The sequence below is a fragment of the Bos javanicus genome, chromosome 5 (assembly GCF_032452875.1).
Source record: "Bos javanicus breed banteng chromosome 5, ARS-OSU_banteng_1.0, whole genome shotgun sequence".
Classification (NCBI taxonomy): Eukaryota; Metazoa; Chordata; class Mammalia; order Artiodactyla; family Bovidae; genus Bos; species Bos javanicus.
The window spans coordinates 56980824-57052356 of NC_083872.1; the positions used below are offsets into that span (position 1 = coordinate 56980824).

The 71533-nt window shown below is 45.2% G+C and overlaps 2 protein-coding genes across 13 annotated transcripts; both read left to right on the forward strand.

Annotated features, from left to right (window-relative positions):
- Positions 1-29645: 29645 nt before the first annotated feature.
- On the forward strand, positions 29646-37724 carry LOC133247679 (retinol dehydrogenase 16-like). Of its 12 annotated transcripts, none has more exons than XM_061416774.1 (7): positions 29646-29740; positions 30963-31015; positions 31761-31967; positions 32197-32262; positions 33989-34247; positions 35115-35278; positions 35846-37724. In XM_061416774.1, the coding sequence occupies exons 1-7, from the start codon at positions 29673-29675 to the stop codon at positions 36061-36063; spliced, it is 1035 nt and encodes a 344-aa protein (XP_061272758.1). In that variant the 5' UTR covers positions 29646-29672; the 3' UTR covers positions 36064-37724. The 12 variants fall into 12 exon arrangements, with proteins under 12 accessions (XP_061272758.1, XP_061272768.1, XP_061272764.1 ...); XM_061416780.1 differs by having other exon boundaries at positions 29724-29740; positions 31627-31967; XM_061416773.1 differs by lacking the exon at positions 29646-29740 and adding an exon at positions 30603-30817.
- A 6383-nt stretch (positions 37725-44107) lies between these two features.
- SDR9C7 (short chain dehydrogenase/reductase family 9C member 7) lies at positions 44108-54177 on the forward strand. The gene is made up of 4 exons (XM_061416786.1): positions 44108-45044; positions 48713-48971; positions 49593-49756; positions 53002-54177. The coding sequence occupies exons 1-4, from the start codon at positions 44744-44746 to the stop codon at positions 53217-53219; spliced, it is 942 nt and encodes a 313-aa protein (XP_061272770.1). The 5' UTR covers positions 44108-44743; the 3' UTR covers positions 53220-54177.
- Positions 54178-71533: the final 17356 nt, after the last annotated feature.

Consider the following 71533-nt stretch of genomic DNA (forward strand, 5'->3'; position numbering starts at 1 on the left):
AGTGGGAACACTTGTCTTGTTCCTGATCTTAGAGGGAATGCTTTTAGTTTTTCACCATTGAGAATAATGTTTGCTGTAGGCTTATCATATGTTGCCTTTACTATGTTGAGGTAGGTTCCTTCAATGCGCATTTCTTGAAGAACTTTAACCACAATGGGTGCTGTATTTTGTCAAAGGCTTTTCTGCATCTATTGAGATTATCATATGGTTATTATTGAAGGAGGAAACAGAACAGGTTCCATCTTGAAAGCAGGACTTCATCTTGGCCCTGACTGTAGACTTTGAGCTATATGCCCAGTATCTATGGAAACGACATACCAGCTGGAAAACCAGAACCCCACCCCCACCTCCCCCCACCCCCCCCATCCTCGGATGGAAGAGTCCCAGGGCTCTTACCTAGACTCTCCGTGGCCTAAAAGAATACCCTAATTATCTGTGTAACCGAATAGAATCATAAATTCTATTATGCTTATTGGAGTATGACCCACAGGCCTATTGATAATTGTCCACTGTTAACTACCTAGGCTTAAGGCATACGAATCACAGGTTAACTTTGATTGTATCTTCCTTTTCCTTTGTTCAGACTAGTTTCAGAGAATTTGGGGAGGTGGGTTTGAGCACGTACCCTTGGGGTATATAAGGTTTTCACAAAAACTGGTCAGAGTCCTTGGCTAAGAGGAGACTCTGCCTTGGGCCCACCGGTGTAATAAACTGCACTCCACTATCTGCATTGTCCTTCTGAGTGAGTTTGTTTCCAGGAATGCGTGGCTACAACATTTGATGCATTGGCTGGGAAACTTCTCACTTTGAAGAGACAAGTCCCATTTGGGACTACTCCGAGGCCTTGTGGCTTGAATCTTCTAGAGGAGGGAAGGTGCCTCGCCCTTCTGGAAGGATTCTGTTTCTCAACACCCAGACCTTTCAAGTTAGCAGGTAGTGGGGCAGGTAGCAGGTAGTGAGGAACTGAGCACCCAGGTGAGGAGGAACCCACCCGGCAGGGTGGAAGAGGGGGCCTGATCACCGCCCTGGGAGGGACTAGAAGGGGCACGGACCCACAGGAGCCTGAAATAGGCAGTGGCAGTGATTGCTTGGTACACAGGTTGACAAGTGTGTTAGGGCTTAGGAAGGAAATTTGTGAAGGTCATTTAGGAGGTGGTGTCCAGGCCATCTTGGGGAAAATTATTACCAAGCAATTGCCAGGGGATTTTTAGAAAAAGAAACTTGGTCTTTTTGTGCTCGTATTCTGCCCTCCCCAAGGAGATGTCCCATCTGCTGTGAAATTCTTGGTGCCCTTGGAATCATCAGGCTAGAAGAAGGGGGATACATAAGTGAGTATGAATTGGCTTTTCCAGAGATGGCCTGGACGTGGGATATTTAACCCATATGTGTCTTCATCCACACCTGATCCAGCCCTCCAAGGCAGAACGGACTTTCGAAGTTACGGGAGAAACAGTCTTGGACCACGTGGTGTTCTGGTTTGGCAGTGCTGACTGGCAGGTGAAGACATGCCAATCCCCCTTCTCCCACTGGGATCTGGCAGGTAAGGCTCTTCTCACCCCAATTAGGAAGGAGGAGAAATGGCAATTTAAGTGTTTCATTGAGTGGAAATATCAGAAATACATAGGGTACTGAGAACTTCATAGACAGAACGAAAAGGAAAAGTAGAAGAAGGTCCGAGAAGGTAAGCAAGATGGGGGAAGTGAATCTAAGGCAACTGTATTGGAGTGCGTGATTAAAAATTTAAAGACGGGATTTGGAGGAGACTATGGGGTGAAGATGATGCCTAACTGCCTCCACATACTCTGTGAGGTTGAATGGCCCCCTGTGGGAGTAGGATGGCCACCAGAGAACACCACGAACTTAAAAATAGTGGAAGCAGCCTATGCAGTAGTCACAGGAGAGCCAGGACACCTGGATCAATATCCATATATTGACTCATGGCTAGGGTTAGCTCAAGACCCTCCTACTTGGACAAGGTTCTGTATCCAGAAGGGAAAGGGAAAAATATTAATGGCACAAAAATTGGCTGATGATAAAAAAGGAAATTCTACAGGATTTGGACGGGGATGACCTGACCCCTCCCCCATACTGGATAATGATGCGCCTGCCTCCCAGTACCACACCAGGACCAGAGGCCACCTTAATGCCTGATCCAGGGCCAGGTGAAGTTCCTGCAGCAGCTGCTGTTCTTCTGCCAGCTCTCCCAGAGATCATAGAGCTGCCGTTCCGGCAGGCTCCGATCCCAGCAATGGAGACCTCTGGTCAATGCCCCCAGAATTCCACCTCAGCCAGATCTCCTAGATTGTATCCTCCTCTCCCGGTGAGTACTGTTGGGAAGGGGGAAGAAAACACAGGAATTAGACAGAGGCTGTGCTCTGCCAAGGAAGAGGGGGAAAGAACCCCACTACATATGTCCCTCAGAGAGCTACAACAGCCTCCAATTCAGGACGCATGTAGGCACTACCGTCAGCCCCTTGTAGCCTATTATTACCAGCCATTTTCCTCTACGGATATATTAAACTGGCAGAGACACACTCCACCATACTCGGGGGAGCCACAAGCCATGATTAGGCTAATGGAGACTATTTTTCAAACCCACTGCCCTAAATGGGATGACATAATCCAACTACTAGTCTCCCTTTTCAGCACTGATGAAAGACACAGGATCCTAACTGAGGCCAGAAAAATGGTTAAGATAAATGACACCTGAGGGTATTGCAAACCTGCAGTGGTGGGCAGAACTAGCCACCACCGATGAGAGCCCCAATTGGGACTGTAACACAGAGGAAGGGAGGGGCCACCTGGAGAGATATCAGGCAGCTATTTTACAAGGTCTCAAGAGGTGGGGGACCCCCAAAACCTATGAGTATGGCAAAACCCTCCGAAATGATTCAAAGGGAAAGCAAATCACCCTTTGAGTTCTACAAAAGACTGTGCAAGGCCTGTAGACTTTGTACACCAATAGATCCAGAGCCTACTGGGTCTCACATGGTGATAAATGCAGCTTTTGTGTCTCAAGCCTACCCTGAAAATGTCAGATGGGGGGGCACCAAGTGACTCATGAACTTTTTTTTTTTTTGACTCATGAACTTTTATACATCCCTGAATGCCTAGTACCTTTGTTGGGAAGAGACTTACTGCCTAAATTGGGGGCACAAGTGACCTTTCCCCCCAATGAAAGACCCACTCTTCAAGTGGGCTCAACCACCTATTTACTCTTCCTCTTGGTAATCCCTCAAGATGAATGGAGGTTACATGATTTCCTGGAAGGGAAACTGGATGGGCTAAACAGTCAAAAGAGAGAGTTAACTCAACAATTCCCGGAGGTCTGGGCAGAAGACAACCTCTTTCCAGGCTTGCAAAACAAGTCCCATTGGTAATAGAACTCAAACCCAGTACCATTACATCAGCACCCGCCTTAGGCCTGCCAGACCTTGCTAAGCTGTTTACTCTTTACGTGACTGAAAAGGACAAAGTGGTTATGGGAGTGTTGTCCCAGACTATGGGGACATGGGACAGACTCGTGGCTTATCTCCCGAAACAGCTGAATAACGTTGCCACTGGGTGGATGTAGGGCAGTTGCTGCAGTTGCCTTACTGGTCTGGGAGGCAATCAAGCTGACTTTGGGCCAAGATTTGATCATAAAAGTCCCACATGAGGTTAACACTCTCCTGTGAGGGGACCCCCATAAATCGCTGTCAGCATCCCGGATTACTCAATACCAAGGACTGTTATGTGAGAACCCCCATGTTACTACTAAGCCTTGTCAGGCCCTGAATCCAGCCGCTCTTCTTCCTGTGGGATAAGGTGGGCCCTCATATTATTGCAAGGAAATATGCCAGCAGACCTGACTTGAGAGACCAGCCAATCCCAGACTCAGATTTGATCCTGTACACCAATGGCACCAGCCTGGTGAAACGAGGGCAACAACTGTTGGGATATACAGTAGTCATGAAAGAAACCATCATTGAGGCTAGCTCTCTGACATCACAGTGGTCTACTTGATGGGCTGAACTATATGCTCTAATCCGGGCCCTCCAGCTGTCAAAGGTCAGATGACAAACATTTACACAGACTCCAGGTATGCTTTTGCCACACTACATGTACACTGGGCTCTGTATAAGGAGAGAGGCCTTTTGACAGCTAGTGAAAAAGATATTAAAAATAAGGAAGAAATTAAGACCCTATTAGATGCTGCCTAAGGAGAAAGCAATGGCAACCCACTCCAGTACTATTGCCTGGAAAATCCCATGGACAGAGGAGCCTGGTAGGCTGCAGTCCATGGGGTCGTGAAGAGTCAGACACGACTGAGCAACTGAACTGAACTGAACTGAACTGAACTGATACCATACCATACCATTGAAACACAGACCTTGTCCACCTAGCATGTAAATAAGGTAGATTTACCAGGGCTTGTTGTAGGGTAGGCTTTATGCTGCCATGGGCAGAAGTGAATCCCAATGTGCAGCGGCCTACCCAGCTGATTGGTAACCAAGGCCACTTCACTGAAATGAAGTCCACTCACCGACACTACCATTACCTGCTGGTCATGGTATGTACATTCTCAGGATGGGTAAAAGCTTTCCTACCCGGACTGAAAGAGCATCAGAGTAGCCCAGTGCCTGCTTAGGGAGATAGTTCCCAGATTTGGATTTCCCACCAGCATCGGATCGGACAATGGCCCAGCTTTTGTAGCTGATTTAGTATAACAAGTAAGCAAAACTTTAAACCTTAAGTGGAAATTACATACAGGATATAGGTCCCAGAGTTCTGGGATGGTGGAAGGAACCAACTGGACACTTAAAAGAGACACTCTCCAAGTGGATCATAGAGACTGACTGCTCCTGGGTGGACTTGTTTCTGATGGCTCTGCTCAGACTCAGGATAACCCCACGGTCCCATGGCTATTCTCTGTATGAAATTGTATGTGGGAGGCCCCCTTCCATAATACAATAGGTGTCAACAAATTTGCCTCAGGTAAGGGGAGATGAGATTTCACAGCAGATGGAACAACTGGGTAAGGTAATAAATCAGGTAACTAAGTTTGTATAAGAAAGGGTGCCATTCCCCCTTGGGGAACAGATTCACCAATTTGTGCCTGGGGATCAGGTGTGGGTCAAGGACTGGAAACATGACTCCTTGGCCCCACATTGGAAGGGCACATATACTGTTGTTCTAACCACCCTTACTGCAGTTAAAGTTGCAGGTGTCTCTCCCTGGATCCACCACATGAGGATGAAGAGAACATATCATGCAGACCCAGAAAACACTGAGTGGAGTGTGCAGAGGGACCCCACTGACCCCCAAGAGACTAAGATCATCCTTAAAAAGAAGGAAAAGAAGACCCCAGATGAGCTCCTTCAGGATGAAGCCGCATAATCAACTCCTGCTGCTTGGCTTCATCAACGTGATTTTGAATTTAACTTCTGTTTCAGCTCAGGACAATGTTTTCATCTCATGGGCACATTCCTACACGGACTTCCACAACACCTCCAACTGCTGGGTATGTGGGGCTATGCCTCTGTCTGTGATGGATGGACTTCCTTGGTGGGTGTCCCTGCTCTGTCAAGGAGATTTTAAACCACTCTGCTCTTTTCTGGGATGATAAAAACAGACTTTCCTTTCTCTTGTCAATCATAATCTCTCCCTGCTCTCTTGGTGTAAGCCATACCTACAGTCAATAGACTCCTGTCATGGGGTTACATTTGATGTAAACACCAGTTTCATAGGAGTAACAAAAGCCTATACCTCATATTTAAAGAACAAAAGGAAAAAAGCTCCCTGACCAGCAAAGGAGGACAGGTCTGTAGTTTGTTGAACAATTCTACCAAGTCTGGGATGAATATTTCTGGATGACTCCAGAAAAGGGTCAATTAATTACTCCCACTGCTATATGCTGGGAACAAAAAGAACAAAAGGTAGGGTTTGGTGACATTCATTAGACCCAAAAGAACTAAAATATATGGGGTACCTATCCCCTGAAAAATGTAAATGAACATTTGAGGTCACATACTACCCCAATCAGTCCATCCATTGGCCAGGCTCTGATTGGAAATATGACCCTGGAATCCACTGGATGGCATCCTGCTGTTGCTGCTGCTTCTGCATCGCTTCAGTCGTGTCCGACTCTGTGCGACCCCATAGACGGCAGCCCACCAGGCTCCCCCATCCCTGGGATTCTCCAGGCAAGAATCCTGGAGTGGGTTGCCATTTCCTTCTTCAATGCATGAAAGTGAAAAGTGAAAGTGAAGACACTCAGTCGTGTCTGACTCTCAAGTGACCCCATGGACTGCAGGCTCCTCTGTCCATGGACTCTCCAGGCAAGAATACTGGATGGGGTGCCATTGCCTTCTCAGGATGGCATTCAAGGGAACCCAATGGCTTTGTGGGCCTAACCTTTGGCCTTGGTTACCAATCGGCTGGGTAGGCCGCTGCACACTGGGATTCACTTCTGCCCATGGCAGAATAAAGCCTAAGCTACAACAATTCAGTTCAGTTCGGTCGCTCAGTTGTGTCTGACTCTTTGCGACCCCATGAATCACAGCACGCCAGGCCTCCCTGTCCATCACCAACTCCCAGAGTTCACTCAAACTCATGTTTGACATCATCATCATCATGAAACATCATGAAACATCATCATCAAGTCGGTGATGCCATCCAGCCATCTCATTCTCTGTCGTCCCCTACTCCTTCTGCCCCCAATCCCTCCAAGCATCAGAGTCTTTTCCAATGAGTCAACTCTTTGCGTGAGGTGGCCAAAGTACTGGAGTTTCAGCTTTAGCATCATTCCTTCCAAAGAAATCCCAGGGCTGATCTCCTTCAGAATGGACTGGTTGGATCTCCTTGCAGTCCAAGGGACTCTCAAGAGTCTTCTCCAACACCACAGTTCAAAAGCATCAATTCTTCGGCACTCAGCCTTCTTCACAGTCCAACTCTCACATCCATACATGACCACTAGAAAAACCATAGCCTTGACTAGACGGACCTTTGTTGGCAAAGTAATGTCTCTGCTTTTGAATATGCTATCTAGGTTGGTCATAACTTTCCTTCCAAGGAGTAAGCGTCTTTTAATTTCATGGCTGCAGTCACCATCTGCAGTGATTTTGGAGCCCAGAAAAATAAAGTCTGACACTGTTTCCACTGTTTCCCCATCTATTTCCCACGAAGTGATGGGACCAGATGCCATGATCTTTGTTTTCTGAATGTTGAGTTTTAAGCCAACTTTTTCACTCTCCTCTTTCACCTTCATCATGAGGCTTTTTAGTTCCTCTTCACTTTCTGCCATAAGGGTGGTGTCATCTGAGGTTATTGATATTTCTCCCAGCAATCTTGATTCTAGCTTGTGCTTCTTCCAGTCTAACGTTTCTCATGATGTACTCTGCATATAAGTTAAATAAGCAGGGTGACAATATACAGCCTTGACGTACTCCTTTTCCTATTTGGAACCAGTCTGTTGTTCCATGTCCAGTTCTAACTGTTGCTTCCTGACCTGCATACAGGTTTCTCAAGAGGCAGGTCAGGTGGTCTGGTATTCCCATCTCTTGAAGAATTTTCCACAGTTTATTGTGATCCACACAGTCAAAGGCTTTGGCATAGTCAATAAAGCAGAAATAGATGTTTTTCTGGAACTCTCTTGCTTTTTTGATGATCCAGCGGATGTTGGCAATTTGATCTCTGGTTCCTCTGCCTTTTCTAAAACCAGCTTGAACATCTGGAAGTTCACAGTTCATGTATTGCTGAAGCCCGGCTTGGAGAATTTTGAGCATTACTTTACTAGCGTGTGAGATGAGTGCAATTGTGCGGTAGTTTGAGCATTCTTTGGCATTGCCTTTCTTTAGGATTGGAATGAAAACTGACCTTTTCAGTCCTGTGGCCACTGCTGAGTTTTCCAAATTTGCTGGCATATTGAGTGCAGCACTTTCACAGCATCATCTTTCAGGATTGAAATAGCTCAACTGGAATTCCATCACCTCCACTAGCTTTGTCTGTAGTGATGCTTTCTAAGGCCCACTTGACTTCACATTCCAGGATGTCTGGCTCTAGGTCAGTGATCACACCATCGTGATTATCTTGGTCCTGAAGATCTTTTTTTGTACAGTTCTTCTGTGTATTCTTGCCATCTCTTCGTAATATCTTCTGCTTCTGTTAGGTCCATACCATTTCTGTCCTTTATCGAGCCCATCTTTGCATGAAATGTTCCCTTGGTATCTCTAATTTTCTTGAAGAGATCTCTAGTCTTTCCCATTCTGTTGTTCAGTGACAAGAAAATGCACTGGTCATAGCAAACACCCTCTTCCAACAACGCAAGAGAAGACTCTACACATGGACATCACCAGATGGTCAACACCGAAATCAGATTGATTATATTCTTTGCAGCCAAAGATGGAGAAGTTCTACACAGTCAACAAAAACAAGACCAGGAGCTGACTGTGGCTCACATCATGAACTCCTTACTGCCAAATTCATACTGAAATTGAAGAAAGTAGGGAAAACCACTAGACCGTTCAGGTATGACCTAAATCAAATCCCTTATGATTATACAGTGGAAGTGAGAAATAGATTTAAGGGCCTAGATCTGATAGATAGAGTGCCTGATGAACTATGGACGGAGGCTCGTGACATTGTACAGTAGACAGGGATCAAGACCATCCCATGGAAAAGAAATGCAAAAAAGCAAAATGGCTGTCTGGGGAGGCCTTACAAATAGCTGTGAAAAGAAGTGAAGTGAAAAGCAAGGGAGAAGAGGAAAGATATAAGCATCTGAATGCAGAGTTCCAAAGAATAGCAAGAAGAGATAAGAAAGCCTTCCTCAGCGATCAATGCAAAGAAATAGAGGAAAACAAAAGAATGGGAAAGACTAGAGATCTCTTCAAGAAAATTAGAGATACCAAGGGAACCTACAACAAGCCCTGGTAAATCTACCTTATTTACATGCTAGGTGGACAAGTCTGTGTTTCAATAGTATGGTATGGTATCACTTCAGGTCAGTTCAGTTCAGTTGCTCAGTCGTGTCTGACTCTTTGCAACCCCATGAATTGCAGCACGCCAGGCCTCCCTGTCCATCACCAACTCCTGGAGTTCACTCAAACTCATGTCCGTCAAGTCGGTGAGGCCATCCAGCATCTCATCCTCTGTCGTCCCCTTCTCCTCCAGCCCCCAATCCCTCCCAGCATAAGAGTGTTTTCCAATGAGTCAACTCTTGTATGGTTGGTATATTACTGCCTTATTCGTACCTTCTATAAGGACAACAGATATAATGATTAAAGTAGAGGCCTTGAGAGATGGCCCTAAGATGGCGGAGAAATAGGACGGGGAGACCACTTTCTCCCCAACAAATTCATCAAAAGATCATTTGAACGCTGAGCAAATACCACAAAACAATTTCTGAATGCTGGCGGAGGACACCAGGCACCCAGAAAGGCATCCCATTGTCTTTGAAAGGAAGTAAGACAAAAGATAAAAGATAAAAAGAGAGACAAAAGAGTTAGGGATGGAGAACCATCCCGGGGAGGGAATCTTAAAAGAAAAGTTTCCAAACACCAGGAGACCGTCTCATCAGCGGGTCTCTGGGGAGTTTTGGAATCTCCAAAGGGCAACATAACCGGGAGGAAAAAATAAATAAATAAAACCCACAGATTATGGGTCCAACTACAGTCCTAGTGGAGAAGTAGCCCAGACGCTCGCCTCTGCCACCAGCAAGCGGGGGCTGAACAGTCAGGTGTGGGCTGCACTGCTTAGGGTAAGGATGGGGCCTGAATGCCCTGAGGGCAATCTGAGGGAGCTAACATGAGACAGCAACCCAAACTGTGGGATAGCCAGAGGGGCGGGGAGAGGAAAGAGATAGAGAACTTTCCTGCGAAAAGCTCTAACCTAAGGCACTGCCAGCCCAACCACAGAACAAAGGACTGAGCTAATGCCAAAGGAGAGGTAGCTGGCTGCAGACCAGCCCATCCCCCACCAGAGGCAGGGAGGCAGGCAGGCGCCATCCAGAGCAGGAAGGAAAGGGGGCAAACTCGGCCCCAGAGATGGCATCCCTACCAAACTTCCAGCAGGCTCTCAGTCGCTAACCAAGTTTTCCTGGGATCCTGGATGGTTAACATCCATCAGGAGGGTCGCAGCCAGAGATCAGCTCCCTAAAAGAGACACAAGGCACACCTGAGATGCAGCTGCACACCCAGGAAACCGAGCGGCTGGGATGGGGAGCACCACACCTGGGGAGTGTGGGCTCGCCAAACACCTGGTCACCTGAGCTGCTCGGACCTCGGAAGGGCACAAAACGTGGGCCCAACTGAGTCTGTGCCTTTGTGGAGTGCCTGAGAACCAGAACCTGAGCAGCGTAGATCTGGGAAATGCCCACAACCCAGGGCCTGCCTCAGACAGTTCCCGGCAGAACAACCCAAAGCCTAAGCAGTGTAGAACGGGAAAGCACACACACCGTGAGTGGGGGCAAGCCCAGTGTGACCCAGACACTGCAAGCACTCCCCACACATGCCAGTGATATTTCTATGCAGTGTTCCTCCCTCCCCGCAGCAAAATTGAACAAGTGAGCCTAAATAAATGACCATCTTCGCCCCCTTGTGTCAGGGTGGAAGTTAGATACTAAAGACTTGCAAACAGAGGACGCCAAAATAAACAAAGAAGAGGGAACGGCTCGGGAAGTGACAGGTGCAACAGATTCAGTTCAGTTCGGTTCAGTCGCTCAGTCGTGTCCGACTCTTTGCGACCCCAGGAATCGCAGCACGCCAGGCCGCCCTGTCCATCACCAACTCCCGGAGTTTACTCAGACTCACGCCCATCAAGTCGGTGATGCCATCCAGCCATCTCATTCTCTGTCGTCCCCTACTCCTTCTGCCCCCAATCCCTCCCAGCATCAGAGTCTTTTCCAATGAGTCAACTCTTTGCGTGAGGTGGCCAAAGTACTGGAGTTTCAGCTTTAGCATCATTCCTTCCAAAGAAATCCCAGGGCTGATCTCCTTCAGAATGGACTGGTTGGATCTCCTTGCAGTCCAAGGGACTCTCAAGAGTCTTCTCCAACACCACAGTTCAAAAGCATCAATTCTTCGGCACTCAGCCTTCTTCACAGTCCAACTCTCACATCCATACATGACCACTAGAAAAACCATAGCCTTGACTAGACGGACCTTTGTTGGCAAAGTAATGTCTCTGCTTTTGAATATGCTATCTAGGTTGGTCATAACTTTCCTTCCAAGGAGTAAGCGTCTTTTAATTTCATGGCTGCAGTCACCATCTGCAGTGATTTTGGAGCCCAGAAAAATAAAGTCTGACACTGTTTTCACTGTTTCCCCATCTATTTCCCACGAAGTGATGGGACCAGATGCCATGATCTTTGTTTTCTGAATGTTGAGTTTTAAGTCAACTTTTTCACTCTCCACTTTCACCTTCATCATGAGGCTTTTTAGTTCCTCTTCACTTTCTGCCATAAGGGTGGTGTCATCTGCATATCTGAGGTTATTGATATTTCTCCCAGCAATCTTGATTCTAGCTTGTGCTTCTTCCAGCCCAACGTTTCTCATGATGTACTCTGCATATAAGTTAAATAAGCAGGGTGACAATATACAGCCTTGACGTACTCCTTTTCCTATTTGGAACCAGTCTGTTGTTCCATGTCCAGTTCTAACTGTTGCTTCCTGACCTGCATATAGGTTTCTCAAGAGGCAGGTCAGGTGGTCTGGTATTCCATTCTCTTGAAGAATTTTTCACAGTTTATTGTGATCCACACAGTCAAAGGCTTTGGCATAGTCAATAAAGCAGAAATAGATGTTTTTCTGGAACTCTCTTGTTTTTCCTGTGATCCAACGGATGTTGGCAATTTGATCTCTGGTTCCTCTGCCTTTTCTAAAACCAGCTTGAACATCTGGAAGTTCACGGTTCATGTATTGCTGAAGCCCGGCTTGGAGAATTTTGAGCATTACTTTACTAGCGTGTGAGATGAGTGCAATTGTGCGGTAGTTTGAGCATTCTTTGGCATTGCCTTTCTTTAGGATTGGAATGAAAACTGACCTGTTCCAGTCCTGTGGCCACTGCTGAGTTTTCCAAATTTGCTGGCATAGTGAGTGCAGCACTTTCACAGCATCATCTTTCAGGATTTGAAATAGCTCAACTGGAATTCCATCACCTCCACTAGCTTTGTCCGTAGTGATGCTTTCTAAGGCCCACTTGACTTCACATTCCAGGATGTCTGGCTCTAGGTCAGTGATCACACCATCGTGATTATCTTGGTCCTGAAGATCTTTTTGTACAGTTCTTCTGTGTATTCTTGCCATCTCTTCGTAATATCTTCTGCTTCTGTTAGGTCCATACCATTTCTGTCCTTTATCGAGCCCATCTTTGCATGAAATGTTCCCTTGGTATCTCTAATTTTCTTGAAGAGATCTCTAGTCTTTCCCATTCTGTTGTTCAGTGACAAGAAAATGCACTGGTCATAGCAAACACCCTCTTCCAACAACGCAAGAGAAGACTCTACACATGGACATCACCAGATGGTCAACACCGAAATCAGATTGATTATATTCTTTGCAGCCAAAGATGGAGAAGTTCTACACAGTCAACAAAAACAAGACCAGGAGCTGACTGTGGCTCACATCATGAACTCCTTACTGCCAAATTCATACTGAAATTGAAGAAAGTAGGGAAAACCACTAGACCGTTCAGGTATGACCTAAATCAAATCCCTTATGATTATACAGTGGAAGTGAGAAATAGATTTAAGGGCCTAGATCTGATAGATAGAGTGCCTGATGAACTATGGACGGAGGCTCGTGACATTGTACAGTAGACAGGGATCAAGACCATCCCATGGAAAAGAAATGCAAAAAAGCAAAATGGCTGTCTGGGGAGGCCTTACAAATAGCTGTGAAAAGAAGTGAAGTGAAAAGCAAGGGAGAAGAGGAAAGATATAAGCATCTGAATGCAGAGTTCCAAAGAATAGCAAGAAGAGATAAGAAAGCCTTCCTCAGCGATCAATGCAAAGAAATAGAGGAAAACAAAAGAATGGGAAAGACTAGAGATCTCTTCAAGAAAATTAGAGATACCAAGGGAACCTACAACAAGCCCTGGTAAATCTACCTTATTTACATGCTAGGTGGACAAGTCTGTGTTTCAATAGTATGGTATGGTATCACTTCAGGTCAGTTCAGTTCAGTTGCTCAGTCGTGTCTGACTCTTTGCAACCCCATGAATTGCAGCACGCCAGGCCTCCCTGTCCATCACCAACTCCTGGAGTTCACTCAAACTCATGTCCGTCAAGTCGGTGAGGCCATCCAGCATCTCATCCTCTGTCGTCCCCTTCTCCTCCAGCCCCCAATCCCTCCCAGCATAAGAGTGTTTTCCAATGAGTCAACTCTTGTATGGTTGGTATATTACTGCCTTATTCGTACCTTCTATAAGGACAACAGATATAATGATTAAAGTAGAGGCCTTGAGAGATGGCCCTAAGATGGCGGAGAAATAGGACGGGGAGACCACTTTCTCCCCAACAAATTCATCAAAAGATCATTTGAACGCTGAGCAAATACCACAAAACAATTTCTGAATGCTGGCGGAGGACACCAGGCACCCAGAAAGGCATCCCATTGTCTTTGAAAGGAAGTAAGACAAAAGATAAAAGATAAAAAGAGAGACAAAAGAGTTAGGGATGGAGAACCATCCCGGGGAGGGAATCTTAAAAGAAAAGTTTCCAAACACCAGGAGACCGTCTCATCAGCGGGTCTCTGGGGAGTTTTGGAATCTCCAAAGGGCAACATAACCGGGAGGAAAAAATAAATAAACTAAAACCCACAGATTATGGGTCCAACTACAGTCCTAGTGGAGAAGTAGCCCAGACGCTCGCCTCTGCCACCAGCAAGCGGGGGCTGAACAGTCAGGTGTGGGCTGCACTGCTTAGGGTAAGGATGGGGCCTGAATGCCCTGAGGGCAATCTGAGGGAGCTAACATGAGACAGCAACCCAAACTGTGGGATAGCCAGAGGGGCGGGGAGAGGAAAGAGATAGAGAACTTTCCTGCGAAAAGCTCTAACCTAAGGCACTGCCAGCCCAACCACAGAACAAAGGACTGAGCTAATGCCAAAGGAGAGGTAGCTGGCTGCAGCCACAGAGATGGCATCCCTACCAAACTTCCAGCAGGCTCTCAGTCGCTAACCAAGTTTTCCTGGGATCCTGGATGGTTAACATCCATCAGGAGGGTCGCAGCCAGAGATCAGCTCCCTAAAAGAGACACAAGGCACACCTGAGATGCAGCTGCACACCCAGGAAACCGAGCGGCTGGGATGGGGAGCACCACACCTGGGGAGTGTGGGCTCGCCAAACACCTGGTCACCTGAGCTGCTCGGACCTCGGAAGGGCACAAAACGTGGGCCCAACTGAGTCTGTGCCTTTGTGGAGTGCCTGAGAACCAGAACCTGAGCAGCGTAGATCTGGGAAATGCCCACAACCCAGGGCCTGCCTCAGACAGTTCCCGGCAGAACAACCCAAAGCCTAAGCAGTGTAGAACGGGAAAGCACACACACCGTGAGTGGGGGCAAGCCCAGTGTGACCCAGACACTGCAAGCACTCCCCACACATGCCAGTGATATTTCTATGCAGTGTTCCTCCCTCCCCGCAGCAAAATTGAACAAGTGAGCCTAAATAAATGACCATCTTCGCCCCCTTGTGTCAGGGTGGAAGTTAGATACTAAAGACTTGCAAACAGAGGACGCCAAAATAAACAAAGAAGAGGGAACGGCTCGGGAAGTGACAGGTGCAACAGATTCAGTTCAGTTCGGTTCAGTCGCTCAGTCGTGACCGACTCTTTCTGTCCATCACCAACTCCCGGAGTTTACTCAGACTCACGCCCATCGAGTCAGTGATGCCATCCAGCCATCTCATCCTCTGTCGTCCCCTTCTCCTCCTGCCCCCAATCCCTCCCAGCATCAGAGTCTTTTCCAATGAGTCAACTCTTTGCATGAGGTGGCCAAAGTACTGGAGTTTCAGCTTTAGCATCATTCCTTCCAAAGAAATCCCAGGGCTGATCTCCTTCAGAATGGACTGGCTGGATCTCCTTGCAGTCCAAGGGACTCTCAAGAGTCTTCTCCAACACCACAGTTCAAAAGCATCAATTCTTCGGCACTCAGCCTTCTTCACAGTCCAACTCTCACATCCATACATGACCACTAGAAAAACCATAGCCTTGACTAGACGGACCTTTGTTGGCAAAGTAATGTCTCTGCTTTTGAATATGCTATCTAGGTTGGTCATAACTTTCCTTCCAAGGAGTAAGCGTCTTTTAATTTCATGGCTGCAGTCACCATCTGCAGTGATTTTGGAGCCCAGAAAAATAAAGTCTGACACTGTATTCACTGTTTCCCCATCTATTTTCCATGAAGTGATGGGACCGGATGCCATGATCTTTGTTTTCTGAACGTTGAGCTTTAAGTCAACTGTTTCACTCTCCACTTTCACTTTCATCAAGAGGCTTTTTAGTTCCTCTTCACTTTCTGCCATAAGGGTGGTGTCATCTGCATATCTGAGGTTATTGATATTTCTCCCAGCAATCTTGATTCCAGCTTGTGCTTCTTCCAGCCCAGCGTTTCTCATGATGTACTCTGCATATAAGTTAAATAAGCAGGGTGACAATATACAGCCTTGACGTACTCCTTTTCCTATTTGGAACCAGTCTGTTGTTCCATGTCCAGTTCTAACTGTTGCTTCCTGACCTTCATATAGGTTTCTCAAGTGGCAAGTCAGGTGGTCTAATATTCTATTCTCTTTCAGAATTTTTCACAGTTTATTGTGATCCACACAGTCAAAGGCTTTGGCATAGTCAATAAAGCAGAAATAGATGTTTTTCTGGAACTCTCTTGTTTTTCCTGTGATCCAACAGATGTTGGCAATTTGATCTCTGGTTCCTCTGCCTTTTCTAAAACCAGCTTGAACATCAGGAAGTTCACGGTTCACGTATTGCTGAAGCCTGGCTTGGAGAATTTTGAGCATTATTTTACTAGCGTGTGAGATGAGTGCAATTGTGCGGTAGTTGGAGCATTCTTTGGCATTGCCTTTCTTTAGGATTGGAATGAAAACTGACCTGTTCCAGTCCTGTGGCCACTGCTGAGTTTTCCAAATTTGCTGGCATAGTGAGTGCAGCACTTTCACAGCATCATCTTTCAGGATTTGAAATAGCTCAACTGGAATTCCATCATCTCCACTAGCTTTGTTCGTAGTGATGCTTTCTAAGGCCCACTTGACTTCACATTCCAGGATGTCTGGCTCTAGATGAGTGATCACACCATCGTGATTATCTTGGTCATGAAGATCTTTTTGTACAGTTCTTCTGTGTATTCTTGCCACCTCTTCTTAATATCTTCTGCTTCTGTTAGGTCCATACCATTTCTGTCCTTTATCAAGCCCATCTTTGCATGAAATGTTCCCTTGGTATCTCTAATTTTCTTGAAGAGATCTCTAGTCTTTCCCATTCTGTTGTTTTCCTCTATTTCTTTGCATTGATCGCTGATGAAGGCTTTCTTATTTCTTCTTGCTATTCTTTGGAACTCTGCATTCAGATGTTTATATCTTTCCTTTTCTCCTTTGCTTTTAGCTTCACTTCTTTTCACAGCTATTTGTAAGGCCTCCCCAGACAGCCATTTTGCTTTTTTGCATTTCTTTTCCATGGGATGGTCTTGATCCCTGTCTACTGTACAATGTCACGAACCTCTGTCCATAGTTCATCAGGCACTCTATCTATCAGATCTAGGCCCTTAAATCTATTTCTCACTTCCAGTGTATAATCATAAGGGATTTGATTTAGGTCATACCTGAACGGTCTAGTGGTTTTCCCTACTTTCTTCAATTTAAGTCTGAATTTGGCAATAAGGAGTTCATGATGTGAGCCACAGTCAGCTCCTGGTCTCGTTTTTGTTGACTGTGTAGAACTTCTCCATCTTTGGCTGCAAAGAATATAATCAATCTGATTTCGGTGTTGACCATCTGGTGATGTCGATGTGTAGTCATCTCTTGTGTTGTTGGAAGAGGGTGTTTGCTATGACCAGTGCATTTTCTTGGCAAAACTCTATTAGTCTTTGCCTTCCTTCATTCCATATTCCAAGGCCAAATTTGCCTGTTACTCCAGGTGTTTCTTGACTTCCTACTTTTGCATTCCAGTCCCCTATAATGAAAAGGACATCTTTTTTTGGGTGTTAGTTCTAAAAGCTCTTGTAGGTCTTCATAGAACCGTTCAACTTCAGCTTCTTCAGCATTACTGGTTGGGGTATAGACTTGGATTACTGTGATATTGAATGGTTTGCCTTGGAAACGAACAGAGATCATTCTGTCGCTTTTGAGTTTGCATCCAAGTACTGCATTTCAGACTCTTTTTTGACCGTGATGGCTACTCCATTTCTTCTGAGGGATTCCTGTCCGCAGTAGTAGATATAATGGTCATCTGAGTTAAATTCAGCCATTCCAGTCCATTTTAGTTCGCTGATTCCTAGAATGTCGACATTCACTCTTGCCATCTCTTGTTTGACCACTTCCAATTTGCCTTGATTCATGGACCTGACATTTCAGGTTCCTATGCAATATTGCTGTTTACAGCATCGGACCTTGCTTCTATCACCAGTCACATCCACAGCTGGGTATTGTTTTTGCTTTGGCTCCATCCCTTCACTCTTTCTGGAGCTATTTCTCCACTGATCTCCAGTAGCATATTGGGCACCTACTGACCTGGGGAGTTCCTCTTTCAGTATCCTATCATTTTGCCTTTTCATACTGTTCATGGGGTTCTCAAGGCAAGAATACTGAAGTGGTTTGCCATTCCCTTCTCCAGTGGACCACATTCTGTCACATCTCTCACCATGACCTGCCCGTCTTGGGTTGCCCCACGGGCATGGCTTAGTTTCATTGAGTTAGACAAGATTGTGGTCCCAGTGTGATTAGATTGACTAGTTTTCTGTGAGTATGGTTTCAATGTGTCTGCCCTCTGATGCCTTCTGGCAACACCTACTGTCTTACTTGGGTTTCTCTTACCGTGGGCGTGGGGTATCTCTTCACGGCTGCTCCAGCAAAGTGCCCCCGCTGCTCCTTACTTTGGACGAGGGGTATCTCCTCACCGCTGCCCTTCCTGACCTTCAACGTGGGATAGCTCCTCTAGGCCCTCCTGCGCCCACACAGCCACCACTCTTTGGATGTGGGGCTGGTCCTCCCGGCCACCGCCCCTGGCATCAGGCGTGGGGTGGCTCCTCTTGGCTGCCGCCCCTGACCTCGGACTTGGGTAGCTCTCTCAGCCCTTCCTGCGCCGTCGCAGCCTGGCACTCTCAGCTGCTGCCCCGACCTCGGACGTGGGGTAGCTATCCTCTCAGCCGCGCACAGTGAGCCGGTTGCAGCCGCCCATGCTTATTGTGCCAGAAACCCTGTGGCTAACACTGACTACATTGGAAGGGACCTATAGACCTTGAGAAGATGTATAAGGTGGAACAAGGAGCTATTTGAAACTGAACTGACCGTTCACTGCCTTCAACGCCTCCAGAGAAATTACTAGATATATTTTACTATTATCATTTTAATTTCTTTTTAATTTTTTTATTTTTAAGTTCTTTATTAATCCTTTAATTTTCATTTTTAAAACCTATTACCTTGGGGGGAAAATATCCTATTTTTAAAGCAAGTTTCATATTTTTTGTATGCTTTTTGCAATTTTGTTTTGTTTTTTTAATATTGTATTTTTGAGAGTCTAAGCTCTACTCTAGATTTTTAATCTTTGCTTTTTGGTATTTTTTATCAATTTTGTACCTTTAAGAATTCAATCTTCAGTACCCATTTTTACTTAGGAGTGTGATTACTGGCTTGATTGCTCTCTCAACTTTTGACTTTTTTTTTCTCCCCCAGGTCACCTCTATTTCCTCCCTCCCCCTTCTCTTCCCTACTTTGTGAATCTCTTTGGGTATTTCAGGCTGTGGAGAAAACTTAGGGAACTGATCACAGGCCAGATTGGCCTCTCTCCTTTTGTCTCCCCCTCCTCTCCTCCTGGTTACCTCTATCTCCTTCCTCCCTTTTCTCTTGTCTATGGAACTCTGTGGACCTCTCTGAGTGTTCCAGACTGTGGAGAGCAAAAAGGAAATTGATTACTGGCTAGACTGCACTCTCCCCTTTTGATTACCCCTCTTCTCCTCCTGGTCACCTCTGTCTCCCACCTCCCTCTTCTTGTCTTCATGTAACTCCAAGAACCTCTCTGGGTGTCCCTCACTGTGGAGAATCTTTTCACCATTAACCTAGATGTTTTGTCATCAGTGCTGTGTGGATGGAGAAGTCTTGAGGATACTACAAGAATAGGACTGAAAGCCAGAGGCAGGAGGTCTAAAGCCAAAAATTGAGATCACCAGAAATCTCCTAATTCCCTGGACCATTACGACAAAAGCTCATCCAAAAGCCTTCATACCTACACTGAAACAAGCTCCACCCAAGAGCCAACAAGTTTCAAACCAAGGCATACCAAACTAATTCTCCAACAAAGCAGGAACATAACCCTGAGCACAAAAATACAGGCGACCAAAAGTCACACCAAACCCATAGACACCTTAAAACTCACTGCTGGACACTTCATTGCACTCCAGAGAGAAGAGATCCAGCTCCACCCACCAGAACACCGACCAAAACTTCCCTAACCAGGAAACCTTGACAAGCCACTCATCCAACCCCACCCAAAGGGAGGAACCTCCACAACAAAGAGGAACCACAAACTTCCAGCATACAGAAAGGCCACCCCAAACACAGCAACCTAAACAAGATGAAAAGGCAGAGAAATATTCAGCAGGTAAATAAACATGATAAAAGCCCACCAAACCAAACCAAACAAAAGAGGAGGAGATAGGGCATCTAACTGAAAAAGAATAAAGAATAATGATAGTAAAAATGATCCAAAATTTTGAAAACAAAATGGAGTTACAGATAAATAGTCTGGAGACAAGGATTGAGAAGATGCAAGAAAAGTTTAACAAGGACCTAGAAGAAATAAGAAAGAGTCAATCAATAAGGAATAATACAATAGCTGAGATCAAAAGCACTCGGGAGGAACCAACAGTAGAATAACTGAGGCAGAAGATAGGATAAGTGAGGTAGAAGATAGAATGGTGTAAATAAATGAAACAGAGAGGAAAAAGAAAAAAGAATTAAAAGAAATGAGGACAATCTCAGAGACCTCTGGGACAATGTCAAATGCCCCCACATTCGAATCATAGGAGTCCCAGAAGAAGAAGACAAAAAGAAAGGCCATGAGAAAATTCTTGAGGAGATAATAGTTGAAAACGTCCCTAAAATGGGAAAGAAAATAGCCACCCAAGTCCAAGAAACCCAGAGAGTCCCAAACAGGATAAACCCAAGGTGAAACACCCCAAGACACATATTAATCAAATTAACAAAGATCAAACACAAAGAACAAATACTAAAAGCAGCAAGGGAAAAACAACAATTAACCCACAAGGGGATCCCCATAAGGATAACAGCTGATAGTTCAATAGAAACTCTTCAAGCCAGAAGGGAATGGAAGGACATATTTAAAGTGATGAAAGAGAAAAACCTACATCCCAGATTACTGTACCAAGCAAGGATCTCATTCAAATACGAAGGAGAAATCAAAAGCTTTACAGACAAGCAAAAGCTCAGAGAAATTAGCACCACCAAACCAGCTCTACAACAAATGCTAAAGGATCTTCTCTAGACAGGAAACATAGAAAAGGATTATAAACGTGAACCCAAAACAATAAAGTAAATGGCAATGGGATCATACTTATCAATAATTACCTTAAATGTAAATGGGTTGAATGCCCCAACCAAAAGACAAAGACTGGCTGAATAGATTAAAAAAAAAAAAAAAAAGACCCCTATATATGCTGTCTACAAGAGATCCACCTCAAACCTAGTGACACATACAGACTGCAAGCGAAGGACTGGAAAAAGATATTTCATGCAAATGGAGACCAAAAGAAAGCAGGAGTAGCAAAGCTCATATCAGATAAAAGAGGCTTTGAAATATAGGCCGTGAAAAGAGACAAAGAAGGACACTAAACAATGATCAAAGGATCAATCCAAGAAGATATAACAATTATAAATATATATGCACCCAACATAGGAGCACCACAGTATGTAAGGCTGCTGCTGCTGCTAAGTCGCTTCAGTTGTGTCTGACTCTGTGCAACCCAATAGACGGCAGCCCACCAGGCTCCTCCGTCCTGGGATTCTCCAGGCAAGAACACTGGAGTGGGTTGCCATTTCCTTCTCCAATGCATGAAAGTGAAAAGTGAAAACAAAGTTGCTCAGTCGTGTCTGACTCTTCACGACCCAATGGACTGCAGCCTACCAGGCTCCTCCATCCGTGGGATTTTCCAGGCAAGAGTACTGGAGTGGGGTGCCATCGCCTTCTCCAAATATGTAAGGCAAATGCTAACAAATATGAAAGGGGAAATTAACAGTAACACAATAATAGTGGGAGGCTTTAATACTCCACTCACAACTATGTATAGATCAACTAAACAGAAAATTAGCAAGGAAACACAAACTTTAAATGATACAATGGACCAATTAGATCTAACTGATATCTATAGGACATTTCACTCCAAAACAATGAATTTCACCTTTTTCTCAAGTGGACACAGAACCTTCTCCAGGATAGATTACATCCTGGGCCATAAATCTAGCCTTGGTAAATTCAAAAAAATCGAAATCATCTCAAGCATCTTTTCTGATCACAATGCGGTAAGATTAGATGTCAACTACAGGGAGAAAAATACAAACATATGAAAGCTAAACAACACACTTCTGAATAACCAGCAAATCACAGAAGAAATAAAAAAAGAAATCAAAATATGCATAGAAATGAATGAAAATGAAAACACAACAACCCAAAACCTATGGGATTCAATAAAAGAGTGCTAAGGAGAAAGTTCATAGCAATACAAGCCTACCTCAAGAAACAAGAGAGAAATCAAATAAATAACCTAACTCTACACCTAAAGTAACTACAAAAGGAAGAAATGAAGAATCCCAGGGTTAGTAGAAGGAAAGAAAACACAAAAATTAGGGCAGAAATAAATGCAAAAGAAACAAAACAGACCATAGCAAAAATCAACAAAGCTAAAAGCTGGTTCTTTGAGAAGATAAATAAAATAGACAAACCATTAGCCAGACTCATCAAGAAACAAAGGGAGAAGAGTCAAATCAACAAAATTAGAAATGAAAATGGATAAATCACAACAGACAACACAGAAATACAAAGGATCATAAGAGACTACTATCAGCAATTATATGCCAATAAAATGGACAACTTGGAAGAAAAGGACAAATTCTTAGAAAAGTATAACTTTCCAAAACTGAACCAGGAATAAATAGAAAATCTTAACAGACCCATCACATGCACAGAAATTGAAACCAGAATCAGAAATCTTCCAACAAACAAAAGCCCAGGACCAGACGGCTTCACAGCTGAATTCTACCAAAAATTTAGAGAAGAGCTAACACCTATCCTACACAAACTCTTCCAGAAAATTGCAGAGGAAGGTAAACTTCCAAACTCATTCTATGAGGCCACCAGCACCCTAATACCAAAACCTGACAAAGATGCCACACACACACACACACAAAACCTACAGGCCAATATCACTGATGAATATAGATGCAAAAATCCTTAACAAAATTCTATCAATCAGAATCCAACAACATATTGAAAAGATCATACATTATGACCAAGTGGGCTTTATCCTAGGGATGCAAGGATTCTTCAATATCTGCAAATCAATCAATGTAATACACCACATTAACAAACTGAAAGATAAAAACCATATGATTATCTCAATAAATACAGAGAAAGCCTTTGACAAAATTCAACATCCATTTATGATAAAAACCTTCCAGAAAGCAGACATAGAAGGAACATACCTCATCGTAATAAAAGCCATATATGACAAACCCATAGCAAACATTATCCTCAATGGTGAAAAATTGAAAGCATTTCCCCTAAAGTCAGGATCAAGACAAGGGTGCACACTCTCACTACTACTATTCAACATAGTTTTGGAAGTTTTGGCCACAGCAATCAGAGCAGAAAAAGAAATAAAAGGAATCCAGATTGGAAAAGAAGTTAAACTCTCACTGTTTGCAGATGACATTATTCTCTACATAGAAAACCCTAAAGACTCCACCAGAAAATTACTTAGAGCTAATTAATGAATACAGTAAAGTTGCAGGATATAAAATTAACAAGATATAAAATTAAAATTAACAAGATATAAAATTAACAAGAAATCCCTTGCAGTCCTATATACTAACAATGAGAAAACAGAAAGAGAAATTAAGGAAACAATTCTATTCACCATTGCAAAGAAAAGAATAAAATACTTAGGAATAAATCTATCTAAAGAAACAAAAGACCTAAATATAGAAAACTATAAAACACTGATGAAAGAAATCAAAGATGACACAAATAGATGGAGAAATATATCATGTTCATGGATCGGAAGAATCAATATAGTGAAAATGAGTATACTACCCAAAGCAATCTATAGATTCAATGCAATCCCTACCAAGCTACCAAGGGTATTTTTCAGAGAATTAGAACAAATAATTTCACAATTTGTATGAAATTACAAAAAACCTCGAATAGCCAAAGCAATCTTGAGAAAGAAGAATGGAACTGGAGGAATAAACCTGCCTGACTTCAGGCTATACTACATAGCAACAGTCATCAAGACAGTATGGTACTGGCACAAAGACAGAAACATAGATCAGTTCAGTTCAGTTCAGTTCAGTTCAGTTGCTCAGTCGTGTCCGACTCTTTTCAACCCCATGAACCGCAGCACGCCAACCCTCCCTGTCCATCGCCAACTCCCAGAGTCTACCCAAACTCATGTCCATTGAGTCGGTGATGCCATCCAACCATCTCATCCTCTGTCGTCCCAATGGAACAAAATAGAAAGCCCAGAGATAAATCCATGCACCTATGGACACCTTATCTTTGACAAAGGAGGCAAGAATATACAATGGAGAAAAGACAATCTCTTTAACAAGTGTTTATGGGAAAACTGGTCAACTGTAAAAGAATGAAACTAGAACACTTTCTAACACCATACACAAAAATAAGCTCAAAATGGATTAAAGATTTAAACGTACGACCAGAAACTATAAAACTCCTAGAGGAAAACATAGGCAAAACACTCTGACATAAATCACAGCAGGATCTTCTATGATCCACCTCCCAGAGTAATGGAAATAAAAGCAAAACTAAACAAATGAGACCTAATTAAACTTCAAAGCTTTTGCACAAAGAAGGAAACTATAAGCAAGGTGAAAAAACAGCCTTCAGAATGGGAGAAAATAATAGCAAATGAAGCAACTGACAAAGGATTAATCTCAAAAATATACAAGCAGCTCCTGCAGCTCAATTCCAGAAAAATAAATGACCCAATCAAAAAATGGGCCAAAGAACTAAACAGACATTTCTCCAAAGAAAACATACAGATGGCTAACAAACACATGAAAAGATGCTCAACATCACTCATTATCAGAGAAATGCAAATCAAAACAACAATGAGGTACCATCTCACACTGGTCAGAATGGCTGCTATCAAAAAGTCTAAAAACAATAAATGCTGGAGAGGGTGTGGAGAAAAAGGAACCCTCTTACACTGTTGGTGGGAATGCAAACTAGTACAGCTACTATGGAGAACAGTGTGGAGATTCCTTAAAAAGCTGGAAATAAAACTGCCATACAACCCAGCAAATCCCACTGCTGGGCATACACACCAAGGAAACCAGAATTGAAAGAGACACATGCACCCCAATGTTCATCACAGCACTGTTTACAATAGCCAGGACACGGAAGCAACCTAGATGTCCATCAGCAAATGAATGGATAAGAAAGCTGTGGTACATATACACAATGGAATATTACTCAGTCATTAAAAAGAATGCATTTGAATCAGTTCTAATGAGGTGGATGAAACTGGAGCCTATTATACAGAGTGAAGTAAGTCAGAAAGAAAAACAGCAATACAGTTTATTAAAGCATATATATGGAATTTAGAAAGATGGTAACGATAACCCTATATGCAAGACAGCAGAAGAAATACAGATGTAAAGAACAGACTGTTGGACTCTGTGGGAGAAGGCGAGGGTGGGATGATTTGAGAGAATAGCATTGAAACATGTATATTATCATATGTGAAATAGATCGCCAGTCCAGGTTTGATGCATGAGGCAGGGTGCTCAGGGCTGGTGCGCTGGGATGACCCTGAGAGATGGGATGGGGAGGGATGTGGGAGAGAGGGTCTGGATGGGGAACACATGTACACCCATGGTTGATTCATGTCAATGTATGGCAAAAAGCATCACAATATTGTAAAGTAATTAGCCTCCAATTAACATTAAAAAATAAATAACTAAAATAAAGTAGAGGCCTTGACTAGTTTCAGAAAACAGGCCCTCCTAGATGGTGCTAAAGCCATCCAAGCCTTAAATGAAGAACAAATCCAAATGAGAAAAGCAGTAATTCAAAATAGAATGGCTTTGGACATGCTCACAGCTGCTCAAGGAGGGACATGTGCTATAATTAAAGTTGAATGTTGTGTATATATTCCTGACTTATCTGGCAATGTATCAGCTGCTTTAGATGACGTGAAAAACCAGCTAAAAGAAATGTCAAATGAAAACATTCCTTTCTGGGCTTCAGTCCTATCTTGGGTGAAGGGTAATTGGCAGGAAACTATATTTACCATTGTTACAGTTGCCTTGATAGAAATGCTTTGTGGACCCTGCATTTTACAAGGTATTATGAACTTTGTAACCCAAAGGTTGGTGTCGTTCTCCCAAATTGGCAGTCAGAGAGCCAGGGTGCAATATATCCCTATGAGTGATGCTCATACTATGAGTTAAGAGCATCAGGAGTGGGGAATGAAGGAGGAAAGAGACAGAACAGGCTCCATCTTGAAAGCAGGACTCCATCTTGGGCCAGACTGTGGACTTTGAGCTATATGCCCAGTATCTATGGAAACAACATACCAGCTGGAAAACCAGACACCCCCCCACCCCCCATGGAAGAGTCCCAGGGCTCATACCTAGACTCTCCGTCGCCTAAAAGAATACTCTAATTATCTGTGTAACAGGATAGAACCATAAATTCTATTATGCTTATTGGGGTATGACCACAGGCCTATTGATAATTGTCCACTGTTAACTACCTAGGCTTAAGGCATACGAATCAAGGGTTAACTTTGATTGTATCTTCCTTTTCCTTTGTTCAGACTAGTTTCAGAGAATTTGGGGAGGTGGGTTTGAGCATGTACCCTTAGGGTATATAAGGTTTTTACAAAAACTAATCAGGGTCCTTGGCTAAGAGGAGACTTTGCCTTGGGCCCGCCGGTGTAATAAACTGCACTCCACTATCTGCATTGTCCTTCTGAGTGAGTTTGTTTCCTGGAACTAGTGGCTACAACATTATCTTTCAATTTGTGAATATAGTGTATCACATTGATTGATTTGCATATATTGAAGAATTCTTGTATCCCTGGAATAAACCCAGCTTGATCATGGTGTATGAGCTTTTTGATGTGTTGCTGAATTCTGTTAGCTAAAATTTTGTTGACGATTTTTGCATCTATGTTCATCATTGATATTAATTGGCCTGTAGTTTTCTATTTTATTGTTGTTATCTTTGTCTGGTTTTGGTGTCAGGGTGATGGTGGCCTCATAGAAGGAGTTTGGAAGTGTTCCTTCCTCTGCAGTTTTTTGAAAGAGTTTTAGAAGGATAGGCATTAGCTCTTCTATAAATGGAAAATATTGTATTCTTTAGAACAGCACTACTTAGTAAAAAATACTCATGGTGTGAATATAATAGCTTCCCACATTTTATTCACTGTATTCAACATAAATAATGTCTTGGAAAACTTCTTTCTATCCAATTCCTTACTCTCTAGTCATGTATATTAAATTGATATTTGGTCAAATATGGCTGGAAGATGAACATTCCTACAAGGGCAGACTTGTTGCTGAGCATCGGAGGGACTAATTATGTGTGTTAATAATTCTGACACCCTGTACCCAACTGCCCTGACCCTGCTCTTCTGCCCTGAGTTCTGTTATTTGGTACATCTTTAAATTCTTGGTATTCATCTTTGTTTCTCCTAGACAGGTTTCCATGAAGCTGGGCAACCTGTGAATGGAGGGGACTGATCAGCACTTGAGGGAGGGAACTGGGGACTGACTGGCTTCCTATGGTTGGAGGGAGGGTGGACTTTCCTAGTGCAAAGTGTAAATTCCAGTTTGGGTGATGGTGGTTAATACAGGCATGTCTGCCTCCCTCTGAAACACTACCCCTTGAAGGAATTCCTCAGATTCCTTCAGGAATGTAGTTTAGTGTTGATCAGAGTATTTCAAGCCCAGGGCCATCATCCTGAAGCTGTTTGAGAATCTGAATATGTAATGGGATGTTTATAATGTCCAGGAAGACAATGGGGACTATGAAGTTTCTCACACTGACTTCCTGACTATGGATCCATCTTATTTCATTTTGTCCATCCTTGCTTTCATCAACCCTGGGGTGCTAGTTTCTTGTCACCAGGCAGTGGGCTGTGCTGTGAAAACTGAGTCAAGAGGGAGGCACACCTTCTGTCCTCCCACTGCTCACAGGGTCCAGGGTCTAATGCTCCCCAAACCAGCTGGATCATGGTGGTCTCTGTTCCAGCCATTCCCCCTGCAACCTCTGTCCTAAGTCCTCCCTGAGTTGGAAGGAATTTGGCATCACAGCTGGGTTCTGTTTCCTGGGCCCAGCACACTGTTGCCCTCTCACCCTCAATCTTCCCAGGACTCTGGGGTCTGGTGAGTAATGCCGGCAACTCCACATCCACCCCACCGAATGGGTGGCTGATACTTCATGAAGATTCTGTATGTAGACCTATTAGGGGGTGATGGAGGTGATCCTGAGTCTGCTGCCCCTGGTGTGGAAGGTGAGGGGGCCATGTGGTCAATGTCTCCAGTGTCATGGGATGGGTGAACCTTGGAAGCTACTTCATGTCCAAGTACAGTGTGGAGACCTTCTCAGACTCCCTCAGGTAATGGCCTGAATAGATGTCCTCTCTGTCCTCCTGCTTCTGTGCTTGCAGGGCACTGTTCTTCAGGGGTTTCCTCTCTCTGGAAACTGTTCCTTCCAAGTCTCTCTCTCTTGCTCTGTGTAGGTCTTTCACTGGGAAGAAACTTTTTATCTATTTGGTGTCCAGTTGGGTCTAGGACTAAGGAGTTCGATTGAACATACTCCTGCCTGCATGAGGGCCCACAGTCACACAGTTTTGGAGGCAGAATTGGAACTGAAATGATTTGAGTGTGCAGTCCTTCCGTGTACTTAACTGCTACATACAGGTTCCAGGAGCCCTGTGGTGATGGTGGGGGCAGGGATTCCCATGAAGTAACTAATCAAGGGAGCTACTGCATCACAGCTGTGGGCAAGAGACTCTGGGGCTTCAGTGAGAGGTCGCTTCTAAATGTGTAGGAGTTGTGTCCACAGGCAGGGTGATGTTCCTAGAGGAGAGATGGCCAGGGCATTACTAGGGGAGGATAGCAGAGAAAGGATAGGTTTGAAGTGTCTGAGTTCTGAGTGCTTGGTGTCAGACAGGGGAATTCTGAAGAGTCAGCATGATCAGGAGATTCTCAAGAGTCTCTGAGTCCTTCAAGGCTGTGGTGTCAGGCCCTCACGTCACTCCATGTCCCTTACTCAGATGCAGGCCTAGAACTTCATGCTTGATCTGAAGACTCCAGTTTTCATATTGTTATTTACACACACACATACACAACACACAGAATGCCAGACATATCAGACCAACTGAAATTAAATAATCATTGATTCGCTTTATAACTTGAAGGCATGTGTTCAGGACCTTGGGACTAACCCTCAGGAATCCTCTTCAGCTTGTAGAGAGCTTGAGATGTTAAACCTCATGACCCTCCTTGCTGAGCCTACACAGGGGCCGGGGAGGGCGGGCAATGGCTGCAATGAGATGGATGTCATGGTGGACAGAGTGGACTGTGACTCAAGGGCCCCAGTTCAGACAAGGCAGAACAGCAGGTGCATTAAAAGGAAGTGCAATGAACACCAGTGCACATCCTCAGCCTGGACCCTCGGGGCAGAGCCCTGTTTCTCCTCTTTCCTGGCCGCCTTCCTTGGGGAGGGAAGCGGGTCTGGTCTAATGGATATGTGCAGGGGCAGGAACCCATGCTATGAACATCCACAATAATGCCATAGGAAGCTGTGGTCACTTTTTCCTTAGGCCATCCTGGCCCACTGTGAGTTGAATGTGGTCAGTAACTCCCCATTCCCAATCCTCAACTGCGGAAATTCAGCACTGGAAGGCAGTGTTATGTCTCCAGGTAGTGGGACTGCATCCATGTGGAGCTGGAAATAAATTGCACAATTAACTCTCACTCCAGTCCTACCACCTCCCGTTGTTACAGATGCCTTCCCTTCTTCACAGGACCCTTCCTGGGTGGATGGAGAATTGTTTGTGGCCCTGACTCTTGACAAGTGCATCTCATGACACCCTGCAGGGCGTCAGCAGGGGGCGAGCCTCATCTATCCAATTAACAGGAAGCTCAGACATGTGCTGCCTTAGTACAAAGGGCAGCTGTCCCTTGTAGGACTTCCTGCAGAGATTTATGTCAGTGAGTCTCCCAGCAGGGTTCACATCTTGGAGATTTCTTGTTCTGCCCCTTGCAGCTCTCAGGTGAGTGAGTGTCACCCAGACTCCTTCTTTCCTCTCTCTTGACTTTCCTGTGGCTGTTCCCACCCAGAATGTTGTCTGAAGCTTCTGAGACCCCAGGGAGTCATCACATTACACTCAGATTCAGAAAAAAGAAGCAAATGGGGTGAAGGCTGGATTGTGTCTGTTGAATGGCCCCTTGGGAAGTTATGGTGGTGGGATTCGTGGTTATTGAGAAAAAAAAATCTCATTTCTTTCAATAAAGAAACCACAACCTTCTCCCTTAGCAGGGTTAGTGTTTGTATAAGACTTGCATGTCCTCCCAGCTTCCTGACAGTTTCCGGGGCACCATCCTACATCCTGGCCTTCTTCCGTCTCACCCTTTGGGGAGCCCTGTAGGAGGGTCCTGCTGGTGACCCGGGAAGCACACACAGGCTGGTTTCTGCAGGACTGTCTTTTCCATTACTGCTGCTGACTCCCATCTGAGGGACAACCCCTTTCAGGATGACAGTCAGCTCCCTGCAGGTGGAAATGACCAGTAAAGGCTAATCTGTCATCTCCTCTCTGTTTGTTGGCTGCTGAGGTGGATTCCAGGAGCATCTGAGCCTCTGTGTCCTTGGGGAAGCCTCTCCTTCATCCCAGCGTCCGTTTTCTTTCCTCACTTGGAGTTATAGGTGTGATAAATGTGGACGGTGAGGAGATGTCCAGGGCATTGACCCTGGCTCCTTCTGTCCCTGTCCTTCTTTCCAGCCCCACGATCCTGGTGGTCCACCCCTGTTACTGGATGGTATCCTCCACCTCCCCGTGAACTCCTCCATGCACAGCTGTTCTGAGGTCCAGTCTCAGGTCCTTTCTTTAGTCTCCTGAGGGGTCAGCTTCCTCCTCCTCTCCACTGTTACCCTAACACAAACTGCAATTATTCCTTTCCATCATTGTGATTTATAGATCTCCCTGCTTGCCAGAGTTAGAACTCCAGTTAATGTTTGCCACAGTTCAAATCAGTCTCTTCTCAGTGTCTGATTGGTCAGGATTCTGGATGTGGTGCTGGGATGGGCAGGGGCTGAGCACAGAAAGGAGAGGCCAATGGAGCTGGGCACACAGGTCTGTAGGCAGAGCATCTGCACAGAGTAAAAGGGGAACAACTGTTAGAGCAACTTTGTGTGAGTCCTTCCAAGACCCATCCCAGTGTCTGGGAGAAATCTCACCATTACCTGTGTCCCCTCATCCTCTTCCTGTTTCCTCGTAGTGCCTCAGACAGCCCCACTGTTCTTCTGAACACTTTCTGGTCCAGGAAACCAGGTGAGATCTTATTCTCTTTTGCCTTCTCCTTCTAATCCTAGAGAAGCTGAGGGTATTTAGTCTTTTAGGAGGGAATTCTGTGAGCTGAGCCAGAGGAGGAAACCAGGTCAGAGTCTAAGCCGCACAGCTAGTTGGCAGACGAACTGGGTTTTGAAGCCATGTGTTTTGTGAATCTAAGTATATTCCCCCTGAAGAATATTCTTTAGATCTGGGTGACTCAGGTCCCAGACTTGAAAGGGACAAAAGGAAGAAGATAGTCGTGAGCCATGGAACCGTGCCATTGCGGGTCCAATGTATGGGGTGGGGATGGAGGGGAGAGAGGCGGGCAGAGGCAAACAGGGAGGAGTGAGAGGACAGGACAGAGGTGGTTGGGAACCTATTGTCATCCCTAAGAGACTGTGTCGTAAATGCATTGACATCTATTAGAATTGGGTTAAGTGTACCAAAGAGCACGTATTGGGTTTAGAGTCAGTCATACTCACTGAAGAAGGTGAGCAGGACAATCTTGAGAATTCCAAGCGAGAGAGCTTCGACCCTGGCTTGCCAACAATAATCCTGTGTGTTCTTAATTTCTCCTACCTGATCACTAGCCAGACTCTATTTCACCCCAGGCTGTGTGTGTCTGTCCCATAAAAGGCCATGTGGCTGTACCTGGTGGTCCTCGTGGGCCTGTACTACCTCCTACGCTGGTACCGGGAGAGGCAGGTGGTGAGCCACCTCCGGGACAAGTTCGTCTTCATCACAGGCTGTGACTCGGGCTTCGGGAACCTGCTGGCCAGGCAGCTGGACCTGAGAGGCTTGAGGGTCCTGGCTGCATGTCTGACAGAGAAGGGGGCTGAGCAACTGAGGAACCAGACATCAGACAGGCTACAGACGGTGATCCTGGATGTCACCAAGACAGACAGTGTTGCTGCGGCCACCGAGTGGGTGAAAGAGCGTGTGGGGGACAGAGGTAACACCCAGATTTCTTGTTTGTTTATTTCTTCTCTCTGTGTGAGGGGACACTGGTTGGCAGCTCCCTGGGGAACATTCCAAGCTGTTTCTGTGACTTGAAGTCCCACCTGTCTTCTTCACCTCACCCAGCTGACTAGCCAAACCTCTGCCACCCCATACCCCCACCTCCTGACCTAGCTTCTGTAGTTTGGGGGAGAGATTTCCCTGATGACACTGTGTCCTTGCAGACTACCTGTCTGGTGTCCCTTCCTCTCTCAGCGAAAGTCTGGCTTTCTTACTGTTGTGTGAGCAAGGTAATCAGGGTGGAATTTCTGGAGGAGGGGTGGAGAGGGGGAACTCTGGCTGGAAGGCTGCATGGGTGGCTGGGAGCAGGGCTGGAGCTGGGCTGTGTTCTCAGCACCTGAACACGGTCTTGCTGGTGACCCATAGCCAGGCTGCTAGAGGTTTAATGTCACTCATTTTCGGTGCTGACACTGAACTCTCAGGAGTTGTCTAAGGAAGGTCTGAAAACTACAGTGGGGTCACATTCTCTTTTTTCTGTTTGTTGTTCTCCACGTGTGATGTGTCTCTTTGTGGTACTATAGTTGTACCTGTGTTTTATGGGAGAAGGAAAGAACTTTAATTTATCTAAATACAGATTTAAAACATGACACGGTGGACAGTGGGGAAAGTATGTGGATGAGAACCAAATCACCCTAAATCCTACCACCCACAGATAAGTGCTGATAACATTTTGACATACATGATATTACAATTTGGACATAGTCTCTTTCCTAATTTTCCAGTGAAAGAAAGTGAACAATTTTACAGGTAACAAAAATGTGTTCAAAAATTAATAAATAATGATTGAGAATAGTATATTCTTTAGAATAGCTCTACTTCATGAAAATTACCTCATGGTATGAATGTAATTGGTTCCCATATTTTATTCATTGCATTGAGCATAAATGATGTCTGGGTAAACTTCTTTCTACCCAATTCCCTAAGCTCTAATCATGGCTATTAATTTGATCTTTGGTCAAATAATGAGGAATATCCATTTCTACAAGGGCAGGCTTAGTGCTGAGCAGTGGAGGGACTAATTCTGTGTGTTCATTCTGACATCCTGTTCCCAACTGCCCTGAACCCTTCTGTTCTGCCCTGAGTTCTGTTAGTTGATAAGTCTTTAAGTTCTTGATATGTCTTTGTGTCTCACAGACAGGTTTCTATGAAGCTGGGCAACCTGTGATCTGAGGGAACTGGGGCCAGAGTGGCCTCTTGTGGGAGGGAGAGGGTAGAGATTTCTGGGAAAACATGTAATTCCAATTTGGAGAAACATGGCTTCTCCTGAAAACCTACCCACTGAATTCCCAAATTTTTGTATGAATATGACCCAATATTGATGCAGGTGCTTCAAAGCCAGGCCCTACAGGTCAATACCACACCTCTCAACCAGTTCCCCCAAACCTGGGACTTCAGATCTCTTTTCCTCAACCAATCTGCCTTTAACCTTCATTCATCTTTTTATTTTTGTCTTTTATCTGTTTTCTCCTTCCTTCCTCTCTTTCCCTCCATTCCTCATTATTTCTCTCTGTTTTCCTCTTTTTCCTTCATACTAGCTATTGAGCACTCTGTCAGAAAATCTGAAAAGTCAGAGGAATATTTATGTCTGCAAAAGCAATATGGATTGTGAACATTCAAAATTTCATTCTCAAATTCCAGACCATAGGCACACTAGATCTCCTGAAGCTCAATACCTGCATTCATAAATTGTGGTTCCTTGTCACCCGGTTCCTTGTCACCAGGCACTGGGTGGGGTGTGAAGACTGAGTCAGGAGGGAGGCTGGCCTTCTGTCCTCCCACTCTTCACTGGGTCTGGTCTCCCTAAACCCCCAGGAGCATGGTAGTCTCTGCTCTATTCACTCCCACTGCGGCCTCTCTCCTAAAGTCCTCCCAGGTCGGAAGGTGACTTGGCACCATGACAGGGTCCACATTGCTAGACTCGGCACAGTGTTGCTCTCTTGCCTTCACTGTTCCCAGGGCTCTGGGGTCTGGTGAATAATGCTGGCATCTCCACGCCCACTGCACCCAATGAGTGGCTGACCAAACAGGACTTCATGAAGATTCTGGACGTGAACCTGTTGGGGGTGATTGATGTGACCCTGAGTGTGCTGCCCCTGGTGCGGAAGGCAAGGGGCCGTGTGGTCAATGTTTCCAGCATCATGGGCCGGGTGGCCCTCCTTGGTGGAGGCTATTGCATGTCCAAGTATGGCGTGGAGGCCTTCTCAGACTCCCTCAGGTAATGGCCTGGGACAGACTGCCCACCTTGGTCCTCCTGCTTCTGTGCTTCTGGGGGAGCCTTTCACAGTATTCCTTTCATCATTGACTAGAGCTCTTTTTTCTGTAATTGCCTGTCTTACTTTACCAGGCATTCCTTGGGAAGCTCCTTCCTAAGTTCGTGATATCAGGATGGGCTCCATGACTGTAGAGTTGGCATGAACTTACTTTGCCTGGATGATGTCCCACAGTCTGAAAGTGAGGCAGAATTGTCACTGATATAATTGGCTACAGCATGTTCCACATATATTGCTGCTATAATATTAGGTAGGGGCAACCTTGTAAGCAGTGTAACCTTATGGAAGCAATTAATCAAGGGAACCAATTAATCATATCAGCAGTAGAAACCCTAACTTATGCTGGGCTGAAGATAGCTCCAATGTGGGGGAAGGGTGTACTCAGGTAAAGAGATGATATTTAGGGGATAGTTAGAACAATCCAGCTGATAGATGGCCAGGAAGTAGATCTGTTAGGAGAGGAAGAGAGGAAATTGAGGAGTATAGAGCAGATAAAATATAGAAAATTTGGTGATCAATTGGATGTGAGGGAAATATGAAGAGATGGTACTTAAGTGGTACCTTGGAACACAGCTGGTAGGATTTAGAGGTGTAGGCACATGTGTACAAAATATTAGGAAAAATATTCAAACTCTATTCAGAATAACAGCATCATTAGATTTCTCCTTTGGCTTTCTGTACTTCACAACCTCCCAGAGTTTTCTGCTTATCCCACTGCAGTCTTTCTTGTCATCTTACAATTTTTGGTGTGTTTTTGTGTTTATGTTGGAAGACCTCTGAAGTCCTTGCCCCTCTGCCTGTTTGCCTTGCAGGAGGGAGCTCTCCTACTTTGGGGTGAAGGTGGTTATGATCGAGCCTGGTTATTTTAAGACCACTGTGACCAGCCCTAAGGCACTTTCTCAGGGCTTCCAGGCATCATGGAATCAGGCCAGCCCAGAGATCAAGGAACTCTATGGAGAGAAGTTCATGGCTAACCGTGAGTGATCTGTGGACCTTGGGAAGTAAAGGGAGCTTGGGAGAGGTAAACTCTTGTCTGGAAGCCTGGGTCAGTCATTAGCACTTCCTTCAGTATCGTGTCCATCCTCCAGGCTCTGAGTCACCCACACAGTGGGGACATGGGTTCTGTCCCCAGGGTTCCATGTAATCACCTGGTGATCTAGGGAAAGTCTCCAGGCTTGGTAGACATGGGGACCACTGTCTCCCTGAACCCCTTTTTATTTTGGGAGGAAACTGAAGCCAGAGAGGGAAGACCCTGTGTAGTCATGGCAAGCTGGCATTAGAACAGCTGGTTTTCACGTCCTCGGATTTATTGTTTGTAGACACCTGCAGTTTATGTAGTCCTGATATTCTCAGGAAAAGAATTAGAGGTTACTTCATGTGGAACCATTGCTCCTGATGTAAGAATGGGGCACTCATTTGAGAATGTAGGTTGATTCAAGTTAGATGGCCTAGGGATTCTTAAGAACATTGATCCATAAGTTGATCCCTAAGTCAGAATGGACAGAGGTGGAAATATGTCTGGATTCTTTCTCATTCTGGACAGTCATGAAATCAGTCAACTTGTTGGAGACAACCAGCTGCCAGGATCTGTCCTTGGTGACCAACTGCATGGAGCACGCCCTGACTGCCTGCCACCCCCGCACCCGATACTCACCTGGCTGGGATGCCAAGTTCATCTACCTTCCCATGAGCTACCTGCCCAGCTTCCTGGTGGATCTCATGGTGTACTGGAGAAACCCCAGGCCTGCTAAGGCCCTGTAACCCAAGACTGGGGTGCATTGTAGGGGGTAGTTGCGTACAGAATGGGGAGAGGATGCATCGGGGGAGGGAAATATAGTGGAGAGTGGAGTTTTCATGTCACCAGGACACCTTTCCACCTCACTCCCATCTCCTCCCCAGTCTCCTTTTGGGACATTACTTAGGACTCGAGGATAGAAGGAAGAAACATGCTTTGTAGTGAGAAACTGAGATCAGTAGCTCTTATCTGTGTCCTGTTCCTTCATCAGCCTCTCAAGGCTCTGAGCCTTATGGCCCTCCTGCCACCCTGAGGAATCCATACTTAAGGGGAGGGTTGAGCAGCCAGGAGGGTCCAGACCCCTGCATCTTCTGCCCCTGTCCGCCTCTTCCAGGTGTGCCTTGGCCCTGGCCAGTGTCCCCCTCCCACTGCAATGCACATGAGAGATAAAGGCCCTTCTTCCCTAAAGATACTTGTAATCAGGGATGTGTGTGAGGGGTGACCACCAGCCTGACACGTCAGCCTAGGTGCTAACTCAGCCAATCTTGGCTGGAAAGTGGTGTCATCAGTGGAGATCCTGACAGAGAACACAGAAACCAATTCTTGTTTTGTCTTGAAATCTTAAATTTCCATTGATTATATTCCCCTAAAATAAAAATTTAGACATTTACCTAGGCCCAGTGATTTTGAACAAGGCCTTGGACAGCAGTGGGTGTGTGTCTCTGAGAGGAAGAGTTAGGAGACCTCACGGAGGTGTAGAGGTGAGTGGGAACACCTGAGGAGGATTTAAAGAAGCAAGTGAGGTCATCCCTTTGTCTGCAGAAGTGAGGGGCTAATGTGTCTTTCTGGAGATTATCGTGTGACCTGGGATCCCAGGATTAACACAAGGATGGACAAACAAGGAGAGGTCTGTAAGGGAGACGCAGGGCCCGGACCCTTCCCTGGGGACATGTAGCATCTCCCTCACCAGAAACCTCCCTGCCGTCTTCCCTCTGTCCCCTCCTATAGAGTCACTACCCTCTATCCTTTGCCACCTGCCAGGTCCCCCAGCCCAGATCCCTTTCCCCCACCCTCCAATGGAGGTGAGTGGGAGTTACTTCTGGAGCCCGGTCTTATGTCTTTGCTAATGCTTACTGAGCACCTACTGTGATCAGGGCAGGAATTCCCCTGATGTCCCAGTGCTTCCAGAGACCCTTGCTCTCTGTGTGTCCTCTCTTCTCATGATGGTCTGACTATGGACTCAGTGGAGAGGGCATTTTTACAAAGTCATATAGATTTCTTGACTGAGTGCAAATTGAAGTGGGAGGTATCTCCCAGTCATCTTAGTTCACCTTCCTGATTATAAAAATTAGGTTATAGAGACTTTGGGGGATTTTACGCCATTGAACAGTATGTTTTAATATTACATACCTTAAAAAAGCATTGACTTCAGATTTCCTTGGTGTTCCAGTGGTTAAGAATCTGCCTTGCAATGCAGGGTATGTGGGTTCAATCCTTGGTTGGGGAACTAAGATCCCACATGCTGTGGAGCAACTAAGCCTGAGGGCCACAGCTACTGAAGGCCACATGACACATCTACAGGTCCATGTTCCCACTGAAAGACCTCACACAATGCAACGAAGATCCTGCATGCTGCAACTAAGACCTGACACAGCCAAATAAATAAATAAATACTTTTTGTTTTTAAGATGTATTTACTTATTGAATCATTTGGAATGTAACAGAAGTAAACATTTACTGAGTGAAGTTGACATAAGCACAGACAGTTTGAACTATAAGATCTAGATCAGAAGGGACTCCAGTATGAACAGGAGGATATCTGAGTACTCCATGACAGAGAGTGCTGGAACTCTAGTTCAACTGCAGCCTTTAGGCACTGTCCCCTGCAAAGCCTTGTGGCTGTACCTGGCAGTCCTTGTGGGCCTGTACTACCTCCTGCGCTGGTACCGGGAGAGGCAGGTGGTGAGCCACTTCCAGGACAAGTTCATCTTCATCATGGGGTGTGACTCGGGCTTCAGGAACCTGCTGGCCCAGCAGCTGGACCTGCAATGCTTGAGGGCCCTGGATGCGTGTCTGACGGAGCAGGAGCTGAGCAGCTGAGGAACCAGACATCAGACAGGCTGGAGACGGTGATCTTGGGCATCACCAAGACAGAGAGCATGACTGTGGCCACCTAATGGGTGAAGGAACATGTGGGGGACAGAGATACCACCCACATTTCTTTGTGTTTGTTCATTTACTGGGAAGATCCCCAAGGTGTTTTCATTTTCAAAGCCTTGATATTGCCTAGGAATTGGTGCAGGTTGTTTCAAAGCTTGTCTCCTGATGCACAATGCAGGCCCATTCTCTAAATTCTCCTATCCGGGGTTTTCAAGTGTGTCTTTCCCAACCAGCTTGCAGAAAGTGATTATTCATGGTTGTTTTTTTTTTTTTTTTTCTGTTTGGTGTTTCTTTTTTCATTCATTTCCCTTTTCTTTTCTCTTCTCTAGTTTCCCCTTCATTTCTGTTTCTTACCATTCCTCTCTCCCAGTCTCTGTCTCTCTCCTCTGATATTTGTGAGCATCACTATTTTCCCAAACTCTGTCTGTGACCTTAATAAAGGGGCTTATTGTCTACTGATGGGCAGAAAAATGAGTAGGACCATCCCTGCCTTCCAATAGCTCAAAGAATATCCAAACCCTGACAGCCTTGCAGCCCCTACACCCTCTTTTCCTCTCCTGAACTCTTTTCCCTTCTACCTCATGGCACACTGTTGTTGACTCAATTAAAAAACTCAGTTGGAAGATGACCTGGCACCATGGCTGAGTCCTCTCTCCTGGGCCCAGCACAGTGTTCCCCTCTTGCCCTCACTCTTCCCAGGACTCTGAGGTCTGGTGAATAATGCCAGCATTCGCACTCCCACCGCACCCAATGAGTGGCTGACCAAACAGGGCTTTGCATAGTTGCTAGAGGTGAACGTGTTGGGGGTGATGAGGTGACCCTGAGCCTGATGCCCCTGGTGTAGAAGGCAGGGGGCCATGTGGTCAATGCCTCCAGTGTCATGGACCAGTTGAGCCTTTTGGCTGGAGGCTCCTCCATGTTCAAGTACAGCATGGAGTCCTTCTCAGACTCCCTCAGGTATTGGCTTGGAATGAAGACCCTCCCTTGTTCCTCTTACTTCTGTGCCTCTGGGTGGGGAGCCAACTTTTGTTGGGGTTTCCTTTCTTCACGGACCTTCCAACCCCTCTCTCTTGCTCTGTAGTCTCTCATTGGGAAGCACCTAAGTTTCGGGTGTCAGAATGGGCTCCAGGACTATAGAGTTTGCTTCAACCACTCCCCACCTTTGATGTGGGCCCATATTCAGAAAGTATCCGAGGCATAACTGGAATCTGGATTACTTGGCTGTGGAGCCCATGTCCATAACCCTTGCAATATTCAGCTTCAGGGAGCCCTCAAAGAGGGGCTGCTGCTGCTGCTGCTAACTCGCTTCAGTCGTGTCCGACTCTGTGCAACCCCATAGACGGCAGCCCACCAGGCTCCCCGTCCCTGGGATTCTCCAGGCAAGAACACTGGAGTGGGGTGCCATTGCCTTCTCTGCAAAGAGGGGCATGGAACACTTAACTTGAATCAACAGATACTTCTTGGTCACTTCTGTGAGTCCTCAAAAAGTGTTCCTGGTTCAAGAAGATTTGGCCCTTTACCTAAAGTGTCTGACAGCTGAGAAAGGAAAAAGAGATACAGTAATGCCATTATCTCATTTTTGCTGCTTGTAACTACATTAGCGAAGGTAGGTAGCCTTGGTAGCCAGTGAAATGAGGTGAGGGTTCAGGAGATAAGGGTCTGAACTGAGGACTGAAGAAGTGAACTTGAGACTCTGGCAATTGGGCAAAGTAGGGCAGGAAGGCTTCAGGACATGAGAATGGTGTCAGCCTATGCCCAGCTCAATGAGTGACTGTGGACGGCCTAAGCTGTGGGGTCCACCAGGGACAGATAGGCATGGGTGGGCTTGTAGAAAGATGTAGGCCTTGGAAAGGCTGGAGACCATCTTTCTAATGGCAATGGAACTCCACAGAAGAGATTTAACCAGGAGAGTTAAAATAGTCAAATCAGCCTCTAGAACAAGGGGTGGCTTTGAATGTGGAGGAGCCGAGACAACAGGCAGGGAGGTGTTCCTTAGAGGACAGTTATGATAACCGAACTGACAGATGGCCAGGTTGTTGGCTAGAGCAGGAGAGGGGAGAGAGAGAACTGAGGAGTATGAAGGAGGTGATATTGGCAAACTCTGATAATTGAATACATGTGCAGAGAATAGGAGGAGATAGCTTATAAGTGGTGCCTTGCACCACTGTTGGCAGGATTTAGAATTGATAAGGGACTTCCCTGGTGGTTCAGCCCATAAAGAATCCACCTGAAATGCAGGAGACCCAGGTTCCATTGCTGGGTCAGGAAGATCTCCTGGAGAAGAGAATGGCAGCTCACTCCAGTATTCTTTCCTGGAGAATTCCATGGTCAGAGGAGCCTGGTGCACTACAGTCCATGGAATCGCAAAGGGTCAGACATGACTGAGCAACTAACACACACACCCCGAGTTGACAAGCCCATATAAATAAACTATTTCAAAAATTATTCAAGTTTGATACAGAAAGAGTACCATCATCATAAGTTTTCTCTCCCTGGCTGCTACACTTCATAACTCCTCAAACTTTCAAGATTATCCAACTCCACTCTGAATTGAGATTCTATTGTTTTCTGTTTGTTTCCTGAAATTCTGAATGCCTTGCCTCTCTGCCTCTTAGCCTCGAGCAGGGAACTCTCCTACCACCTTTGGGGTAAAGGTGGCTAGGATCAAGCACAGTTACTTCAAGACCAGCATGAATAATCCTGAGGTTCTGGATGGGAGCTTCTGGGAGGCATGGGTTTGGGCAATTCCATAGGTCAAAGAACTCTGTGGGGAGCTATTCCTGGCATCAGGTGAGTGAGCTGTGGACCTTGGGGTGAGAAGCAAACCCTTGTCTGGAAGCCTGGGTCCATCATTAGCACCTCCTCTAGTCTTAGGTCCATCCTCCAGGCTCTGAGTCATCCACACAGTGAGGACATTAGCTCTATCCTCAGGGTCCCATGTGGTCAATTGGTGACAGAAGGAAAGGATTCAGGCTTGGTAGACCTGGGGACCACTGTCTCATCTGAATCCCTTGTTGTTTGGGGAAGAAACTGAATCTAGGGAGGACAGAGACTTGTGGACTCAAGACAAACTGACATTAGAGCAGATGGTTTTCATGTGCTTAGATTTCAGCGTTTATTGTTGTCTAGTCACCAAGTTGTGTCCAACTCTTTGTGACTCCATGGACTGTAGCCCTCCAGGCTCCTCTGTCCATGGGATTTTCCAGGCAAGAATACTGAAGTGGGTTGCCATTTCCTCTTCCAGGGGATCTTCCCCACCCAGGGATCGAGCCCAAGTCTTGTGCATTGGCAGGCAGATTCTTTACCAGTGAGCCACCAAAGAAGCCCACTCTAGTGTTTATAGAAATATCCAATTTATGTATGGGATATTCTCAGGAATAGAGCCAGAGGTTGCTTAGTGTGGAACAGTTATTCCTGGGATAAGAGTTTGGGTGCTTCTTGGGGAATTTGAATGATTAATTTGGAGCATGGGTTTACAGGGGAGGGAAGGGCGGGAATTCTCTCATCCTAAACAGACATCAAAATAACCGAAAATATTTGGGAAAAATACAAGCTGAATCTCTGTACTTGGTCATGAACTGCATGGACACACCCTGACTGCCTGCCACCCACACACCCAATACTCACCTGACTGGGATGCCAAGCTCGTCTACTTCCTATGAGCTACCTGCCCTCCTTCCTGATGGATGCCATGGTCTACCGGAGTTCCCCAAGGGCCAGGGCCCTATCAAGTCAAGTCTAGTTGGGTGCTGTGTGAAGGATGATGCTTCAAGAGGAAGGAGGGAAGGTGGAAGGAGGGAGCTCTCTATTTCTAAGGTCAGGTAGCTCATCCTCCTCCTCATCTCTGCCCCAGGCTTCTCCTGAGGCTCTGGGATATTGGGAAGGAAGGACAAAATTTTGTGGCTGAGAAACAGGGATCCAATAGCATACATCTGTGCCCTGTTTCTTGGGCAGCATCTCAAAGCTCTCAGCCCCATGACCCTCTTGCCACCCTGAGGAATCTGCAATGTCTGGAGATGTGAGCCTCTGGGAAGGGGCTCAGCCCCACGTGCTCTGTCTCTAGTCACCTCCTCAGGGCGTGACTTGGTTTCCCCATCCCATGGGATGGAAATGGCCTGGAGGAGGTAAAGGGTCCTGTCTCCACTGAAAATACCTGTGGGCAGGAGTCAAGGATGCATAGGGCACCCAGCAGCCTCATCTGAGTAGGAGGGCCAGTCATCAGAGGGGGCAGCATTCTCAGTCCTGGGAGAAGAGCTCTCTGTGTTGTCCTGCAGCCCCCCAGTCTCCCATTCCACAACCTGCCTTTTCTGATGTTGGAAGTTTGAGTCCAGGGAAGCGTTGTGTGTCCTGGCAATCAGCAGACAGGCCTGCAAGATGGTAAGTCAGGCCCAGGCCTGTGCTGGGGCAGTTCCAACTCATTCTTTTTCAGGTTTAGAGACAAATCCCTGGATTTCACCATCTGGGGCTGTCTCAAGAACTGGGACATTCCTGGGCCTGCTCAGCCCTTGAGTGACATTGTCTGACTTCCCTGAGCCAAAACTTCCTTGTTCACTCACCAAGGAGGCAGATAGAATTCTGAGATGTCTCCCACATCAATTGTAGGCGGTGCCTTGGGGTGAGTAGGAAGTAAGTGAGGTTTGCCTCCACCTCCCATCTCCCATCTCCATATCCTACAGGCTTTGGGTCTGCTCCCCAGGACTGGGTCCATGAACTGTCACCACCGCCCCCCACCCCTGCCACCAAATCCCAGGACTCTTGGTATAGAATGCCAAACTCCCTGCAATTTCCCAAGATGACACCTGCTTTATCTGATTTTAGAGCTAACTAACCTTGGTGGAGAGTGCAGCATACCAGCATCCTTGTCCTTCACTCTAGGGGATTTCATGGCCTCATTTCTATGTCAGACCCTCTAGACAAGGAAGGTGTAGGCAGTTGGTCCCGGGTCCTTCAGGCTGGTCACCAGGATAGTCCTGAGGAATAATGACCCTAGAGGTTTGTCCAGAGGACCAGTACAGACTCCAGCATCATTCTGTCCCCATATTTTTGCAATCCTGGGTGAGGGATTACTCACACCTCTGTCTCATTTCCTTGCTTCCTTTGCTTTACTGGCTTCCCTTCTACCTCTCTGTGAGTTCTTTGCCCCATGGCCTGTAATCTCTCCTTTCCCTCAAAGGCCTGACACAGAGAGTTTCCCAAGTCCCTGACCTGCATCCTCAGTTCTTCCTACGTCACCCCCTCTCAGAGCCAAGGGTCTGGCCCCAGGTCCTTCCTACAACTGCCCAGAGCACCCCTCCTCATCATCTGGCTGAGCCTCGGTCTCAGTGATGCTTCTCTCAGAACTCTCTATTCTCCTGCCTCCCCTCTCTGTGCCCCAAGAGTCTCCTCCTAACTTTTCTTACCACCTGTGGTTGGACCTGTTATCAGCCTCATGCCCTACAAACATTTTGGCTTCTGGCCTCCCTTCCCTCTGCACTTTTCATTAAGCACTGTGTCAGCTGACTTCATAGTCCTTTGCTTCCACTTTATAGTCCCTTGCTTCCCCTGACATCACCACCCCCCTCCCCTTCAGAATCCTCAACTCAGCCTACCAGCTCCCTGGACCTGGGGGTAGAAGAAAATGCCCACTGGGGGCCCTGCCTGGGGAAGTTGATGTGTCCTCGATCCTTGAAGCCCTCTGCTTGTCCAGTTGCTGGGGGCAGGTGCTGGGCTTGCTTGGAGTGAAGTGGGGACTCCTCATTGGTGACTCAAGCATCATCTCCCAAGGATCCGGGCCCTGAGCCCCTCAGGAGTTTCTGCTTTCTAGGAGTTGGGGGTCTCACATAACCAGTTTCCCTTAAGGAGGCCCTGCTGCCTCTGACCTCGAGACAATGGAGGCACATCCGCCCTGGAGCAGACCCTTTATTTCTCATCCTCTCTCATCAGGGGAGACTTACCTAAGAACAGAGATTTCCAAAGAGCTGATGGACTGGAACTCATTTCCCTTGGGGTTTGAAGGGCACAAAACCAGTTCTGTTTGTTTTGCATTAACAGATTTGTCTTCATCTTTCCATTCAAAATAACAATTACATTTATTTACATGCTTGCATTCATAACAAATGATTTTGATCCCTGGGCTGGAGGTGGGGGATTGCCAGGATGGGTCTTCTGGGCTTAGTCCTCCTTGCTCCTTCCCCTGCTCAGGCCACACAGGTGAGCCACTTTTCAGCACCAGCATCACCACTGTGGTTTGTCCCATCCCTGGCACCTTCACCCCTAGGGCTGGAGGAGAGAGAGAGGCGGCCACCAGGATGGTCTGAAGTAACAAAGCTTCAGGTTTAACTTGAATTTCTTGCCTCTGGCTAATTGGTGTGGTGAGGCATCCACCTATACAAATTACAGAGTGGCTCATGCAGGGGCTGTGCATCTGTTGCTGGCAGCCGAAGGGAGGAGAGCTCTTCTCAGCAGGCTCTAGCAGGTTTTGGCTCAGAGGGCACACCTCTCCGGCTATTCCCTGAACCCGATTCTTCTTGACCATCACCTGTCATCGCCGGCCCCCCCATACACACCATGGCAGCTATCTCAGACCTCTCCTTTATGTACCGCTGGTTCAAGAACTGCAATCTGGTCCGCAACCTCTCAGACAAGTACGTCTTCATCACAGGCTGTGACTCGGGCTTTGGGAACCTCCTGGCCAGGCAGCTGGTTGATCGGGGCATGCGGGTGCTGGCTGCTTGCTTCACTAAGGAGGGGGCCCAGAAGCTTCAGCAAGACACTTCCTATCAGCTGCAGACCATCCTACTGGATGTCACCAAGACAGAGAGCATCAAAGCAGCAACCCAGTGGGTGAGGGACCAAGTGGGTGAACAAGGTGGGACAAATTGCATTCTTTGGTTTTCTCAGTGTATCCTTCTTTTTCTCTTTGTCTCCCACAGGCATCTGACAGTTATCAGGGACCCTGTTCAGGTAGGGTGGGAGAGAAAGGGACTGAGGCTGTAGCTTAGTGGGATTGGGAACTGCTGCGTGGTTTGGACTGTCCACATGCATGCCTGCTAAGTCGTTTCAGTAGTGCCTGATTCTTTGAGACTCTATGGACTATAGCCCTGTAGATAGGCTCCTCTGTCCATGGGATTCTCCAGACAAGAATACTGGAGTGCGTTGCCATGCCCCTCTCCAGGGGAATCTTTCCTGGAGACTCAAGGATCAAACCCACATCTCTTGTGTCTTCTGCATCAGCAGGGGGGTTCTTTACCACTAGCACCACCGGAGAAGCGCACTGGACTGTCCACATGAAAAGATGATTTTCCAAGGAAGTTTTCTCTCCCAGAAACTCAGAGGGATGGCAGGGTTTGGTGGTAGCTGCACTAGAAGATCAGGGAGGAACATGTGTTCCGAATGTCCAAACCTTTAAATGTCTCACTGGGACTTCAGTTGTTCTAATCATCAGCTCCTGTAGAAATGTGAGCACGTTTCTTGTTGGGATCAGGCTGGAGGGAGGGGAGAGGGAACATGAGGTTGGACTCCCTGAGTCAGGGCATTTGTTCTCCTTGACTATATCAGGCTAGATTGCAGGGTGAGGAGTGAGACCTGTCCTCTTTCTCATATCATGATGGATACTGGGTTGACTTGAGGTTAAGTGTCTATGTCAGGAGGGCTGTTCTTATTGGGAAAGGAGTCTGTGGGCTAGGGCTAGACTAGGACTGCATGGGGACCAGCCCAGGGAGTTTCCCACATACAGGATGTGGGTGTAGGAATGGGAGGAAAGCGTGGCCCAGTTGTAGAAGCAGCAGTCTGGGGGAAGTCCTGCCTCCTGAGGGAACTAAACTGGGGACTGTGCACACGAGTCAGAGCAGAGAACTCTTGGGCCGAGAAGGGGCAGACAGTGACTCTTGCTGGATTTCCCTCTTTGGCATTTACCACTATTCAGTACTCAATGTTTTACTTAGTTTTCCTACTTATCTATTTCTCCTGCTAGAATAAAACTTCTGGGGTTGGTGTGTGTGTTGGGAGGGTGTTGTTCCTTTTATTTACTATATATCCTGAGTACTTACTTGTGTCTGGCATCTAGTAAGGTGCTCAGTAAATATTTGTGAAAAGAACTAAGTAATGAATAATTCAGCTTTCTTCAACATGCTGCCTCCCCCCAGTGCCCTACATTCAGCTTTGAGCCCCTTGAGTTAATGATTCACCAGGTAATATTAGTTTCCTATGGTTTCCCAGGCAACTCAGTGGTAAGAATCTGCCTGCAATGCAGAGATGCAGAGGGTTTGATCTCTGGGTCAGGAAGACCCCCTGGAGAAAGAAATGGCACCCCACTCCAGTATTCTTGCTGGGATAATCCCAAGGTCAGAGGAGCCTGGGCTGTATGTAGTTCATGAGGTCACAAAGAGCTGGACACAACCTGAAGTGATTGAGCACACGTAATAAATGCTGTAATAAATACACACAAACTTAGAGGCTTAAGGGAGCACATACTTATTATCTTATAGTTCCGGAAGTCAGAAGTCCAAAATGGGTCTCCCCAGGCTAAAATCAACGTGTTAACAGAGCTTTAAGGAAGACTGCTTTCATTGCCTTTTCCAGCTTTAGAGGCTGCCCGTACAACTTGGCTCATGACTTCTTCATCACCAAGGCCAGCAAGGTCGGGCGCAGTCCCTTTCATGCTGCCATCTCTCTGGTTCTCTGTCTTCTGGCTTCCTCTTCCATTTAGAAGGACCTTTGTGATTATATTGGGCTCAGCAGGCTAATCCAGAATATATTCCCCATTTTAAGGTCAGTTGAGTTAAATTTCATCTGCTACTTTAATTACTCTTTCCCATGTAATCCACCTTACACAGCTTCCCGGAATTAGTACAGTGTCTAAGCAGCACTGGGAAATGGGGGGAAGGGGTCCTCATACACTTTCTTGCTGCCCCTTAGAGTCTCTGGACATGACAAGTTGACCTGACCCTGAAGTTGTTCACAGAGTTATGAAAGTTCTCTAGACCTCTTTGCAGAGAAAAAAAAAAAGTTTAAGGCTGTCCTGGTTTACCAGCAGGCAGAGCTTTTTACCAGAACCACTCAGGTTTTACAGTCTTTGGGTCTCAGGGGCTCATGTCGTTCACTGCAAGGTAAGAGAGTCTCCTCTAGCTGGGAAGTTCTGAGTCCTGCCAGCCAGGGCTCTCCTGTGGTCTCTACTTGGAGGAAAGTAGAAAGAGAGGGTGGGGACACAGCTTGTGTGGGGACCCCTGCCCTAGAGGAAAGGGTGAACCAGGATTGGTGTGTACATCCAGACCTGCCCATGTGTGCGTGGAAGACTATCTTGAGGCTACATAGCCCAAGTGGGGTAGTGAGACAGGGGGAGGGGAAGGGAAGGAACCCCAAGCCCCTCCCCAGGTGGAATTTTACTTGGAACCTCAGTATGTAAAACAAATGAAAACTGAGGTTCTCCTGCATCTCCCTTCCTTAGCATGTTATGGGATTCAGCCTTAAAGCTCTCAGGATTGCAAACCACAGGCTAGAAATGACCGTCCTAATCCAGCCAGCAGTGAACCTGAGGCCCAGGGAAAGGAAGTGATTTCAAGGCTAGAGTTAGAACCAGTACTAGAACTTGAGGCTCTTCAAGTCTGGCCCTTGCAGAGCTAAATGATAATACCTAGCATTATTTCTCTCCATTTATATTAATACCAACTCATTTTAATATTTCAAAGAGAGCTCTTTTCACATTTTTCCAAAATTATTTAAATGTTTTATATATTTGTTTATAAATCTTATTTCTTTTCTGGTTTGTGAACTCCTAGAAAAATAAGACCCTGTTTTGTTCATTTTGTGCCTCTAGCACCTTCCTTTATAACTGACAGATGTATGAAATGAATGAATGTGTGAATGGATGAATGAATGGAGCAATTTTGGTAATGTGTGAAGTAGTATTGGTTTCTTATACTCAGATGAATAGAGAGGGGGAAGTATGATGGGGGAAGGAATTGAAACATTAATTCATTGGTATGAAAATGAGATCTCTTTTTCCCTGAGCTAATAGCTTAGATCCTATTAAGCCTGGATCATAGTTTGTACAGGGCACAGCTAAGCTGATAGACTGTGTGCATCAGCAAAAGTGCCCCTCTAGGTATATGTCTGGGCTGTCATAGCTCCCAACCCCACACCCTCAGTCTGGCTGTCCTGTACTTTATGAAATGCTTAACCCACTCCAGTACTCTTGCCTGGAAAATCCCATGGATGGAGGAGCCTGGTAGGCTGCAGTCCGTGGGGTCACTAAGAGTCGGGCACGACTGAGCGACTTCACTTTCACTTTTCACTTTCATGCATTTGAGAAGGCAATGGCAACCCACTCCAGTACTCTTGCCTGGAGAATCCCAGGGACAGAGGAGCCCAGTGGGCTGCCGTCTATGGGGTCGCACAGAATCGGACACGACTGAAGCGACTTAGTAGCAGCAGCAACCATCCTCAGCAGCCCAGAGCTGGTGGGTAGTGGACCCTGGTGATATTCCAGAGACACTGCTGATTTCTGTCTGGTTCTCTCTCCCTCCATCTTACCCCCAGGCCTCTGGGCCCTGGTGAACAATGCTGGTGTGGGCCTGCCCAGTGGTCCCAATGAATGGCTGACCAAGGAGGACTTTGTGAAGGTGATCAACGTGAACCTGGTGGGACTGATTGAAGTGACCCTCCATATGCTGCCCATGGTCAAGAAAGCCCGGGGCAGGGTTGTCAACATGTCCAGCTGTGGGGGCCGTGTGGCTGTCATTGGTGGAGGCTACTGCATCTCCAAGTTTGGTGTTGAGGCTTTCTCTGACAGCATCAGGTAACTGGGCCCAAGTGCCAAACCACTCAGGGTGGGAGTTCCGGGGGGTTTCACCCCAGGAAAAGAGAGCTGGGTTGGGGAAGTTATGGAGGGAAGATGTTATAACAGTAGCAAGAAGAAGACTAGCCCACCAGGGGCCTTCCCCAGGGACCTAGAAAAAAAGGGATGAAAAGAGGTGGGGTGGTGATGGGTAGCCTTCCCTTGGACTGCTTTGGGCCTGTGTGAGTAGGAGAGAGAGTCCCCCAAAGAGACAGAGAGGCCTGGAGGCAGATGCACTGTGGGCGACCTTCCAAGAATAATGCAAGCCTTGTATAGACCCTGCATTTCTTTGCCACCTGGATGTTGGGGGTGCGGCCGAGTGGGAGGGACCTGGTGGGAGCAAGGCGTGGTCTAGATTCTTCCGGGCTGGGCTGGCCTAATGTGAATTGCCCAGAGGCAGGCTTGGGAAAGGGCTTATTTGCATGAAAGCAGCGCTGGGCCTGGGCAGGAGTGGGGGGTCGCACCCCCAGGTTCCTGATCTCCCGGGGAGATCAGCTCCTCTGGACGTGTCAGAGGTGATTCTCTCTGATGACCCTTGGTCATCGTGGGGTCCCAGACTGAGTCCAAGCTCTTCCTTCCCAGGCGTGAGCTCCACTACTTCGGGGTGAAAGTCAGCATCATCGAGCCGGGGAACTTCCGGACAGCCATTCTGGGCAAGGACGGCCTGGAAAAGCATATGCGCAAGCTGTGGGAGCGTCTGCCTCCGGAAACCCGCGAGAGCTATGGAGAGGAGTACTTCCGGATCTGTGAGCTCCCCAGAAGGGACAGGGGTCTCTGAGAGGGGTGGAGAGGTCTTGGGAGTCACCAACCCGATTTCGTTTTCCGGATATTGGGATGGAGGCTCGGAGCGGTTATGAGCCTCAGGCCACACCGCTGGAGGCAGAGCTGGGGTTTGAGAACTGCTGGGAGTACCAGAACCATACCTGCGGGGAGATGGGGTTCTTAGGAGAGATCTCCCCACCTCGGCCTCTCCCCGCGGCGCCCGCCCACCATCACCACCCCACCCCCCACCCCGGCGCCAAACATCCCTATGCTGGTGAATCTGGTGCAGGTGAATCTGCCCTGGGTACAGAGAAGTTATTATGAGCACAGCTGCTTGGGCCAGATTGCCTGGGTTTGAATTCCGGCTCTGCCACTTACCAGCTAGAAGATTTTGGGAATGCTACCTAGTCATCGTAAGCCTCGATTTTCTCATTTAGAGAATGGAGTTAATGAGAGTGCCCACCTCCCAGGGCTTCTGTGAGGACTGATATCTATGAAGTATCTCACACGCATTAAGTGCTTGTTAGGTCAGTAAAGAGAAAAAGCACCCAGTATTTACAAGGAAGGCACTCTAGGCAGCTCTGTTTCTCCCTGAGCTAAGGGAATCCTGTGAATCTCAGGTCTCTTTGGAGAAGTGGAGAAGAGCCCTCACAGCTATTGGTTATCATGGCCAACCAAATAGCCTCCTGCCTTGTGAATCCCAGAATCAGGCCAGGTATCTTGGAGTGATTTGTGTGTGTGCGCGCGTGTGCACCCAGTCAGGCTCCTCTGTCCATGAAATGTTCCAGGCAAGAATCCTGGAGCAGGTCGCCATTTTCTTCTCCAGGGAATCTTAGACCCAAGGATTGAACCCATATCTCTTGCATTTCCTGCATTGGCAGGCGGGTTCTTTACCACTAAGCACCATTAGCCATACCCAAAATAGAACTATATTGGAAATGGCAGTTAATTGCAATCTAACCTAGGCACATTTCTGAGAATCAGCACAGAATCCCTGGAATAGGCATGTAAACAGGACACAGTGTTCTGGTGCCTAAGGGCCTGGAACTGAGCCACAGCCTGGCTTGGTTAGCATGCTTCAGAACAACATAGCCACCTGCCAAGTTTCTTTATCTCAACTCTGCCGGGGAAGCCACCCAAAGTTGCCCTTTTAGTCCACTTTCTTCCTAGGGAGGGAAGGACTGTTGGGTCCATACTAAGTGCCAAAGCCTCATCTCTGCTGTTTTATAGACTTTGCGTGTGTGTCAAGTTGCTTCAATCATGTCCGACTCTTTGCAACCCTATGGACTATAACCTGCCAGGCTCCTCTATCCATGGGATTCTCCAGCAAGAGTACTGGAGTGGATTGCCATGCCCTCCTCAAGGGGATCTTCCCGACCCAGGGCTCAACCAGTCTTCCCGACCAGTCTCTTATGTCTCCTGCATTGAGGCTGATTCTTTACCATTAGCACCACCTGGGAAACCCCTTTATTGACTATTTTGCTTAATTCTCACAATAGCATAAACGTTTCCTGGATGTCTGAATGCAAGGCTCATGTTCTTTCTCACTGTCCAGGAGACTGACAGGGGCTAAAGGGTACCTCTGTCTCCCTTCCAATCTGTGTCAAGCTAGATGCTGAGCACAAAGCAGGAGCACAGTAAATATTTGAGAGAACAAGGAAAGAATGTGCCATAGACTATTTCCAGGTCTCAGATAGCTTCTTCCACCCTGCTGCTTCTGTGGGTCCTCCCTTCTTTCAGAACCTGGTTCAAAAGCCATCTCATCCCACCAGCCTGCCTCCCCTGATGATGGCATAGACTTCCCTGCCTCTGAGGGAGCCATGACCCTGAGCTTCTTGGATGAGGCCTTTGACACTCACCTGCCCACATGGGCCCTGTTTGTGATGGACTCTGTGTCAGACCCATGGACAGAGCACAGAGTGTTGGATTCCTAAGACATTATCTCACCATAGACCTTCTGGCTTTAAGCCAGCATGGCTCTTTTGGTGGACCCCATTTGGGCTTAGCTCAGATTGTAAAGAATCTCTCTGCAATGCAGGCGACTCCATTGTTCCAGTTCAATCCCTGTATCGGGAAGATCCCCTGGAGAAGGGAATCGCAACCCACTCCAATATTCTTGCCTAGAAAATGGGGTGGCAAAGCTGAGGGACTTTCACTTTCAAAATGTAGTTTGCCTCTTTTCACTGCAGTTTTCTCCCTAGGAAAGAGAAAGGGAGTTCCTTGGAGTTGGGGTGGGGGGTTAAGGATACTTGAATAACTCTGTTCTGCCCTTACCAACCACCCACCAGCATCCTGCATGGAAGGGGTGACTTCTCTGCTTCCTGGACCATGCCCAAAATCAGGACAGCTTTTGCTCTCTCCTTGTTTTCAAGTTCTAAGTCCTTATCATGAATCCTGGCTCTCAGGCATCACTTCCTCCTGAGTTCTTGGGGCACTCAGTGAAGTATGAGCCCCATTGAGCTGTTCCTGTCTCAGCAGGGGTGAGGGTGCAGATCAGGGCTACATAAGCTTATCATGTGGCTTGTCTCCTGTATGTGTTGTTAGTACAGCGGACTTGGACCATCTCCACATCCATGTGCAGCAGGCTAACAGAATGGCCCTCACATTCGTCAGTGCCTTAGCTCATTAGAGCCCCATCATGACCTTATGACCAAAGCAAAGGCAGTGTTACTATTTTTTAATAACATCTTTCTTTCTCCCCTGCAGGCTTTTGTAGAAAATTTGGGAACTCCAGGAAGTTTTCCTAGGAGGAAAAAAAACCCCTCTAGTGACTAGGAATTTCACCAGACCATGTTTTTCCTTATTTCCTTCCAATTTTTCTGTGCACTTGTATTCACCCATTTTCTTATCCTCTTCTCTACTGTCTACCCTGCTATTAGTCATCTTTATTATTTTCTAGGGCAGGGTATTATCATCCCCATTTTACAAATGATAACAGTTTAAGCTCAAGGTCACACAGCTAAAAAGTGGCAGAACTGGGCACAGTTCTTCTCATTGCTAGTCTAACACAATAGTAGGGATTCAATTCATAATTACTGAATTGGGGAAGGGAAATAAGATTATTTATAGTTTGTTTAAGGAACAGCCTAGAGCTTGTGAGATCTGCCTGAAATGTTAGATCTGTAATCTGATGGAAAAGGAGCTTGGATGGAATTTAGAAGACATGATCTTTAATAAAGAATAATAGAGCCTTTGTTTTTTTTTTTTCCTGTCTTGTACCCTCAAACAGATACTGACAACTTAAAGAGCACAATGCAGTTAGCAGACCCAAGGATCAGCGAAGTTACCAACAGCATGGAGCACGCCATTGTTTCCCGGAGCCCTCGCATCCGTTACAACCCGGGCCTGGATGCCAAACTCCTGTACCTCCCCTTGGCTAAGTTTCCCACCCCTGTGACAGATTTCATCCTGAGCCGGTACCTTCCAAGGCCAGCAGACAGTGTCTAAGCTGGGGAAGCTCAGGGGGGTGATCAGTGGAGTGTAGGGGAGGGGGGTGAGAGAAGCCACCATCAGGTCACAAGAAGAGGGATCAGATGTTCTGGGAGTATTTTGCTTAGCTGACACCCTGCCTGCTGCTGGCAAATTTATGGGTAACTTCTAACAGAAAATACATGCCTCTTCTCACTCACTGGGGCCCACAGAAAGTTGAGGTGGCCTTTGCAAGTTCAAAAAGCTATATAGCATGAGGACTCCCTGGTGGTTAAAACTGCACTTTCAATGCAGGGGGTGCAGGTTTGATCCCTGGTCAGGGAGCTAAGATCCCACATGCCACACAATGTGGCCAAAAAGTAAAATTTTTTTAAAAATTTACTTAAAGATCTATAGTATAGCTCCAAGAACATCTATTTCCCAGTCAGGAAATGACTTTTCTTGACCTGAAAGAGTCAGGGAAGGGAAAACTAGCTCCTGCTGAATCATGAGCCTCCCTCAGTTATCACCACCACTGGGAAACTTTGTGGGATACTGTAGCCCACAGGAAAACCCAACCACTTTCCTCTTGTGTCTCTAAATATGCATTAACCTTATTCACATAGCCCTTTATTTAAAGTATGTATTAGGACAGACACAAAATGCAAGATTATATCACATAAAATTTATCCTAGTATTTTCTCTGTCTTTTATGGATTTCTGTATCCATAGGTGATTGGGACTCATATAAAATAACATTTATTTAATTACCATGGATTAATTCTTCAAATATTTATTGAGGACCTGCTACAGACTAGCACTGTGTAGGAGCTGGAAGGATACACTTCACTTCGGTTCAGTTGCTCAGTCATGTCCAACTCTGTGACCCCATGAACTGCAACCCGCCAGGCCTCCCTGTCTATCACCAACCTCCCTGTCCATCACCAAGGAAGGATAAAAATATGATTAAATCATGATCTTGGTTTTTCACTCTTTATTTTGTGGTTTTGTTTTTTCTGTTTTAGCATAGCATCTAGTACTAGAGATAGACAATAATAGAAGAAACAGAAATCAGTAAGTCAAATTTTTGGAGCTGTGAGGAACCCCTAAGTGAAAGTCACTCAGTTGTGTCCGACTCTTTGCAACCCCATGGACTATTCAGTCTATGTAATTCTCCAGGCCAGCATACTGGAGTAGGTTGCCTTTCCCTTCTCCAGGGGAACTTGGACTATTCCAACCCAGGGATCGAACCCAGGTCTCACACTAGTGAATTCTTTACCAGCTGAGCCGTAAGGGAAGCCCAGGGATACTGGAGTGGGTAGCCTATCTCTTCTCCAGCGGATCTTCCCAACCCAGGAATCGAACCAGTGTCTCCTGCATTGCAGGTGGGGAACCCAGGTCTCCCACATTGCAGGCGGATTCTTTACCAGCTGAGCCACAAGGGAAGCCCAAGGATAATGGAGTGGGTACCCAATCCCTTCTCCAGCAGATCTTCCCAACCCAAGGATCAAACCAAGGTCTCCTGCATTGCAGGCAGATTCTTTGCCAACTAATCTATCAGGGAAGCCCCGAGGAACCCTCAGTTCAGTCACTCAGTCGTGTCCGACTCTTGGCAACCCCATGAACTGCAACATGCCAGGCCTCCTTGTCCGTCACCAACTCCCAGAGCTTACTCAAACTTCTGTCCATTGAGTCAGTGATACCATCCAACCATCTCATCCTCTATCGTCCCCTTCCCCTCCTGCCTTCAACCTTTCCCAGCATCGGGGTCTTTTCAGATGAGTCAGTTCTTTGCATCAGGTGGCCAAAGTATTGGAGTTTCAGCTTCAGCATCAGTCCTTCCAATGAATATTCAGGACTAATTTCCTTTAGGATGGACTTGTTGGATCTCCTTGCAGTCCAAGGGACTCTTGAGAGTCTTCTCCAGCATCACAGTTCAAAAGCATCAATTCTTCTGCCCTCAGCTTTCTTTATAGTCCAACTCTCACATCCATAAATGATCACTGGAAAAACCATAGCTTTGACTGGATGGACCTTTGTTGACAAAGTAATGTCTCTGCTCTTTAAAATACTGTCTAGGTTAGTCATAACTTTTCTTCCAAGGAGCAAGCATCTTTTAATTTCATGGCTGCAGTCACCATCTGCAGTGATTTTGGAGCCCCCCAAAATAAACTCTGCCACTGTTTCCATTGTTTCCCATCTGTTTGCCATGAAGTGATGGAAACAGATGCCATGATCTTAGTTTTCTGAATGTTGAGTTTTAGCCAACTTTTTCACTCTCCTCTTTCATTTCATTAAGAGGCTCTTTAGTTCTTCTTCGCTTTCTGCCATAAGGGTGATGTCATCTGCATATCTGAGGTTATTGATATTTCTCCCAGCAATCTTGATTCCAGCTTATGCTTCATCCAGCCCAGCATTTCTCATGATGTACTCTGCATATAAGTTAAAGAAGCAGGGTGACATTTTACAGCTTTAACATACTCCTTTCCTGATTTGGATCCAGTCTGTTGTTCCATGTCCAGTTCTAACTGTTGCTTCCTGACCTGCATATAGGTTTCTCAGGAGGCAGGTAGGTGGTCTGGTATTCCCATCTCTTTAAGAATATTCCAGTTTGTTGTGATCCACGCAGTCAAAGGCTTTGGCATAGTCAATAAAGCAGAAATAGATGTTTTTCTGGAACTCGCTTGCTTTTTCAATGATCCAGCAAATGTTGGCAATTTGATCTCTGGTTCCTCTGCCTTTTCTAAATCCACCTTGAACATCTGGAATTTCACAGTTCACTTACTGTTGAAGCCTGGCTTGGAGAATTTTGAGCATTACTTTGCTAGTGTGTGAGATGAGTGCAATTGTGCGGTAGTTTGAGCATTCTTTGGCATTGCCTTTCTTTCGGATTGGAATGAAAACTGACCTTTTCCAGTCTTGTGGCCACTGCTGAGTTTTCCAAATTTGCTGGCATATTGAGTGCAGCACTTTCACAGCATCATCTTTCAGAATTTGAAAAAGCTCAACTGGAATTCCATCACCTCCACTAGCTTTGTTTGTAGTGATGCTTCCTAAGGCCCACTTGACTTCACATTCCAGGATGTCTGGCTCTAGGTGAGTGATCACACCATCGTGATTTTTTGGGTCATGAAGATCTTTTTTGTATGCCTCTTATGTGTATTTTTGCTACCTCTTTTTAATATCTTCTGCTTCTGTTAGGTCCATACAATTTCTGTCCTTTATTGTGCCCACCTTTGCATGAAATATCCCCTTGATATCTCTAATTTTCTTGAAGACATCTCTAGTCTTTCCCATTCTATTGTTTTCCTCTATTTCTTTGCATTGATCACTGAGGAAGGCTTTCTTATCTCTCCTTGCTATTCTTTGGAACTCTGCATTCAAATGGGTATATTTTTCCTTTTTTTCTTTGCGTTTCACTTCTCTTCTTTTCACAGCTCTTTGTAAGGCCTCCTCAGACAACCATTTTGCCTTTTTGCATTTGTTTTTCTTGGGAATGGTCTTGATCCCTGCCTCCTAAACAATGTCATGAACTCCACATGCCTCCCCCACCCCCGCCCCATAGTTCTTCGGGCACTATGTCTGTCAGATCTCATCCCTTGAATCTCTTTGTCACTTCCACTGCATAATCGTAAGGGATTTGATTTAGGTCATACCTCAATGGTCTAGTGGTTTTCCCTACTTTTTTCAATTTAAGTCTGAAATTGGCAATAAGAAATTCATGATCTGGGCCACAATCAGCTCCCTGTCTTGTTTCTTTTGCTGACTGTACAGCTTCTCCATCTTTGGCTGCAAAAATATAATCAGTCTGATTTTGGTATTGACCATCTGGTGATGTCCATGTGTAGACAGAGTCTTCTCTTGTGTTGTTAGAAGAGGGTGTTTGCTATGACCAGTGCATTCTCTTGGCAAAACTCTGTTAGCCTTTGCCCTTCTTCATTCTGGCCAAGGCCAAGGCCAAACTTGCCTGATACTCCAAGTATTTCTTGATTTCCTACTTTTGTACTCCAGTCCCCCATGATGAAAATGACATCTTTTGTGGGTGTTAGTTCTAGAAGGTCTTGTAGGTCTTCATAGAACCATTCAACTTCAGCTTCTTCAGCATTACTGGTCAGGGCATTGACTTGGATTACTGTGATATTGAATGGTTTGCCTTAAAGCAAACAGATCGTTCTGTCATTTTTGTGATTGTATCCAAGTACTGCATTTTGGACACTTTTGTTGGCTCTGATGGGTACTCCATTTCTTAAGGGATTCTTACTCACAGTAGTGAAAGGTTGTTGCTGAACCATGAAAGACGCCGGGATTCTTGGCCTCCAGAGGAGAAGAATTCAATCCGGGCCCAGAGATAAGGCTTGATCGCTCAGAGCTTTTGTGTAGTAGAGTTTTATTAAAGTATAAAAGGGATAGAGAAAGCTTCTGACATAGACATCAGAAGGGAGCAGAAAGAGTACCCCCTCGCTAGTGTTAGCAATGGACTTATATACTTTTTAATTACTTATTACAGTGAATCAAAAGAATGTCTGGAGGTTGTAAAGACCTCACTAGACCCACTCCCATAATTTACATTTTAAGATAAAGGATTAGCCAGAGAGTTTTTTCCAGAGCCTATCCTCAAGCAGGATACATTATTGTTATATAATCCTAAGGAATGCAGAGGTAAAAAAAAGTTTGTATTTTCTTCCTCCTTGAGAATTCTGGACCCCTCTCTCCTTGGTCACCCCTGGACTTCTTATCAACCTGCCTAGGAATTGACTCTCTCAGTAGTAGATACAATGGTAATCTGAGTTAAAGTCACCCATTCCAGTCCATTTTAGTTTGCTGATTCCTGAAATGTCAATGTTCACTCTTGCCATCTCCTGTTTGACCACATCCAATTTGCCTTGATTCATGGACCTAACATTCCAGGTTCCTATGCAATATTGCTCTTTACAGCATCAGACTTTACTTCCATCACCAGTCACATCAACAACTGGGTGTTGTTTTTGCTTTGGCTCCATCTCTTCATTCTTTCTGGAGTTATTTCTCTGCTGATCTCCAGTAGCATATTGGGCACCTACTGACTTGGGAAGTTCATCTTTCAGTGTCCTATCTCTTTGCTTTCTCATACTGTTCATGGGGTTCTCAAGGCAAGAATACTGAAATGGTTTGCCATTCCCTTCTCCAGTAGACTACATTTTGTCAGAACTCTCCACCATGACCCATCCATCTTGGGTAACCCTACCCAACCTTGGGCGTGCTTCATAGTTTCATGGACTTAGACAAGGCTGTGGTCCATGTGATCAGATTGGTTAGTTTTCTGTGATTGTGATTTTCAGTCTGTCTGCCCTCTGATGGAGAAGGATAAGAGGCTTATGGAAGCTTCCTGATGGGAGAGACTGATGGAGGGGGAAACTGGGTCTTGTTCTGGTTGGCAGGGCCATGCTCAGTAAATCTTTAATCCAATTTTCTGTTGATGGGTGGGGCTGTGCTCCCTCCCTGTTATTTGACCTGAGGCCAAACTATGGTGGAGGTAATGAAGATGCCTGGTGTGCTGCAGTCCATCCATGGAGTTACAAAGAGTTGGACAGGACTGAGCAACGGAAATGAACTGAATGAAAATAATGGCGACCTCCTTCAAAAGGTCCCATGCATGTGCTGCTACATTCAGTGCCCCCAACCCTGAAGCAGGCCACTGCTGACCCACACCTCTGCTGGAGACTCCTGGACACTCATGGGCAAGTTGAGGAACCCTAGAGATAATCTAACTCAGTAGTTTTCCAACTTGTCTGTATGACATAGTCATCTGGTTAATTAAAATACAGATTTCTGGGCCTCAGTGTTAGAAAATCTGATTCATTAGGCTTAAAATGGGGCCTAGGAATCTGTATTCATAACAAGGACCTAGATGATTCTGATACTTCTGGGTAGTTGAAACTGCTGATATCCACAGGAGTAACTAATGCTCAGAGGAGAAGTGACTTACAAGGGAACCCTCCACCATAGTAGCCTTGACATAGCTCAGGTGTTCAGATCCCCAGACTAGAATTCTAGTTGTAGAAGAATAAATTTCTGAAATTTGTAACATTGCCATGAGTCATGAAACTCAATTATTATTTTTTTAAAAGCCTTAAACTCTTGAGCCATGTGAAGTTCTGTTGAAAAGACTTGATCTTGAGAAATGATCATGTAATAAAAATCAAATGTGAATTTTATTTAATTAAATCTTTAGTCTGTCTCTTCAATATCCAGCTGAACTTGAAAATAACTAAATATAACTTAATTACATCTGCAGAAGACCCTGTTTCCAAATAAGGTAATACTCACAGCTTCTAGGGATTAAGATGCAGAGCGCCAGCACACAACCCACTAAGTCTGTTAACTGCATCACTTCTATTCTTGGCGCCAAATTCTGTATCAGGTAGGACGCATTGAGCATTAAGTAACAGAAAAGTCAACTCACATTGGTTTAAACAACAAAGAAAGGAGCAGGACACCACAGCTATTAACTGCATCATCTTACTATTTCTTTGCTCTGCCATCCACAGTGTAGTCAAGTCACGTCAGACTCTTTGCAATCTCATGGACTGTAGCCCGCCAGGCTCCTCTGTCCATGGGATTCTCCAGGCAAGAATACTGTAGTGAGTTGCCATTCCCTTCTCCAGAGGATCTTCCCGATTCTCCTGTGTCTCCTGCACTGCAAGTGGATTCTTTATCGCTGAGCTATTGGGGAAGCCCTGTAGTCATTTCCCAAATCCAGTTACCTTTATTGTCATGGCATTACTGCCAATGGGAACTCATTCACAACTTATAAGTGAAGCAAGAGCCTATCTTTCCATGACACTATAAATCAAGGAAGTTTCTTTCCCAGAGCCCTCACCAGTGCGTTCCTTGAATCTCATTGACCCAAAAGAGACCCAGATGGCTCAGATTTGTGCATCTGTGAACCAGCATTGACAAGGGGCTAACTTGCTACAAATTGTTTAGTCATGAGACAGAATGGGAACGTTAGTCACAGTGCCTATCTCCTTGGAAAATTCAAACCTCAGACTCCATGCTATTAAGAGGGTTAAATCTAGGTCAAAAATAAATTTTCTTGTTGAAGACACAAAAATTTATGAGGGTGATTGGCCATACTACCTATAGCTAGATAATACTTTGAGATATTAATTTATAGATTTTCATTGCTCCTTGGTTTCTCATTTCCCCCTTCCCCACTCAAGTAAGGAGCCAATTTGGTACAGCTTTGCCTGAATGTGAATGTGAAGTCGCACAGTCATGTCTGACTCTTTGCGACCCTATGGACCGTAGCCTACCAGGCTTCTCCGTCCATGGGATTTTTCCAGGCAAGAGTACTGGAGTGGGTTGCCATTTCCTTCTCCAGGGGATCTTCCTGACCCAGGGATCGAACCCATGTGTCCTGCATTGCAGGCAGATTCTTTACCACTGAGCCATTTAAAAATTTCATATAACCCTAGAAATCGTAAGCAAAATGTTCTGTGTTTATGTACATTTGTCTATTTGCCGGGGAGATTTTTGAAGGGGTCCACAACATGCCAAAGACTAAGACTCTCTAGGTAGACTCTGCTAGTAGGAAGATCACCAAACAGGCAACCATGAAACCTGGGCATCCTGACTGACAGTTTCAGAACCCCAGGCAGGCCACCTGCTTTCAGATCTGTCATCTGTGGGAAGATTTAGGGTGTTCCTGGTATTCTTTATTTTCACAAAGAAAAATCCCCATGGTACTGTCATTCGTCTATATAATACCACAAGTATTATATGCCAAGCTCAGTGATCCAGAACTGAGGACAGTGCCTGTCACATGGTAAGCTTAACAAAGAGGGGTTAAATAAGTAAATAAACTCTCAATTTTCTCCTTGCGCCATTAACACACTGTCAATCTAGTAACAAGTTCACTTATTCAGAAAGATGGCTTAATTCTCTGTACGTCAACGTCCCCACCCTCCTGAAGGTACTAAGAGAAGAATAAGACTGGTGCAGCAGTTTCTGTGACAAACAACTCTATGGCTAGCCCACTTTTAAGTAACAGGTTCAAAATCTTTGCACTTCTATTAATCACACTGCTTCACAGTAAACCTAAGACCCCAGACATCACCACATTCACTCCCTCTCTCTTACACACATAGACAAGGGCTCAGCAGACTTTCTGCAAAGGGTTAGAAAGTATTTTCGGTTTTACAAGCCATACGGTCTCAGTCACAACTGCTCAATTTGGCCACTACAGGGCAAAAGCAGCCACAGACAATATGTAAACAAATGAACATTGCTGTGCTCCAACAAAACTTTATTAATGAACTGAAGCTTGAATTTCATATACTTTTTATGTGTCAAAAAACACTTGATCTTTGTTTAAACCACTTGAAAATGTAAAAACCATTCTTAGCTCTTAGACTGCAAAAACAGATGGCAGGTTGGATTTCCCCCATGAGCTAGGTCTTTTCTTAGGACATTCTGCATGGTGTAGAAGTTGGAAAGGAGCAGTAAAAGCTGAGTGGTACTTTCTGACAAAAGGGTCTACAGAATCAGCTGGTTGACTTCTCTATTCTCTTTTATAGTTTTGTCCATTTTTAAATTAGAAATACTTTGAAATTAGAAGAAATGAGATAGCAAAAATTATGAAATCTGCTTGTTAGTATCTGATCATAACAGTGCTGAATGATAAAAAGTTTGTTTTCACTTCTGAAAAAAAAACTATTCAATATTTAAAGTCTTATTATACAGAAATAAATTCTCTATCAATCTGAATTGAAATGCAATTCTATTTCTTCTCTCTACCCTCTGGACTCAAAAGTTGTTGCCTGAATAGTAACATACAAATCAAAGCAGTGGACTATCACTTTTCATCGATAAGAAAGAGGGGAAAAAACTATCAAAAAACATCAACAACACTGGTTTTAAAAAGCTAAAAAGGAATATTCACCCCTAGTGGCTATATAAATTAGTGCAATCCCTTTTGAGGTCTGTTAGGAAAATTTACCGAAATTTAAAATGTACATAACTTTTGACTCAACAATTATACTCTAGGAATTTATCTTAAGAAGATAACCAGACAAGTGAGCAAATATGTATATACAGTTAGTTTCATACTTGGGAGAATTTGGGTTTCTTTTTTAATATTATGGAAGTAGAGATGACTTACAGTGCTGTGTTCATTTCTGCTGGTACAGCAAATTGATTCAGTTATATACATGAGTATATTCTTTTTCATTATATTGAATATAGTGCCCTCTACCATACTGTAAGTATACCTTGTTCTCTGATCCTGTACTAGCATCTGCAAATCCCAAACTCCCAATCCTTCTCTCCCAAAGAATTATTAATATCATGCAAAGATTAAAACTACTTAAATGTCCACTGGTTTAACAGTGGAAGGATACAATGGAATTCTAGGTAGCTATAAGAAATAATGATGTGGATAAGCATTTGACATAGGATATACATTTGACATGTACACATCTATAACATATTAAGATACAAAAGCATGTTACAAAACTGCATACATATACGGTTTGATCTTAACTGTGTATGAAATGTCTAGATATGGTGTTTGTATAGGTACCTGTGTGAGACAGACAGAAGAAAAACAAGAGGCAAAGAGGCAGAGTTTAAAAAATGCACACCATGGTGTTGACAGGTGATTTTTACTTTCTCATTTATAATTTTCTGTTTAAATTATTTTGCAATGACCATGTATTACTTTTATAATTTAAAAAAGACTTATTAGAAGGTACAACACCATGAATGGCCCCTAATGTAAACCATGGACTCTGGGCAATAATGGTGTGTCCGCTGTAACAAATAACCCATTCTGGTGGAAATGAAGCCAGTGAGGGAAGCCAGTGAGGGAAGCTGTGTGTGCATGTCTCATGGAGGTGGGGGCAGCGGGGAGAAGGAGATATAGCAACTCAACTTTCTGCTCAATTTTAAAGTGATCTAAAAACTAAAGGCTATTCTTAAAAATACATATTAAAACATGCAAACAATTCAAAAGTTCTGTTCATTAGAAACAATCTGAGCCCCACAGAAGTGAATGTGAAAGGCTTCAGAACACTGCACGGACAGAGGAACTTGGCAGGTCCATGAAGTTGCAAGAGTCGGACACAATTTAGTGACTACACCACCACCACCAAACCAATGAAACATTTCTAACTGCCTTACTGTCAGGCAGCAGGACACATGGGGGTTGTCGTTCTGCTCTGACAACACTCTCCACACGTGTGCCCAAAAAGGGAGCCACTCCCTCTGGTCTAGACAGCTTCCCTGCATAAGGAGTGTGTGAACGCTCCCCATCTTCCAGGATCATTGAGAGAATGTGAAATGAACAGAATGAAAGCCTTTCTAAAAAGTCAAACCACTATACAAACATGGCTTCTCAGGTGGCTCAGTAGTAAAGAATCGCCTGCCAATGCCAGAGACGCAGGTTCCATCCCTGGGTCAGGGAAACTCCCTGGAGAAGGAAATGCCAACCCACTCCAGTATTCTTACCTGGGAAATCCCATGGACAGAGAAGCCTGGTGGGCTACAGTCCATGAGGTAGCAAAAAAGTTGGACACGACTTAGGGACTAGACAACAACAACTATACAAATACACAGTGTGCTAAGAATGTCCAACTCTGAATGTTTCAGCAACACAGAGATTACTTTCTAAATGACAGAAAAGATCCTAACTGTACTTTATTGATATTAGTAGCCACCTTGGTGTGTCTTTTACTGGCATTTGTCTTTACCTAGGGTGAGATATTTAATGGAATAAAATACATTTCTTGTACTTTCTCCAGATTTAGTTTTCCCCAACCGTAATATCTTTAAAGAAATTACAGAACTTAGAGAAAGAAGCAACAGGGAATGCATCTTGTGGGTGAGAAATGGAATATTCCTGCCATATCAATAAACAAGGATGTCACAGTCATCACTAATTTTTGGCCCTCCAAATGTGAATTTCTGAGCCCTAAGGGCAACCAGGAAAGAAAACAATACCTGCGATCCGGCAGCCATGAGGCTCCCAAACTCTCAACTTTCAGGTTGTGCCTATTTTTAAAGTCGACAAGAGTTTATACCATGTCTCAGAGAAGCAGAGCCTTTCCCCTAAGACCAGAAGACTCTGGTGAATTCTGATGTGGAAAGAAGTGAGATTTGAAGCTTCCGGAGCAGGAGGGACCAGGGTTCGCTTTCTGGAAGGATGATGCGGAGGTGGCAAGACTCAAGAGTCCCAGCTGCATTGTGGTTAGGCCTGTGAGACTCTGGCTGACCTCACTGATGACTTAAAATAAAGCACAACATAAGCATTGCGAGTTAAATTTTATTTGGGGCAAAATGAGACTGCAGCCCAGGAGACAGCACCCCAGATAACTCCGAGAAACTGCTCCAAATAGACACAATAGCCTCATTCTGAGGCTACATAGTTTTAAAGAAGATCAATTTTGCCACCATTGAAGAATGAGAATTTTAATGTCAAACTTGAAACAATAACAAAATGCTAATTTTGGAATTTCTTACAGAACAGGAGGAGTAGGATTTTTTTTTTTTAACAGTGCATGTTTGTTTAGTCAGGGACAAGTTTCAACCAAGAAATGAATATGGACTTCAACTATAAATTTTCAAAGGCAGAACTGAAACTCCATATAGGGAACATTTCAGAGGGCTTTGTAGGTAAGGAGAGAATTGCCAGTTCTTCCAAGGTTGCCAGGAAAAGAGAGATCTGAATTTCCTTCTGCCAAAGGAGGGGAGAAAGAACTCCCCTGGGTGGTTCTCTCATCTTCTGCACTAGTATCTGAGAGGCCAGTGATAGGTGAGCCACCTCCAAGACAACTATGACTCAATTGTGACAGGTTGAGAGAACTAATCCTTAGGTAGGTTGATAAGGAGTCCAGGGCCTTCAAGGAGGAAGTAATCTGGGGCTTTTGAGGGGTCTAGAACTCTCAAGGAGGTGTAAAGGATAAACTTTTTCCTACATTCCTTAGTTTTAGTCAAATAAAATGTTTTTGCTTTAAGCCCAGAGCTGATGATTACACAAAAAACAACTCAGCTTAAAGTCTGTAATAAGGATTATATAACAACAATGTCTGGCTCTAGGTCAGTGATCACACCATCGTGATTATCTGGGTCGTGAAGATCTTTTTTGTACAGTTCTTCTGTGTATTCTTGCCACCTCTTCTTAATAGCTACTGCTTCTGTTAGGTCCATACCATTTCTGTCCTTTATCGAGCCCATCTTTGCATGAAATGTTCCCTTGGTATCTCTAATTTTCTTGAAAAGATCTCTAATCTTTCCCATCCTGTTTATTCCTCTATTTTTTTTGCATTGATCGCTGAGGAAGGCTTTCTTATCTCTTCTTGCTATTCTTTGGAACTCTGCATTCAGATGTTTATATCTTTCCTTTTCTCCTTTTCTTTTCACTTCTCTTCTTTTCACAGCTATTTGTAAGGCCTCCCCAGACAGCCATTTTGCTTTTTTGCATTTCTTTTCCATGGGGATGGTCTTGATCCCTGTCTCCTGTACAATGTCACAAACCTCATTCCGTAGCTCATCAGGCACTCTATCTATCAGATCTAGGCCCTTAAATCTATTTCTCACTTCCAGTGTATAATCATAAGGGATTTGATTTAGGTCATACCTGAATGATCTAGTGGTTTTCCCTACTTTCTTCAATTTAAGTCTGAATTTGGCAATAAGGAGTTCATGATGTGAGCCACAGTCAGCTCCTGGTCTTTTTTTGCTGACTGTATAGAGCTTCTCCATCTTTGGCTGCAAAGAATATAATCAATCTGATTTCGGTGTTGACCATCTGGTGATGTCCATGTATAGAGTCTTCTCTTGTGTTGTTGGAAGAGGGTGTTTGTTATGACCAGTGTATTTTCTTGGCAAAACTCTATTAATCTTTGCCTTCCTTCATTCCATATTCCAAGGCCAAATTTACCTGTTACTCCAGGTGTTTCTTGACTTCCTACTTTTGCATTCCAGTCTCCTATAATGAAAAGGACATCTTTTTTGGGTGTTAGTTCTAAAAGGTCTTGTAGGTCTTCATAGAACCATTCAACTTCAGCTTCTTCAGCATTACTGGTTGGGGCATAGACTTGGATTACTGTGATATTGAATGGTTTGCCTTGGAAACAAACAGAGATCATTCTGTCGTTTTTGAGATTGCATCCAAGTACTGCATGTCAGACTCTTTTTTGACCATGATGGCTACTCCACTTCTTCTGAGGGATTCCTGTCCGCAGTAGTAGATATAATGGTCATCTGAGTTAAATTCACCCATTCCAGTCCATTTTAGTTCGCTGATTCCTAGAATGTCGACATTCACTCTTGCCATCTCTTGTTTGACCACTTCCAATTTGCCTTGATTCATGGACCTGACATTCCAGGTTCCTATGCAATATTTCTCTTTACAGCATCAGACCTTGCTTCTATCACCAGTCACATCCACAGCTGGGTATTGTTTTTGAACTCTACAAAAAAGATCTTCACGACCCAGATAATCACGATGGTGTGATCACTCACCTAGAGCCAGACATCCTGGAATGTGAAGTCAAGTGGGCCTTAGAAAGCATCACTACGAACAAAGCTAGTGGAGGTGATGGAATTCCAGTTGAGCTATTCCAAATCCTGAAAGATGATGCTGTGAAAGTGCTGCACTCACTATGCCAGCAAATTTGGAAAACTCAGCAGTGGCCACAGGACTGGAAAAGGTCAGTTTTCATTCCAATCCCAAAGAAAGGCAATGCCAAAGAATGCTCAAACTACCGCACAATTGCACTCATCTCACACGCTAGTAAAGTAATGCTCAAAATTCTCCAAGCCAGACCTCAGCAATATGTGAACCATGAACTTCCTGATGTTCAAGCTGGTTTTAGGAAAGGCAGAGGAACCAGAGATCAAATTGTCAACATCCGCTGGATCATGGAAAAAGCAAGAGAGTTCCAGAAAAGCATATATTTCTGCTTTATTGTCTATGCCAAAGCCTTTGACTGTGTGGATCACAATAAACTGTGGAAAATTCTGAAAGAGATGGGAATACCAGACCACCTGATCTGCCTCTTGAGAAATTTGTATGCAAGTCAGGAAGCAACAGTTAGAACTGGACATGGAACAACAGACTGGTTCCAAATAGGAAAAGGAGTACGTCAAGGCTGTATATTGTCACCCTGCTTATTTAACTTATATGCAGAGTACATCATGAGAAACGCTGGACTGGAAGAAGCACAAGCTGGAATCAAGATTGCTGGGAGAAATATCAATCACCTCAGATATGCAGATGACACCACCCTTATGGCAGAAAGTGAAGAGGAACTCAAAAGCCTCTTGATGAAAGTGAAAGTGGAGAGTGAAAAAGTTGGCTTAAAGCTCAGCATTCAGAAAACGAAGATCATGGCATCCGGTCCCATCACTTCATGGGAAATAGATGGGGAAACAGTGGAAACAGTGTCAGACTTTATTTTTGGAGGCTCCAAAATCACAGCAGATGGTGACTACAACCATGAAATTAAAAGATGCTTGCTCCTTGGAAGGAAAGTTATGACCAACCTAGATAGCATATTCAAAAGCAGAGACATTACTTTGCCAACAAAGGTCCGTCTAGTCAAGGCTATGGTTTTTCCTGTGGTCATGTATGGATGTGAGAGTTGGACTGTGAAGACGGCTGAGCGCCGAAGAATTGATGCTTTTGAACTGTGATGTTGGAGAAGACTCTTGAGAGTCCCTTGGACTGCAAGGAGATCCAACCAGTCCATTCTGAAGGAGATCAGCCCTGGGATTTCTTTGGAAGGAATGATGCTAAAGCTGAAACTCCAGTACTTTGGCCACCTCATGCGAAGAGTTGACTCATTGGAAATAAGACTCTGATGCTGGGAGGGGTTGGGGGCAAGAGGAGAAGGGGACGACAGAGGATGAGATGGCTGGACGGCATCACTGACTCAATGGACATGAGTCTGAGTGAACTCCGGGATTTGGTGATGGACAGGGAGGCCTGGCGTGCTGCGATTCATGGGGTTGCAAAGAGTCGGACACGAATGAGTGACTGATTTGAACAACAATGTATCCTGCTTGAGGACATGTTTCTCCTTGAGAACCTTCTGACTAATCCTGTTATATTAAAATGTATATTGTGGGAGTGGGTCTGGTAAGACTTTTACAACCTTGAGACATTCTTTTGATTTACTGTAATAACCAATTGAAAATGTATATAGCCCCCTTGCTAAGTGAGGGGGGCGCTCTCCCCTCCCCCTGCCCTGATGTCTGTGTCAGAAGCTTTCTCTGTCCCCTTTCACTTGAATAAAACTCTGCTACCAAAGCTCTTGAGTAATCAAGCCTGGTCCCTGGTCCTGAAGCTAAACCTTCTTCAGAGATCATGAATCTGACATTGTTCACCATAAGCTAACAATGTGATGTTGGCTTTGTGAACCTGCTGGCCAGGAAGGTGGGCCTGTGAGGCTTCAAGGTGCTGGTTGGGTGTCTGATGGGCAAGGGAATACAGCAACTGAGGAGCCAAGCATCAGACAGTCTGGAGACAGTGATCCTGGATGTCACCAAGACAGCATTGCTGCAGCTGCCCAGTGGGTAATGGAGTGTGTGGAGGACAGAGGTATGACTTAGATGTGTGTCTGTGGCCTGCTAAATTGCCTCAATCGTGTCTGACTCTTTGCGACCCTATGGACTGTAGCCTGACAGGCTCCTCTCTCCATGGGATTCTCCAGGTAAGAATACTGCAGTGGGTTGCCATGGTCTCCTCTAGGGGATCTTCCCGACCCAGGGATCAAACCTCTTTCTCTTACAACTCCTGCATTTGGAGGCAGGTTCTTTATACCTCTAGCACCACTTAGGAAGCCCACGACTTAGATATACTTCTTTTAATCTAGATGTCCTCTTATTCCAAGCACTGGTCCCATAAGATGACACCAGCCCACTAAATAAGAGAGAGATACTATCAAGTTATAAAATATATTCAATTTTTACTTTGAGAGAAAAGAACGATCATATGGGTCCAAGACAGCAGCTGATTCTACTTAGTCATACTCCATGGCATGTGGTGAAAGTCATCCAAACACACTTCAAATAAGTGCAAACTAAAAACAAGATATCTTTGTATAGCACTTCACAATTTTACAAAATTCTTGTATATACACTACTCCATGTCCAGTTTAAAGATCTTTGATTTCAAAAGGAAGACCCATAGCAGAGGTCATTGCTCATTGTTCCTGCACATGCTGGTGCAATGAGACGTGAAAGTTGAAGTCTAGATCATTGTTGTTGTTCAGTCACTCAGTTGTGTCCGAGTCAGCAACCCACAGCAATACTCCAGGCTTCCCTGTCTTTCACTATCTCCCAGAGTTTACTCAAACTCATGTCCATTGAGTCAGTGATGCCATCCAGTAATCTCATCTTCTGTTGCTCCCTTCTTCTCCTGCCCTCAGTCCTTTCCAGCATCAGTCTTTTCCAATGGGTCAGCTCTTTGCTTCAGGTGGCCACAGTATCGGAGCTTGAGTTTCACCATCAGTCAGTCCAATGAATGTTCAGGATTGATTTCCTTTCGGATTGACTGCTCCTTGCTCTCTCACATCTATACATAACTACTGGGAAAACCATAGCTTTGACTTTGTCAGCAAAGTGATGTCTCTGCTTTTTAATATGCTGTCTAGGTTTGTCATAGCTTTTCTTCCAAGGATCAAGTGTCTTTTAATTTCATGGCTGCAGTCACCATCCACAGTGATTTTGGAGCCCAAGAAAATAAAAACTGTCACTGTTTGCAATTTTTCCCCATATGTTTGCCATGAAGTGATGGGACAGGATGCCCTGATCTTAGTTTTTTGAATGTTAAGTTTTAGGCCAGTGTTTTCACTATCCTCTTTCACCCTCATCAAGAGACTCCTCAATTCCTCTTTGCTTTCTGCCATGAGAGTGGAATCATCTGCATAACTGAGGTGATTGATATTCCTCCCAGCAACTTTGATTCCAGCTTATGATTCATCTAGCCCAGCATTTCATATGATGTACTCTGCATATAAGTTAAATAAACACGATGAAAATATACAGCCTTGATATACTCCTTTCCCATTGTTCCATGTCCAGTTCTAACTTTCGCTTCTTGACCTGCATACATATTTCTCAGGTAAGATGGTCTGGTATTCCAATCTCTTTAAGAATTTTCCACAGTTTGTTGTGATGCACATAGTCAAAAGCTTTAGTGTAGTCAATGAAGCAGAAATAGATGTTTTTCTGGAATTCTACTGCTTTTTCTATGATCCAATGGATGTTGGCAATTTGATCTCTGATTCCTCTGCCTTCTCTAAATCAAGCTGGTATATATGGAATATCTTAGTTCACATACTGTTGAAGCCTAACTTGAAGGATTTTGAGCATTAACTTGCTAGCATGTGAAATACCTGTGATAAAATTCTCCACTCTGTGTGACCTTAGGTAAGTCATCTAATTGTCTTTCCCAGTCACATGGGAATAATAATACCTCTCCTCAAAAGTTCTGGTAAAGCTTACATGGTGTAATGTATATAAAAAACTTTGTAAAGGAGAGATGGAACCTATAATGGCTACTACATTTCTTCTAGGGATTTCTGCCCACAGTAGTGGGTATAATGGAGGAGGTCCTCTTGTAGGAGGTTGCCATTTACCTCACCATAGAGCCACCAGAACTTACACAGGACTGGGGAAACAGACTCTTGGAAGGCACAAACAGAACCTTGTGCACACCAGGACCCAGGAGAAAGGAGCAGTGACATCATAAGAGACTGACCCTGATTTGCCCATGAGTGTCCAGGAGTTTCCGGTGGAGGCCTGGGTTGGCAGTGGCCTGCTGCAAGGTCGGGGGCACTCAGTGTAGCGATAAATGCATGGGACCTTTTGAAGGAGGTCGCCATTATTTTCATTACCTCCAACATAGTTTGGCCTTAGGTAGATAACAGGAAGGGAACACAGCTCCACCCATCAACAGAAAATTGGATTAAAGATTTACTGAGCATGGCCCTGCCAACCAGAACAAGACCCAGTTTCCCCCTCCATCAGTCTCTCCCATCAGGAAGCTTCCATAAGCCTCTTATCCTTCTCCATCAGAGGGCAGACAGACTGAAAATCACAATCACAGAAAACTAACCAATCTGATCACATGGACCACAGCCTTGTCTAAGTCCATGAAACTATGAGGCACGCCCAAGGTTGGGTAGGGTTACCCAAGATGGATGGGTCATGGTGGAGAGTTCTGACAAAATGTAGTCTACTGGAGAAGGGAATGGCAAACCATTTCAGTATTCTTGCCTTGAGAACCCCATGAACAGTATGAGAAGGCAAAAAGATAGGACACTGAAAGATGAACTTCCCAAGTCGGTAGGTGCCCAATATGCTAC

Bases quoted from the DNA above. Each gene is read 5' to 3' on its own strand.
- SDR9C7 (XM_061416786.1), top strand. From the start codon at position 44,744: ATGGCAGCTATCTCAGACCTCTCCTTTATGTACCGCTGGTTCAAGAAC. The intron at 48,972-49,592 runs GTAACTGGGCCC...CTTCCTTCCCAG, and splicing joins GCTTTCTCTGACAGCATCAG to GCGTGAGCTCCACTACTTCG. The intron at 49,757-53,001 runs GTGAGCTCCCCA...ACCCTCAAACAG, and splicing joins AGAGGAGTACTTCCGGATCT to ATACTGACAACTTAAAGAGC.
- LOC133247679 (XM_061416773.1), top strand. From the start codon at position 30,696: ATGTTTGCCACAGTTCAAATCAGTCTCTTCTCAGTGTCTGATTGGTCA. The intron at 31,016-31,760 runs GTGAGATCTTAT...TCTTCATCACAG, and splicing joins TTTCTGGTCCAGGAAACCAG to GCTGTGACTCGGGCTTCGGG. The intron at 35,279-35,845 runs GTGAGTGATCTG...CATTCTGGACAG, and splicing joins AGAGAAGTTCATGGCTAACC to TCATGAAATCAGTCAACTTG.